The 71,405-nt window shown below is 47.2% G+C and overlaps 1 long non-coding RNA gene across 2 annotated transcripts; it reads right to left on the minus strand.

Moving 5' to 3' along the window:
* Window positions 1-25,684: 25,684 nt before the first annotated feature.
* On the minus strand, window positions 25,685-34,808 carry LOC103093077 (uncharacterized). 2 transcript variants are annotated; one of them, XR_473687.3, is made up of 3 exons: window positions 34,602-34,808; window positions 33,565-34,111; window positions 25,685-26,489 (listed from the first exon to the last, which is right to left on the minus strand). It is a non-coding gene; the product is annotated as an uncharacterized LOC103093077 (long non-coding RNA). The 2 variants fall into 2 exon arrangements; XR_008912523.1 differs by lacking the exon at window positions 25,685-26,489 and adding an exon at window positions 28,244-29,136.
* Window positions 34,809-71,405: the final 36,597 nt, after the last annotated feature.

The raw sequence follows: 71,405 nt of genomic DNA on the forward strand, positions 1-71,405 counted from the left end.
ATCTCTATTGACATATCTTACCTATCTCAGTGACTTCTATGCATAGAGATAGCCCTTAGCATTATTTATTCATTCATTTATTGATTGATTGGTTTATTTTTAAACCCTTACCTTCCATCTTAGAATCAATACTGAGTATTGGTTCTAAAGCAGAAGAGCAGTAAGGGCAGGCCAAGGGGGTTAAGTGACTTGCCCAGGGCCACACAGCCAGGAAATATCTGAATTCAGATTTGAACCCAGGACCTCCTGTCTCTAGACCTGACTCTCCATCCACTGAGCCATCCCGCTGCCCCTTCTTAGCATTATAATTATGCTAGGATCCTTCCTCTAGAACTGGAAGGAACTTAGAGATGGTGTCTTCCCCAACGGCTTCATTTTACTAACAAGGAGCCCATGCCCAGGGGGTTTAAGTGTAAAATCTAAAATTTTATCTCTAATAATAAAAATATTCTATTTTATGAGGTTTATTAGGGATCATTAGAAATCCAAGAATAAAGAGGATACAGAGTAAAGACCACGTGCCCATGGCTGGTTAGCCATTTAAAATCCCCCACTTAGCTTACCACCATACTTGCTGCATCATCCCAAAGAAAGAGCCTGTGGGAGGAGTTACTGCCAGTTAAGTACCAATCACGAGAGATTACAGGGAATTCTGGGAAATACTCAGGACTTCTGGGAAATGGAGTCAAAGGTTCACAATCTCCATTTATACATAAGTGATCTACTGCAGACCCACGCGGCCAGGCGGAGCTGGGACTCAAACTTGTCTTTGATGCCACATCCCAGACCGCTTCCATCAAACCCACCAGGATTTGGGTTGGAGGACCATGGAAACCTCTGGGGCGGCTCCAGAGCGTTGGGTGACCCCGGCTCCCCAGGAAGCAGCCTTAGAATTGATCCTCAGCCTTCTGAAGGGGGCGCCAGAGGAGTCACTATTGATCCAAGCCTTTCAGTGGCCTTTATGGTGCCTCCAGGGGTTCCAGAGGGAATTCGCCGGTGCCTTTTGGGGGTCTCTGCTTCGTGGCTCCGTGGGTGGGCCCAGAAAAGATGTCTGCCGCTGTCTGCATCAGCCTTGAGCCGCAGAGCCCCTTGTACACAGAAGCCAAGTCCAGGCAGGCCAAGCCAAGGAGCGGTCCGGGTCCAAGAGCTGCCCTGAAGGCTCAGTGGTACTTGCACTGGGTCAGCCCCGCAATGAGGTGTGGCAGCTAGAGCCCTGGACCAGGGTTCGAATCCCCTCGCTGACCCCAGCCGGGTGTCCTGGGGAAGGTCCCGTCCTGATGAGGGTCCTTGCTGGTCGTTTGAGACAAGGTTGCCCGGAGCATCCATCTCACTAGGCGGTGGGGACGCTCAGATGGTGTCTTGGATTGAAAGCACTAAAAATAATAACGGCAATAATAACGGCCATTGACGTGTCTCCTTCGCAGGACACGGCCTGTGCCTTCCGGTCTTCGGGGGCTTCTCGGCCTGGGAGAGCCCCGAAGATCTTCCTCAGGACGTCAGCCGGAAGTCGCCGCAGGAAAGGAAGGGGTTGGCCAGTCCCGTCCCATCAGGGTATTTGGGAAGTCCTGGCCGAGGCGGTCTAACAAAGGCGTCCCCTTACTGCCTTGTTGGCAGGTGTCCGCGTCTGCTGTGGGGCAGGGAGGACGACTCACCTTCATGAGTTCAAATCCAGCCTCAGAAACTTATTAGGCCGTTGATCCTGGGCAAGTCGCTTCACCTGTTTGCCTCCTTTCCTCGTCTGTAGAGTGAGCTAGAGCAGGAAATGGCCAAGCACTCAAGAAAACCCCAAAGGGGTCACAAAGTCAGACACAGCGTGGGGGAAGAGGAGTGGCCTATAGCCAACAGGGCTGGAAGAAGACTTCCCACCTGGGCCAATCCTTTGTTCCCCTAGACCCAGGAAAACTAGCCTGGGAGCCCCCAGGTCCCAAGGAGGGGCCTGATCGGGGAATCTTTTTAAATTAAATTAAATTAAATTTTACTTTTCTGTAAAGATTTATTTAGTTAATTTAGACTATTTTCCCACGGTTACAAGATTCATGGTCTTTCCTCCCCCCCTCCGGTAGCCAACAAGCAATTCCACTGGGTTTTACATGTGTTGTTGATCCAGATTCCCACATTATTGATACTTGCACCACTGCGAGTCTACATGGACTGGGGGGTGTGAATTTTAAAAGTCTCCATCTTGGTCTAGCACCCAAAAATTGTGCACACCCACACTACACGGGCATGTGCTAGTCAATGACAAATCAGAAATAACTAACTGCCCACCTGGGCTGTCCTAAGCCAAGCTAGAGCCAACCATTGGATTTTGTGAGACACAGGAAGTGAGGTAGGGAACAGCCTCTAGAATTCGCTCACTTCCTGTGGGGAGAGGGAGACGGCAGTTGGTGTTAGGAAGAGTTGGTGTTAGGAGCTTGGAGAGGGAGGACGCCCGCAGACAGCTTTCCTTCAGATCGGTCACGTGAGTTAAGGACTGAGTCTTTCCACCTGGGCCTTTGGGCCTAAAACTCCCTCTGCCTTGGTCAGAGGTTGAGTAGCCTCTTTCCCTTTTCTCTTCTCTCCTTCTCTCCCTAACCTTTTCCCTACTCCCAGTGTGATTAAACCTCCATAAACCTCATTCTGACTTGAGTGTTTCATTTTAGGAATTTCATAAGTAAATTCCTTGGTGGCCATTGTTCAATATTATATAAATCTTGTAGCCACATTTGTAACCATTACTATATTATAACCTTCTCCCAGAAGCCTTAAATTTCCCCATTACAGTTTTTGGCTAACCACTGCGGGAAATAGAACCTTATCAGTCTTCTGATCTCCTTACTATCACCTGGGAGAAATCCCACCCCGCTACCCCCTCTGGCTCTTGGCCCTGCCTTAGTGCTTGGAAGGTTTCTAGAACCTCAATAAATTTCCTGAATTTTCTTGCCTTTTCAACCCACTTATTACTCACTCCGTCAGTCCTTTTACCAAATACCTTGGCTTAAAGACACAGCTGCCAGAACAGGTGAGTATAAAACACCTTTTCTCTTTTCCCTTTACCCCTTAAGTTAAATTGGGGTCAACAGGATTTTTTTTTTCCTTCTCCTCTTTGTCTCTCATTTCCGTCTCCTTTTACTTTAAGGAGGTGGCTCAGTAGAGAGAGGCAGGCCAGGCTTACCTAATCAACTAAGCAACGAGGAACCTCAGGAGAAGGAGCTCTTAGGAGCTCCTAGCCCGCAAAAAACAGCTGAATACAGCTAGGGAGCTAACTTAAAACCCATTTTTTTTTCTGTTTCCTGGCCTTTCTAGTCTTAAAAATTTAAGTGGGCTTTGCTCAAGGAAGATAGCACATGGTCCTAGAGGCTTTAGCCTGAGGGCCAAAGAAGATTGCTGGGACCCACCCACATACACTTTGTAAAGAAGGAGAATTTACAATACAATAGGCCCTTAGCCTGTATCTCAGAGCCACCTACTGTAAAAAGAAAAAGCCTGTGGAAAGTTTGCTGCTTTGCCCTGCTCCCCACTTGCTTTGTGAAATTACAAAATATACATATAAAAATGACTACTATATTCTTTGACAATTATACGGCAGCTGAAGGAGGGGCATTGAGGAATGAAGGATACCTCCAAATTTTTATATTAATAGGTACTGTCATTTTTGTAATCCTCAATACTATATTTAGAGATGAAAAAATAAAAAAAATTGAGGATAAAATGCAAGCCCAATTAGAAGATCTAAAAAGTCTCTTACAAGATCAAGTGGAAAACACCCACTCTACCAGAAACAGACCTGTTTCTGAACCTTTGAATGAGGAAATTTCCTTCCCTGAAATAGAGATGGAAAACACCTTCCCTATAGCCAAGTTAACAGACTGCTTCTCTCGTCTAGTGCAAATCTTGTCTGAATTTAATCCCCAAAACCCTTCCCGGGCAATCCCAGCTTCTCATGTTCCTTCTCCTACAGAAAACCAAATTCCAATGCAAGGGAGATCTTGTCCCCCTAGAAAAACCTGTCCTTGTCAAACTGACCCACAGGTGCAAAATCCAACTAGAGGCCTGTTTCCTCTAAGAGAAGTACCTGAAATAGGACGAAATGGGGATGTGGTGACTTTAAGACATAGGATACCATTTACTCCCCAAGAAATAAATGAATTTACACGAAATATCCCCACATATGAACAAGATCCTTTTCTAGTAACAAAAAAGATGGGAGACATATTTTTTCAGTATAATCCGTCTTACAAGGACGTTGAGAGCTTACTACAGGCTTTTTTAAGTGAACGTGAAAAAAATAAAATAATTGCTCATGTCAACAAAACCCGGGGGCGTAATGCAGCACATTGGCCATCTCAGGATCCCGAATGGGACTATAATAATCCTGAGGACTATCTACAACTATACCGTTGTAGAGAGGCCATCCTCATGGCCATGAAGGAATGTGCGGACAGTACAGATAAGTGGATGGAACTGGAAAAAATTAAGCAAAAGGACGAAGAAACACCCTCCAGATTTATGGTCAGAATTATCGAGTTTGGGAACAGATACTTAGATTGGGACTTAACTAAAGAGAGTAGTTTAAGACAAGTTAGGAGAATCTTTGTAAACAATTCTTGCAAAGCAATTAAAAATTATTTTAAAACACAATGCCCAAGATGGTCAGATATGGACCTTGAAGAATTGCGAAAAACAGCTATATATGTTTTAAAGGGAAACGAAGAAAAGGAGAAAGAAAATAATGATGACATGGAGGAAATGAAGAAAAAAATGAGATATTTAATAGATAGGATAACTAAATTAGAAAGTGGGCAGGATAATGAACCAACGACAATAGCCCCTCTCCAGAAATCCAATTATCAATCCATTACTTGCCACTTCTGTGAGAAGAAGGGCCACAAAATGATGGAATGTAGAACCTTTCTTAAGATGATTGGAAGGAATACACAGTTTAATAATAGCTTTAGAAATAATAACTATAATGAATATAGAAATAAGAACTTTAGAAACCAGAATTATAGAAATAGGAATTGGGAAATTAATGACAATGCTCAAATTGAAGAAAATTTTAATGATAATACTCAACTCTTAACCCTGCCACCTTGCTTCCAGATTTACCTACTTCAGGAGAACCATTACATAACTGTGAAACATTAGTGTCCATGGCAGAAAAGCCTCGAGATAATCTCTTGGACACTCCCTTAGACAATGCAGATCTGATCTTATTTACCGATGGTTCCTCTTTTATGAGGGATGGCATACGTTACACTGGAGCTGCCGTAGTCTCAGAATTTGCCACTGAATGGTCAGCTTCACTGCCCTCTAACATTAGCGCTCAAGGAGCAGAGCTCATAGCTCTGAAACATGCCTGTATAATTGCCAAGGATAAAAAGGCAACAATTTATACAGATTCTAGATATGCTTTTGGCATTTGTCACTCAGTCGGGATGCTATGGCTCCAAAGAGGATTTTTAACCTCAGCTGGAAAATCCATAGCTAATGCAGAAATTATTAATGAAGTTCTTTCTGCTCTCAAACTGCCTAAAGCCTTAGCTGTAGTTCATTGCTCTGCCCATACAGGTGGCTCTGACCCTGTCTCTAGAGGAAATGACCGAGCAGATGCCGCTGCAAAACTAGCAGCCATAGAAGGACCTGGATTAATTTTAACATTAACAACCACTGATAATTTAAATTTATCACTCTCCTATAATGAAAAGGAAGTGGAAAAATGGAAACAAAAATTTAAAGCAAAACAAATTAATGGAGTATGGGTGTCATCTGAAGGAAAACCCCTGCTCCCTAGAAGTTTCTATAACCAAATTTGCCAATCTATTCATAAAAATGGTCATTTTGGCACCCAGGGCATCGTGGACTCTGTCAAGAGAGTATGGATAGCCCCTGGTATAACTACTGTAGCCTCTAAAGTGTGTTCAGCCTGCCCTACCTGCCAGGCATATAACCAACATGCATATCGTGGAAAAGCCTTTGGTGGACGTCCTCTGGCTTACACACCTTGTGAGCACCTGCAGATAGATTTTATAACGATACCAAAGGCTGGACAATATAAATTTTGTTTGGTCATAGTAGACCAACTGACCAGATGGCCAGAAGCATTTCCTACTGCCCGAGCCACAGCAGATTTTGTTGCTAAGGTGCTTTTAAAAGAAATTATTCCTCGCTTTGGCCTACCAGCACGTATTGACTCCGATAGAGGGAGTCATTTTACCGATTCTGTTTTAAATCAAATATATTCTTGCTTGGGAATAACTCCCAAATTCCATGTTCCATATCATCCCCAGAGTTCAGGCCAAGTTGAGAGGATGAACAAAGAACTTAAAACTATGATTGGAAAATTATGCACTGAGACCCATTTAAAATGGCCTGAAATTCTCCCTCTGGCCCTATTTTATCTTAGAAGCAGGCCTAGAGGAGACTTACATATTTCACCATTTGAGATGCTTTTTGGACATCCGCCTATACAGGCTAAGCCTTTCTCCCCGGCTTATACATCGCTATTAGGGGGAGATACTACTATTGCTTCCTATATACAGGAATTACAGCACAAACTGCGTGAGCTACATGAATCCGGAGCTGCAGTACAAGCTGGACCACTAGACTTCTCACTTCACGACCTGAACCCAGGAGACAAAGTTTATATTAAGAACTTCCAGCGTACAGGAGCAACCCAGCCTTCCTGGGAAGGACCATTCCAAATATTGTTAACTACTCCAACATCTATAAAGGTTGGAGAAAAGGACTCTTGGATTCACTGTTCTCATGTAAAGAGAGCATCTTCTGTTGAGACTGATTGACTCTATCCTATACATGCATTGGAGATAACTACCCATTGACAAGTGGAAATGTTTTATTCTGCTTTTGACACATTGAATTCCTAAATTTAATTTTTTTTCCTTTTTTCCTTTTTTTTCTCTTTTCCTTATTTTATTATTATTATTATTTTTACATTATTTTATTTTTTACCTTTTTCTCATTTCTATGTACTTAAGGTACATATGATCAATATTAATTTTTATTCTACAATATTAGTTTAAATATATATACTTGCTGTTATTATTAATACGCACCCAAACAGCTTTAGACTATGGGAACCTGCCAGTTATTGATAATTGTTGTGGGACTATGATTAATGTTTGTGTCTGATTCTAGGAATGAGATCAAACAAGGAGCACAGAGATAACCTGGATAATGCCAAAAGAGCTCACAGGTCTAAAAATCAAAGACCAATCCAGGTAGGATTAATGCATTTCTAAGCCAATACTAAGGACTTGAACCTAGTGTGAGACTTGGGGTTGCGACACTTGACAGACGTTAAGATGTAGGCCTTCCCTGTATCCACACTCTTCGTGAAAGTACCTACAGACAAGTACCTAAGGTTGGCTACCGTCCTGGCTCCATCCATCCCTGAGAACGAAGGTAAAATCAGACGAGGGAATGACACTTCCCTAGATACAAAAAAAAAAAAAAATCTGGTCCTCTTTTTTCTCTCCTATAGTATGGCAACTTCCTGTAGCCTTGGCTGCAAATGGGGAAGTAAAATATGCTACATTCTGTCCTACAGACTTGTGGGATTAGAAATTACTTAACTGGACCCTAATACAGGGGCCTGTGGAAAAATTTAAAAAAAAAAAATTTTTTTTATTCTTGCTTTCTCAAATTTTGTATACATAGATTTTTTTTGAATTTTGATACTGATTTTGAATTCTTTAATATAAATATGCATATATAAAGGGTTTATATTTTTTTCCCTTAATTTTTTCCCTTTTTCTTCTTTTGATTTTGATTTTTGATTTTATTTTCATATTGTTTTGTTTTTCTTTTGAATTAACTCACACACCCCCACAACTAAAACTTGAATCCTCAGCTGGACTCAGTGTTTTTTCAACACTTTCTTCAGGGGGGATTGTATTTCATCAAATCCAAGATTTAAATTTTGTTCGAGATAAATCTTCAGAGAAGAAGATTGCTAACTAACTGAATCCAGAGAATGAACTGTTTGCAGAAAGATATCTAAACCTTTTCACTACAGGAAGATCCAGAATGAACCTTGGGGTGTGGTTGATTGAACATTTTTTGAATGTACACTCTTATGCCAAAGGGGACTGCCCCCTAATTGGCTTTTGTCAATGCGCCCAGCAAAACATTGGTTTGCTGTCTTTCTCTCTCCTCTATTTCCCATATTTACAACTATTATAATTTTCCTCTTAGTGGGTAAAAAAAAAAAAAAATTTTGTATATACTTACAGTTAGAAATTTTTGGGGTGCAGTATGCTTATGTTTAGTGATCAATTGGGGAGACTAGTCTCCCAATCATCATCAGGGGGGATTGTGAATTTTAAAAGTCTCCATCTTGGTCTAGCACCCAAAAATTGTGCACACCCACACTACACGGGCATGTGCTAGTCAATGACAAATCAGAAATAACTAACTGCCCACCTGGGCTGTCCTAAGCCAAGCTAGAGCCAACCATTGGATTTTGTGAGACACAGGAAGTGAGGTAGGGAACAGCCTCTAGAATTCGCTCACTTCCTGTGGGGAGAGGGAGACGGCAGTTGGTGTTAGGAAGAGTTGGTGTTAGGAGCTTGGAGAGGGAGGACGCCCGCAGACAGCTTTCCTTCAGATCGGTCACGTGAGTTAAGGACTGAGTCTTTCCACCTGGGCCTTTGGGCCTAAAACTCCCCCTGCCTTGGTCAGAGGTTGAGTAGCCTCTTTCCCTTTTCTCTTCTCTCCTTCTCTCCCTAACCTTTTCCCTACTCCCAGTGTGATTAAACCTCCATAAACCTCATTCTGACTTGAGTGTTTCATTTTTAGGAATTTCATAAGTAAATTCCTTGGCGGCCATTGTTCAATATTATATAAATCTTGTAGCCACATTTGTAACCATTACTATATTATAACCTTCTCCCAGAAGCCTTAAATTTCCCCATTACAGGGGGAATCCTGAGGCCAGGTAGGGTGCGGAGCCAAGAAGAGTGGCCAGCCTCGGACTCTTAACTCCCAGGAAAGTCCGTGAACAGGGTGTCCTGGAGTGCCTCAGAAATTGGGTTCTCTACTGACCCAGAGCAGAGCCGCCCCCCCCCCCCCAAGACCCCCGGCCCAGCCCGGGGTCTTCAGGGGCTGCTCTGGAAAAGAAACAACCTTTTTCCTGGTGGAGACCACAAGGGTGAGGCGCCATCTGCATTTTGGCTCTTCGGATGGTCTGTTCAAAGCCCTCCCTGGAGGGCCATGAAACTTCTCCCACTTGTGGGACCCTTCAGGGCTTGAACTCCCTGGAACCCCCTCAGGAGCCCAGCCGTCTTTGAGGAGGGTCTTCTGATTTCATTCCATGTTCTGCCACTAGAGGTATTGGGGGGCCCTGAGGGGCCGAAGGGCTGGCCCAGAGTCCCAGCGGTCAGAGGTATCTCCTTGACCCCAAACCCCCCCAGTCTCTCCTTGCCGGCCCCCTGATAAAGCAAGCCAAGGGAAGGTGGAAAGCGGGAAGACAGGAGGAGTGTCGGGATTCGCGATCCCCTCAACGGAGAGGTAGATTCCTTTCCGCCCTGGTGACCAGTTTTCTGCGTTACTCCTAAATACGTGCCGCCCCGCTTTAGAGCAAGAGAAAAGTGCTGTCGTTCCCCTCTGGGGGCCGGTGGGGCTGGTGGTCCTGCTAGTTTTCCTTGGTCCCCTCCTCCTGTATCATCATCGTCCCTAACCAGAAATTCAATCAACTGAAACTGCCAAAAAAGAATACAGCCCACTTTCTCCCCTAACATTCGAGTGTAAATGCAAAGCAACCTCCAGGAAGTCCTCCCGGCTTTCTTTTTTGAGTTTTATCGAAGCCTTAAAATTAAAAAACAAAACAACATATTTTATTTTCCCAACTAGGTGCCCCCCCCCCCCCCCCCGGGATGGCAGCCGGTTTGCTCTGGGTGGTGCCGGTGGGATCCTGGCCAGGACGCCCCCTCCACGGTCCTCGCGGGGCTTTCTTTCTCTAAATCGAACTAGAACCCACGCGGGGCTGAGAGCAAATACAGCATCCGACACGCGGAGCTCCCCGCCGCTCCGACTACAGGCGGGGCAGCCGGCACTTCACCACCCACTAAAAGTTTTCTTCCGCTGTAAAACGAATGAGCAGCAACAGGACAGCCTTTCTTTCCCCTCCAAGGCCCTCTTCCCTCGGGCAGCTCGCTCCCGCCATCTTGCAGCCCTTCTGATTGGCTGCCTTTTCCCAGGGCTCTTCCCGTCTACACCTGCCTCCTCCCCCCTCCCCACCGCCCCGGTAAGCGGGATCCCGAGTCGGATCCCGAAGTTCCAGCGGAGCCGTCTGAGTAGACATTCTGGTTTGGGGTCGCCCCTTCCTCCGGGAAGCCCGTCCTGCTTGCCTTTCCCCGCCCGCAGGTTTTGCAAGTCAGAATCCCGTCCTTCGGTGGTGACCCACAAAGACTCCATCTTCCTTTAAAGAGAAGTGCCGGAGGGAGGTGGGCGGGCCAAGCAGCTTTTCTCGGGCTTCACCGTTGGCTCCGACCTGGACTCCCACCCCACCCCCACCCCCCGCGGTTCCAGGATCCCCCCTTCCTCCCTTCTCTCCTGCAGCGGGATCCAAGAAAACGGATTCTCTCTACGTTACGCAGCAGCCCCCCCCCCCCCCCCCCCCCCGCCTCTTTCTCTAGGGATTAGGTGGCTGGGGGGGCCCTTCATTCCGTGCTGATGACCCGCCCTCGGGCATCCCCCACCGAGGACTGCCCTCAGGAAGAGGGAGGCGGCCTTCACACCCGAGGACCCCCGAAGGGGAGGAAATGTGCCGCCATCTTGTGGGAAGGGAGGAGGAAAAGGACGAGGAGGGGCCACGGCTCCGGGGTTCCGCGGCTCCCCTCCCCCACCCCCAGACCTTGCACATGCCTTGTTTGCTCCCGATAAACTATGAGGTTCTTTTTTTAAATTAAATTTAATTTTTTCATGTATTAACTATTCATTCATTTGTTTATTTATTTATCTCTTATTTATTTATTTTTCTTGTCAGGTAAAACCCCCTACCAAATTGGTCCTTGCTGTAAAAGCAAACTCATGCATAACGACCCCCCCCCAACAAAACCATAAATACACTGACGGGAAAGGCGACCCCCACCAAAGAGAAGACTCTTGAAGGCAGGCACTGTTTGGGGGGGGGGGGCTCTCCAACACTGGATGCTTGATCCATTTTTTATTTTTTTATTTTCTTTTTTAATTTGGAAACTTTTATTTAGTTAATTTACAGTATTTTTCCTGGGTTACAAGATTTCTTTCCCTTCCCCCCCCCCCTTCCACAGCCTACCCAGGATTCCACTGGGTTTGACATGTGTCATTTTGGATCCATTTTTTTAAAATGGACCCTGTGATTTCACTGATAATAGGGAGTTCTGGGTGAAAAAAAATTGCCCTAAAAATTCAAGCCAGCCCCTTACCTGCAATTTTTTGGGTCCTCCAAGAGCTACCTAGATATGAAGGTAAGTGCCGAGGGACACACGGTCACTATGCATTGCGGTGGAACTTGAACTCAGGACTTCATGGTGGTGAGGAGGGATCTCTGTCTACCTTGTCCCTACCTTTCTCTCAGGCCATCGTTAGTGCTTAGCAAATGTTCATTGACCAGAGCCGGCGCTGGTTCTGCATCACATTCTCGTTCTGCTATGAGAGACAGCCAGGTCTTGTGTGGACCCTTGTTTCCTCCTCTGTGAGAGGGGGCAGGCTGGCCTCAGTTGCTCTCTGAGGTTGCTTCCAGCTCTCAATCGGAGCCTCCGAAGTTGTCATTTCTCAGTCGCGTCTGGCTCTTTGCGCCCTATTTCGGGCCTTTTGCTCTCCAGCTTGGCAGGGGAGGAAGCAGAGGCCGATAGTCATGTGACTTGCCCAAGGTCACATGGCTGATACATGTCTGGGCCCAGATTTGAGCCCAGGAAGCAGATGGCGCCTCCTGACTGAGTCCCAGCTCTCCCCGGGCCACCTGCCCGCAAATCCTCTTCTAGCGGATGTTTTTTCAGTGACTTGGATAGTCACGTCAAGCAGAGCTCCCTGGATGACTCTTGGGCCGGGGCCAGCCTGCTGCAGGGCTTCCGCTTCCCTAAGCGACGCCACAGTCCTTTGGGGGTTCTTATGGGTGCCCCAAAGCTGCGGAGGCCCTGAGCAGGAAGTTCCATCTAGGAAGGACGCCATCTTTGGGCGTGCTAAGGAGTGATCCCGGAAGGCCACATCCTGGAGCACACGAAGAGCCTGATGTAGGGGAAGAATGAGGGCCAGAGAAGAAGGGCAGGACGGAGGGTGGGAGAGAGAGAGGCCCCGGGAGCCCCGACACGAGTCTGGACAGACGGGCGGATGTGGAGGCCGCGGGGGCCGCTCTGGAATGGTCAGGGGGGCCCAAGAGCCCATGAACGGCGTCCGGGAGCACCTGTCGCTGCTGTCCTTCGTCCTCTTGGACGAAGCCGGCCAAGGGGCAGCGAATGTCCTCCCGGGTTCAGAGGGCTTCGTCCTCCCTCAGAGCCGGGATCAGCAGACTCTTCTGCCCGTCTGGCCTGCCAGGCCGCAGGAGAAAGCGGCTCCCGGATTTGCCGGGGCTCCATCCCGGCACGAGCTGCCCTGGCTGAGTGGTCCCTATTGAGAGGCAGACAAGCTACCGGGATGTGATGTCTACATTAGGTTTTGAGGGGTGCAGCTGGGCCTAGAGCTGGGAGGTCCTGGGTTCAAATTTGCCCTCTAGCTGGGCGGCCCTGGGCAAGTCACTTGACCCCCTTCGCCTGGCCCTTGCCGCTCTTCCGCCCAGGGACGGATGCTTCGTTGTACTTTTCATGTTGGCTTTCGTTCTAAGACAAAGTCGGGCCTTGATCCAAGGACACGAGCGTCGGCTTGGTGGTCCCCTGCCTTGTCCGCACAGGAAGCTTTGCTGCCCTCCTCATGGGATGCTCCAGCGTGTGGATGGGGGCCAGAGCCGCACGAGGGCAGGCCGACGAGTCCTCCGCTGCCGGGCCGGCGTCCTGGCCTGCTTCGTCTCCCCCCAGACCGCGGCTCCCACCGGCGCTTGGAGCTCCCTCCTTCCTGGCCGCCTTTGCTCCAGGTGCCAGCTGTGGCCGAGGCTCCCCTCAGCAAAGCTCCGCTCCCTTTGGGCAGCCTCCGGGCAGGAAGGGAGCTGAGCAGGGGAGCCTGCTGGGATGAGGCCGCTGGAGAGAGCGTGCAGGGAAAGGGGGGGCTGGCCGGACCTGCAGGGGCCTGTTTCCCCACAAACTGGAGGGCTAAGGAGGAAGAAGCCCCGGGAGGATGTGGAAACCTCCTGGAGACTGTCCCAGGCAGGGAGCGTGTGCGTGCTCGGGCCCAGACGCGCCCCCTTCTCGTGGGCTGGCACAGCCGGCTTGGGAGAGATCAGAGCCTTGATTGTTCTTCATTCTTCTTCTTCAGCTCCTCCTGTGCAAGCTCAGGGGAACAAACTGCCTTCTAGGGGCTCGCTGTCTGGGGGAGACAACCATGCACTGAACAGGTACCCCGAGGCAGTCCCAGAGAGAACCAGGGTGCAAGCCAAGAGGCAGAGGGGAGGACAGAGACAAGCCAAGCCAGGCCAGGAGCAGCTGGGTGGTTCATGGATTGAGATCCAGGCCCCGAGACAAGAGGTCCTGGGTTCAAATATGACTGCAGACACTTCCTAGCTGTGTGACTGGGTTGTCTTGGAACCAATCCTGAGTGTCCATTCTAAGTCAGAAGGGAAATCTTAAAAAAAAAAGTCCACCAACCCCTGCCCCTGAGGAGTTTACATTCTACTGAAGGATCCAAGCCATACCCGAAGGATCCTATTTAATCAAAAGAGGTGATCTTTGGAGGGGTGAGAGAGGAGCATGAGCAGCTGAGGGGAACAGGACAGGCTGGAAGGACAAGTATGATGCTGGGGCAGAGTTTGGGAGGAAACCAAGAATTCTCAGAGGTACGAGGAAGGAGAGAAATCGGGGGAAGCCGCCATCTTTGTTGGGAGACAATGAACTGGGGTTGGAGGTTCTCCGATATTCTGTTCTTGATTCAAAGTGCTCGATTGGCTTTTCTGGCCATTTCTTCTCCTTTGCCCCCATTTGCCCTCTTTCGATCTTCCTTAAAGAAGAGCTATCAACATCCCCACTTTTATTTCCATTCTTTACCCAGAGAAGCCTCCTGGCGGGCTGGAAGGGATCCATCTGAAAAGGTTCCGCCATTTCCATTTCAGGGCTCTGAAACCTGGACTGGATAGACGGATTCTCTGCAGACAGCAAACTTTTCTTTTTCTCCCAATGAAGACAACAAAAGGGCTCCCTGATGGTGATTCCCGCTGGAAAGATTGCTACTCTCCCTGCTTGCCATACCCTGTTATTCTGAAATTGCAGCCCATCAAATTATACTCTTCCTTTTCCTGAGTGGTTTCAGGGAAATGGTGGCCACATGCCATTCTCTTGGCGGGGTCGTGCCTGTTTGCTCTTTCTCTTCATCCGTTTGTTCATTCGCTCCCTTCACAATTCTTATTGAATATTAACTATTTCACAATCATGATACGGATGAGGTAGATGTGGGGTCATGGGAAGAGGACCAGGCTTGACTCAGCTCCCAGGGCAGCTGGGTGGCTCAGTGGCTAAAGAGCCAGGCCTAGAGATGGGAGGTCCTGGGTTCAAATCTAGCTTTAGACACTGTGACCCCAGGCAAGTTACTTAACCCCAATTGGCTAGCCCTTACTGCTCTTCTGCCTTAGAACTGATATCTAATATCAATTCAAGGCAGAAGGTAAGGGTTTATTTTGAAAAAAAAAATCCTAGTTATAATGCTTACTGGGGAATGTTGGGCGAGTCCCTTAATTTCTTCCAGCCTTTGTCTTTTCCTCCTTGAAAGGAGGGAATTGGATGAGAAGATCTCTCACATCCCTCGTTGAGTCTGGGTAACTGTCAGATTCCACCTGTGTCTATACTGGCTGCCCCCTTCCATGCCCAAAGTGCTCCCCCTCCTCACCTGCACCTTCCCAAGCTTCCTTGAGGCTCAGTTCAGACTCTTCTTTTTTCTAGAGGCCCTTCCCACCTTGATCCCCCAATTGTAAGTGCTTTTGCTCTTCGCTTCCGTCTACTTTACTCTCTAGGTCTTGCTTGTGTGGAGTTGTTTGCCTGCCGTCTCTTCCCTTAGACTGTGAGCTCCTCGAGGGCAGGGACCACCTTTTTGCCCTACTCTGGCCAACGAAGTCCGGGGGCTTGAATTCAATTTGGAAGGTGAGGAGTTGAATGACGTCCGGCTGGTCCTTTCCTTCCCTCTGGAAAGGAATCTGAGGAGCCTCCATGGAGGACTGTTCTGCTTCCCTGACGCCCTCCTTGGAGGAGGGTCCTTGGCTGCCTGTGCCAGAGCCTAGCTGAGGGTACATGCCGTGATGATGTGTCCCAGGTAGGACGTGGGGAAAGGAGTTTGAGGGAAGCTAGACAAGGGTTCCCAGGGCAGACGCCAGAGAAAACAAGCGATGTGTCTGCTGGTGTCTTCACCGGGCAAGTGCGGCTAACAGAGAAGCCAGCGGTTTTAGTGGATGATTGACATGCCAGAGGCTTGACAGCTCATTCAGCAGTGACATCAGCACCATTCTTGGAGGTTGATGGACTTTTTGGGGCCTGAGGCTTCGTTGTCCCGGTGCTGAGAGACGATGCCCATTCTCCAGGCTTCCGGGCTTTAGAATATCTTCAGGACAGGAGCTTCACGGGATCCCACACCTTTGGTTTCCATCTTTGGGGGTCAAAGTGGGCATGGCCTTTCAAGATGGCGGATGGAGCACCTGCTGCCTAGTCTGATTACTTGTCCTGATTTAAGTAAATGCATTTTTTCTTCTCCCCCCCCTTTCTTTAGTTCATTTATGTGATTCATATTGGCTGCTCTAGAGAGTCTGGAAATAATGAGCTCCAAAGAGATGACGAAGCCAAGGAGGTCCTAGAGAACAAAGACACGGGGCTGGGAGGGCCCTGGCATCTTCCCAGCCACCCAGGCTCACAGCCTCCGGCTTGTCCTAGCCCCTGTTCTCACTTCCCCCTTGTCTTCCAGCCATCGCCAAGGGTCAGTTGTACCTCACGGCATCTCCTGTATCTGCCCCTTTCTTGCCATTCACCTGAACCAGGTGCCCCACTTTCTCTCCTCCCTGGCTCCAGTTTGATCCCACCCTGGTGAATCCTGCACTCAGCGGTCTCCTCTGCTCAGTAAATCCTCATGGCTCCTTTCCTTCCAGGAGCAAACAGTCAGTACTCAGCTGCTGCTTCTCTTTCCAGTCTTTGTACCCTGGACTCCCCTCCCAAATTCTCTCTTCCATCTAACCCTTGCCTGCTTGCTTGGGCCCATCTGTTCTTCCTCTTCATCTCTGCCTCTGTTTCCCCAGCTTCCTGCAAGATTCGGTTTAGAGGCAGCTAGGAGGAATGGTGGTTAGAACACTAGGCCTGGAGTCAGGATGACCCGAGTTCCAGATACTTAATAAGCAAATCACTTAACCCTGCCTTAGTTTCCCCAACTATAAGTATGGGGGGGTTATCATAGCACCTGTCCTCCAGGATTGTGAGGATCAAATAAGATGTTTGTAAAGTACCTGGCACATAGGAGGTCCTTAAAAAATGCTTGTTCCCTTCCCTCTCAGCGCAAATCCCATCTTCTCCAGGAGGCTATTCCTAGTCCTCTCAGATGCTAGTGCCTTCTCTTTTGAGATGACTTTCCATCAAAGCTGCATACATCATGTGTAAACCCAGTTATAGGATGGCTGGGAAGCACTGGGATGAAACACCAGGCCTGGAGGCAGGAAGATTCCTCTTTCTGAGTTCCAATCTGGCCTCAGACACTTACTAGCTATGTGACCTTGGACAAGTCACTTCACCCTATTTGCCTCAGTTTTGTCATTTGTAAAACAAGCTGGAGAAAGAAATGGCAAACCATGGCAGTATCTTTGTCAAGAAAATCCCAAATGGGGTCAAATGGGGTCAGTCAGGCCTGATGGAATGATAACAACTTGGACACCCATGGGGGAAACTTTCTGTTGAGCAAGTCACTTGGGAGGCTCCATGTTTCTGTGCTCCCATGATCATGTGAACTGTTTGGGGAACATGTGGAAGCTTAGTCTTTTAGATACAGTTGTGTAAAAGATCATTATTTCACCAAATAGTAGCAACTTCTCTACAGATATCATTTAGCCATACATAAGATTGAGACTTCCTTTTGGTTCTTGGTGAATGAATACTTTTAGTCTGTGAGAATCTCAACAAGAGACAGCTAAGCCGTAGACAAGTAGACTTGGGGTCCTTTTAATTGTCCTTGATGTCTCCTTGATGGAAGGGAAATCCCTAGTGTAATGCTTTGGTTATTAGTTATATGAACTCTCTGTCTCCATCCATCCATCCATCCATCCATCCATCCATCCATCCATCCATTCATTCATCCATCCATCTATCTATCTAGTCATCTATCCATCCATCTATCCATCCATCTATCCATCCATCCATCCATCCATCCATCCATCCATCCATCCATCCATTCATTCATCCATCCATCTATCTATCTAGTCATCTATCCATCCATCTATCCATCCATCTATCCATCCATCCATCCATCCATCCATTCATTCATCCATCCATCCATCTATCTAGTCATCTATCCATCCGTTCATCCATCCATCCATTCATCTATTAGTCTATCCTCCATCCTTCTTTCTTTCTATCTCCTCTCATCCATTTATCTACCTACCTACCTACCTATCTTATCTACCCATCTCTCTGTCATCTCTCTCTTTTCTCATCTAATTAACCCTCCACCTGCTTCTGTTCTGGGTCCCCAAACTCTGGCCTCATTTCAGGATGGACCAAAGAGGAGGGACATACTGAAGGCAAAAGCCTGGGTTACGTCTTCTTTTGAATTTGGATGCTCCCTCTACCCTTTGAACCAGCAGTGAAGCAGGAGGAGGACATCAAAGGCTGTACAAATAGAATTGAAATGTCTCAAGCACCTTCTTCAGAGTAAAAGGTTCACCCAATGCTGTGGGGAAACAGGACTGCTCAGGTGGCCTCAGAGGGGTTTTTGTTCTTCTGTCCCACTGATCAGGTATGAACTCAACTCAGCAAAGCGCAAAAGCCTTTCATCTAAGATCTCCATAAACAATAATTATTACTTACAACACCCTCCTTAGCTCCATTTAGCAGAGGGGAAAATTGAGACTGAATGAAATTAAATGGTTTGTTGGAAGTTCCCACAGGGAGGCTACAGGGGTGGGATGAAGCCTTCCTCTGTCCCTGGCTTCCTTTGTGGCTAACTAGAAGACTCTTCCATGTGTCTTCTCCTCCTCTGGTGTGATAGACAATTCAGTTACTCAGATCAATCCCCCGATCCCTGGTTTGGTCTCTGGGCTAGCTGGAGAACTGGGCACTTCAGACAAGCTTGAGACCCTCATCTCCACTGAGAAGTCTCCCCTCCCAGGGCAGTACAGGGGACAGGTATTCTAGGTTGTTCTTTTTAGATGGAGGGAAGTGGAATAGGGACAGCACTCTGGGATGGTGGCGAGCTGGGGGTGGTCAGGGACACCGGCTCCAAGTACTTTGCTTGTATTCGAGCCCCTTGGTTGAGATTTTGTCAGTGAAACTGGAAAAGCTCAGACAGGCTCAGCTTTAGAAATAGAGGGAAACAATCGGATTTTACAAATGAGGAAACTGAGGCCCAGTGACTTGAGCAAGGTCGCACACCTCTTGGAAAAGCTGGAATTCCAACCCATCCCGTCAGGTCTTATCTCTGTAGTAGCCGACACGAGGACTCCAGGTAGGAATGACGCCGTCTCTGGATGTGAACTTGTGGCCACCCTATTATGGAGGGATGAAGCTAAGTTCTGACCATCCTTCCCAGGAACTGGGGGGAGATGGGGAAGAGCAAGGCCCAATGGTGCGGGGAAGACGTCGGTCCCTCTGCTCCTCCCTCTTCTTGGAGGTCAATAGTTCTTTGAAAAAGCTAATTGATGATAAGTGAAACCGAGGCACCCGGCAGTCACTCATCCCCCTCGTGGGGATGATGCAGTTGGTGGGGGCCAAGGCAATAGCACTAGGTAAAGCACCTCTTGAACCCTGAGGGGACCCCGAAAGGGGGAGATGCAGCTGGCCCGGCTCTGGAATGGTGAGAAGCAGAGGGCGCTCCAATCCTGGTCAAGTCGGGTAACGGCGACGGGACAGTGGGTTGACAATTGTTCACAAGTTCCTGGAGGGCTGGGCCTGCTTCGGTTTGGCCTTGGTAAACCAGTACCTAGCCCGGGCTTGGCATATACTAGGTGCTTAATAATTGCTTGTGGACTGCTGGATACTCTGTGCCTGACCATGATGGACAACTTCACGGTATATTTGCATTCAAATAATCTACCACGTTCAGTTGGGTCTTGGATGGAGGGGAAGAAGTAGAAAGTCTTTACCAAGGATCCAAGATGGTGACACTGAAGCCTGTAATGGAACCCCCTTCATTCAACATTTGGGGAAACTGAGATCTAGAGAACTTTTGCGACTTCTTGAACGTCACTCAGCCAGTTTAAGAGTCAGGATTTGACCCCAAGTCTCCAAACCTATCAGTACCCGCCATATTTGTCCCCTTCCTGTTCTCTCTGATCCTCTCTGTGAAAAAGCCACCTTGATTTGAACTGGTTTCTTTTGTCCACTTTAAATTTCTCTGCCAGCATTTTCATAATTTCTGGGTCATTTACATAAAACACGAAGGCAGCTTGGAGTAGGTGGACCCCACCTCAGAGGCTAGCTGTGTGACCCTGGGCAAATCACTTCACCCCCTGGGCCTCAAATGAAGGAGTGCACGCTAAGACCTTTATGAACCTGGCTTATAACACCCTAGAAATAGCAGCTCTTAGTCCTCTTCACCCTCCCACTCTCCAGATTTTTGGGGGGACCTTTCATGAACAAAACCAACTTGTCCCCCCTCTTCCTTCCTAGAGTTTTTCCTTTAATTGAGCCGGTAGCTCCAGCTGAGCCCGGCCCGGTTCCCAGGAGGGAAGAGCCACGAGCATCTTGGGCCCAAGGCTTGGGGGTGATGGGAGGAGGGAGGACGTGTAGAAAGAAGCAAAGTGGGGGCTGGGCAGTAATCAGAGGAGCTCAGTTGGTCGTAATTGCTCCATTAGGGAGAGTAAGTGTAGCCCGGCACAAAGAGCCTCGCCCTGGAGTGACCTGAGGAGCAGATCTCCTTCCACAAAGCTGAGGCTCCAGCAGGCTTCTTTCTGCCCATCTGCTGCCCCAGTGCCTCCTCCCCCTCTCCTCCCCTTCCCCCACCTCCTGCCCCTTTTCTCCAGGGACTTGGGCACATTTTTGTTCTTTGTAAGATTATAATTGCCATCTTGCTTTGGGGGGAAAAATCGGCCCAAGCCAACCCCCAGCGAGGTCCCCCCGACCGAAGATGCCCCGTCCCACGTCCAGGAAAATGCTAGCGATGATGCCGGGGCCTTTGCCGACAGGGATGCCCTGTACGCCCGCCGTGCCCACTGAAGGTCCCTTGTACCCGGGACAAAGTAAGCATGCCAGGGCAGGGACCGTGCTCTGTGCTTCTTTGCATCCCCGTCCCTGGCCTGGCACGAGGAGGCACCTCGTCGGTTTCCCATTATTATTATTGATTTCATTAGGAAAAATCGTGGTGTTGAGCTGTGCTTGGGGGCCAGTGCCGGGCGCCCATCCCGGGACGCTCTGTCCCACCGCCACGGCCCCCTTTCTCCGGGTGGAGGGACCACGGGGGGTCCTTCAAAGGAATCGGGGCTGAGTCTATCGGGCCGGGCTCCCGGGCAGCTCCGCAGCTCTCTTTCCCTCTAGGGGGCTGCCCTCCATGGTGTTCTCTGGAAGCTTCTTAGCGGAAGGGGCGACGCTGGGCTGTTTGACGCCTGCCGCCACATCCGGCTCAGGGGGAGCCTGTTCTCTCTGCCCGAGTCTGCTCCGTCAGCACAAAAAAGCCTCCACAAGAGGAAGCTGCAGTTTGAAGAGGCAAAGGGCATTCACTAGCTAAAAATAAGAAAGGGAGCTCAGAGCCGGACACCATCGGTGGCAGCCGCCCGACGGGCCCTCCTGCTACCTAGAGCAGGCGCAAACCTCTATGGAGCTGGTGGCCAGCCTGCCTGCGGCTCGGACACTCCTTAGGTGGGTCAAGAGGGCCTCGTCAGCCACAGCCGCTGCCGCCTCCTCTCTGGACCCAAAGGAAAATGCCACTGAGCCAATGGAGGCCTCTTCCCACTTAGCCCAGGGGATGGCCTCATGGCAGCCTCCAAAGATGGCGCCCTTCCCCTGCCACGGGGAGGTAAGTGACGGGAGACTTAGGCTGCCCCAGTGACCTGGAAGAGAAGCAGGAGGGGCACGCCGGGGCCCAGAACCTGCACGTTCAGTTTTCAAATGCCAAGACTCCAGGGATGAGTTTGGTTTCCTTTTATTAGGTCAAGATCCTTAAACAAGCAGCCAGTTCCAGGGAATAATTGCTTTATATTTGGGGAGTTCTTTTTAGTTCATTCAAAAAGGGCTGCCCTGAACTTGGAGAGACTTGATCAAACTGCTCGCCTCTGCAAGGAGGGGCCGAGAGAGGGAGGGAGAGAATTCAGGATTCCAAATGAAAAACCAAAAACATGTCAAAAATTGTCTACATGGAATGGGAACAATTTCACTCAGAAGTGCTGCCCCATCCAGCATCGTGCAAAAGCCAGAGTTCCGACTCTCTCTCTTTTCTTTCTTTCTTTCTTTCTTTCTTTCTTTCTTTCTTTCTTTCTTTCTTTCTTTCTTTCTTTCTTTCTTTCTTTCTTTCTTCCTTCCTTCCTTCCTTCCTTCCTTCCTTCCTTCCTTCCTTCCTTCCTTCCTTCCTTCCTTCCTTCCTTCCTTCCTTCCTTCCTTCCTTCCTTCCTTCCTTCCTTCCTCCCTCCCTCTCTCTCTCTTTCTTTCCTTTCTTTCTCCCTTACCTTCTGTCTTGGAGTCAATACTGTGTATTGGTTCCAAGGCAGAAGAGTGGTAAGGGCTAGGCAATGGGGGTGAAATGATTTGCCCAGGATCACACAGCTGGGAAGTAAATGTCTGAGGCCACATTTGAATCCAGGACCTCCTGTCTCCAGGCCTGACTCTCCATCCACTGAGCCACCCAGCTGCCCCCAGTTCTGACCCTTTTTAGAATGGGACCCCCCCTCCATTTTCCTCCCCCTCCCCCTAAGAAAAAAAAAAAGGCTTTCAACATCTCCCAAGCTTAGAAGACCCTCCCCACCTCTCTCTTGACTTTCTCCCTGAGAGCTTCTGTGGAGTTGCAACTCAAATGTCATCTTTTGCCAAGAAGGCCGAAGGGCATGAGCATTTATTAAGCACCTATGATGTACCAGGCACCGAGCGGAGGTAGGGGCTATTATTGCCTGTTTACAGAGGAGGAAACTGAGGTAAACAGAGGTGAAATGACTTACCCAAGGCCAGACAACTAGTACTTGCTTGATTTAAATTCAAATCTTCCTGACTCCAGGCTTAATGCTTGTTATACTGCATCATTGGCTGTCTCCCTAATTTCCAGTGTCTTCCCCTTAGATTATTTTCCACCCATTGTATATATGTAAGTTTATCTATAAGTATATACACTATATAGAGAGAGTAATGACCCAATTAAGTACACATCACCTCCCTTATTAGGCTGTGAGATCCTCGAGGACCAGGACAGTGTTTTTGCATAGCGTAGTGCCTGGCCCAGAGGAGGCACTATGTGTGTGCATATGTTATTATACATTTTTGTATATGATTATGTTAATAAAATTATAAACCAACTATATTATGTATCACAAAGAAAATAAAATTATATCACAATATACAAATATACTATATAAAATTTTATTTATAAGGTAAATACATAAAACATTTATATAAGGTAAATATATATAATATATAATTTTATTTTATCCTATTTTTCAATTTTTCAATTTAATTTTGATTGGCCTGACTCGATGGCCAATGGGAGAAATCGGGAGCTGCCGAGCTTTGCGCGTCCCCACTGAAACATCCAGTGGGACAATCCCTGGTTTAGGAGCTGCCTGAGTTTTGGTCTTTCCAGATTTCCCAGGTGGGAAAGGGGCTTGGCAGCGAGCTTCCCCGGTGGGACCTGGGCGGCCCAAAGGCACACGTGGGCAGGTCCCAGGTTGGATCCTTGGCTCCAGCATTTCCCAGGGGTGCATGTGACTATCCAGGGGATTTCTGTTCGGAGCATGACAGTGTGGAGGGCCCCAAGTAGCTAGGGCCGCCTCGGAGCGCGTGGAGGTGGGGGTGGGGCGGCCTTCCTCTCTCCGGAAGTGCTTAAGGCCCAGAGGTAGACTAAGCGCAGGGGATTCTGGGCCTGGTGGGAGGTAACCCGGGAGGCCACTCTGCCACTCTAGGGTTCTGCAAACAAACACTTGGTAAATCTGTGAAAAGACTGGAGCTCCGAGGAAGAAGAGAAGGGACTGAGTGTGTTCCGCTTAAAGGGCCTTAAATGCCTCTCCAAGCCCCTCCCCCACCATTCGGAGGGGCCCCAAAGGGAAAGGTCTCCCCTCCCCCCCGGAAAATCCATCTCTTCCGCCATTCCCCGGGGTCCGCCTTCCTCTTTGTGTCTAGGGTTCAGGCTCTCGGCCGCCGGCAGAAATCCCTTCTTGAGCTAATTGCGTCAGCAGCGCAGGGCGTGGTTTCACGTCCGGTCGAGCTTTCGAGGCAGAACGAAACCTTTTGGTCATTTTAAAGGCTTTTTTGTTTCATAAAACCCAGGCCGGGGCGGGGGCGGGGTGGGGAATGAGATCGAGCCCCGGGTGCCTCGTTACAGGAAGAGGGCAGCCCCTGGGGGGGAGGGGGAGGGCGCCATTAGGGGCTGCTGGGGCCCCGGATGGGGAAGCAGGGGCGGGCTCAGGGCTCTCTTCCTCTGGGTTCTGGGAATGGCGATCATGTAATGGAGGCCGGAGCCCCGCTCATTTAGGACAGCACAGCACCATCTGCTGGCGGATGGGGGGCCTCACGGCAAGATGGAAGTGGTTAGCTCTTTGGGGGGGGGGGGGTTGGCGCTCTGGATGGCGCTTATTATCTTTAGAACCTTTGGGGCTCCAGCGCCGCACCCCGACCACAGCACGAGGGCAGAGCTGAAAGGGCATGAGAGTGGCACCAGCTTGGGCTGGCATTCTCCCGGGGAAGGGTGAAATAATGTGCATTATTGGCATGCGCTGGGCCCACTCTCCACGACCCCGTGTGGGCTTTTCTTGCAGAGATCCTGCAGGGATCTGCCATCTCCGTCTGCAGCTCATTTTACAGATGAGGAAACTGAGGCTGACAAACTCTGGTTACACAGACACTGAATTTGAATTCAGGTCCTTTGGCTCCCTAGTATTCTCTCTCTCAAACCAAACCGCCCCTCTGCAAACCCCGAAATCCTAGCACCGCTGTTGGAAGACAGTCTCACTCTTCCTAAGGCAGCACCTTGGAAGGGTTTTCTGGTCGAAATCAGCTAATTTAGCATTTCCATCCTCTGCTCCAGGTTCACTCCTTGGGTACCAAGTAGAATTAGACTTCCACCTGACAAAGCTTTAAATCCTTTGGGACCTCCAGCATGCCCTCCTGCCCACCCTCCGTGTTTGTGAAAGGGAGCTAAGGGGCACAGGTGACAGGACTTGGGACTTGTCTTCAGGAAGATCTGGGTTCAAATCCTGCCTCCACCTCTTAACTCCCTGTGCGACTTTGAGTGAATCACTTGACTACTTCTCTCTGCCTCATTTTCCTCATTTGGAAATTCCTCCATGACCTCTAGGGTCCTTTCCCATGGGATGCTCACCTTCTCATGTCTGCCCTCACCCCGAATGCTAGTTTAGCCTCTCCTTGGGGGCAGCCAGTGGAGCCTGGGCATCGTTCTCTCTCCTCCAACAGCAGCCCTGTAGGATGCACCCAGGCAGGGATACTTGGTGACACATCCCTCTGAGCTCAGGTGGGAGACTGTGGGGCAATGTTGTGTACCCTGCTTGTTAGAGTGGATAGAAATAACTTTGGAATAAAAACTAAAAGGCATCTTCCACCCTCAAAGAGATGAAAAAAAGGGGGAAAGACCCAAAATGCCAGAATAGTCATACCGGCTCTTTGCACAGTAGCTGGTAGCACCAGAGTGGGGGATGGCTAAACAAATGATGGGAGATGAATGCAGTGAAATATTATTGTGCCAGAAGGAATGATGAACGGGAGCCTGGAAGACTCATAGGAACTGATGCAGAGCAAGAAGAATCAAGACTAAGCAGAGCCAAGGAAATAATTTATACCATGATTTTACAAGTGAAAAACAACTTTGAAAAGCTTTAGAAGTCTGACCAGAGGGCTGAGATGAAGCATCTGAGAGGTGAGCAACTAGAATTGTAGAGAAAGGCATATACAGTTTTGGATATGGCCAATGGGGAAATTGGAAAATTTGTTATGAGGGTTTTCCTTTTTATTGTTTATTTGGGGGAAGGGACAGTGAGAGAAATAATAATTGATTTAAAAATAAAATTCTTAAAAAGATGAGAAAAATGCAAAAAAATCAATTAAACAGTTTTTAAAAAATGCTATAGAGAAAAAACAAAGGAAAAACCTATAAATTGTTTGGTACAAAAAGGAAGTTTCCCCAACTGATTTTCTGAGGTTGAATCTTGGGCAGGCACACATGAAAACACAATGAACTAAAATGAACAAGAGAGGAATTCCAGTTCTGGCTCATCATTTTCATGGGCTCTCAATGGAATTTTCCCAGAGAAAATTCCTTCCTTAGTCAACAGGCTTATTTTTGGACTGACAAATGGGTAAATCATGTGAGATCTTGGGAGAACCATGAAGCACAAATAAACTGGAATATTTTTTATTTCCTTGGAGATGCTGGGCTTGTGCCCAATCAAGTCAACCTTTAGCTATGACCTTGTGGTCCTTGACATCTTAAACTCTATTACAAAGCAATAATCATCAATAATGGTTAAGAATTTGAGAGTTTGATCATTGGAATGCATTAGATGCACAATATGCAGAAACAAAGGAGGGCAATTTCTTAGTGTTTGATAAACCCAAAGATCCCAGATGTTGAGGTAAGGACTCACTAGTCAACAAAACTATTTGGAAAGCTCAAAAGAAGTCTGTCAGAAACTAGATATAGACCAGCATCTTACATGTACACCAACGTAAGCTCCAAATGGATATGTGCCTTAGACATAAATGGGTGACATAATAAATATATACAAGTATATATATGTATATACAGCACATATACAGCTCAACTTTGGTACTCAATGGTTTCAGACCTCAGTGAATTTGGTATTTGATGCATTTTGATGAGAAAGATTGTCACGATATTTGGCATTTGCTTGGCACTCTATGCACTTGTTAGAACTTGTTGATGGTGCCATCTTGGGAAGCTGAAACAAAGGATCACGTATTAGTTCAGCAGCATAAAGAAGAGCTCAACACTCAACTTCAAAGGGAGAAGCAATAGCTAGTGGCCAGAGAATTTTCTTCAGTTGAGGAGAAGGCAAAGGGAGATGTCCTCACTTCATTAATCTAGGAAATGGGTACAAAATGGGTAGAAGGGTCAAACTTTGTTGATAAACCTTTGACAAGCAGAACTGTAAATCCATTAAATGACCAGACTACTTCCCACTTTAGGAATTTCGAAACACACATAAAACCAAACATCACTGGATAGATTTTTTGGAAAACTCCCACCTGGTGAATCTCAAGCAGGGTTCCATGGTGATTAGGGACAGAGAAGAGAAAGAGAAAGAACTCCAGAAGGGCAGTTGCTCTCAGATATTATGGGAGGGGACTTGTAATGTTTCTTCTCCCCACCATCCCCTTGGGGTACAAACTCCTCTCAATACAAGTTTAAAGTATTTCATTTACTCTAATTAGTGTTTTTTTATTTATGTCTATGTATTATTTATGTTTATTTATCAAAGCACAACTCCATTAATGCATATAAATGTCTTAAAATTTGCATTTTCTGGGGGTCTGGAATAGATCAATTCATTTTATATTATTCCTTATGAGAAAAATTCATTTGGTACTCAACCTGCCCTCTGGAATGAATTAACGGCGAGTACCAAGGAATCACTGTATATGTATACGTCACATATATATGGAGGAAATTTCCCTTATTCCTATACATTTGGATGTTTCCTAGATGTGTGTGTTGGTATTTCTCCTCCATCCTCTGCCCAACTGAATTGAACTTTAGATCTTGAGTGGAAGCAGATTTGACGTGTCCCTCGTCCCTGGTGCCCAGTTGACTTGTGGTGGCCATGGATGTCCCGTGTCAGTGGAAGCAGGCTTGGTATGATGACGAGGATGATGGAGATGCTGCCAGATGCACTGTCCCCTGTGCGGGTTGGGAGCGCTGCCTATTCCGTTGTGGGTGTTTTGTACACATTTTGTATCTCATAGATATGCACATGTTGTTTCTATCAGCAGAATGTAATTTTATTTCTCATAAATATTATTTTTTAAAAGTTTATTTATTTACTTGTTACATTAAAATACCCAGTTAATGCTCTTCTTCTCTCCTCCATTAGAGAGGCCTCATGTGACCAAAAGCTATGCGCATACATAAACGATATCTTGCTCATTTCTACCATATCAGATCTTTACCGGAGGCGGGCGTCCCGAGTCATTCTTCCAGCAGTATTTCTGTTGCTGTTTGTCATGTTCTCGTGGCTCTTGTTTCACTGCTGTTGTAGAGAATGTTCTCCTCCCTTCTTTCACTCTTCATAATTTCATGGAGGTCTATCTAAAATTAACCTGTTTGTCATTTCTTACAAGTTGGGGCATATTAAAAAAAATTTAAAACCCCCCTATTGATTCTAAGACAGGAGGGTGACTAGGGCCAGGCAGTTGGGGTTAAGTTAGGAAGTATCTGAGGTCAGATTTGAACTCAAGGCCTTCTGACTCCAGGCCTGGTGCTCTACGTATTGTGCCACTTCCCTGGCCCTTGTCAGTCCAACTGAGGGGGGTTCGACCCAAGAGACAATGAGTTCAGAGTGAGGTGATACAGCAGAGCTTTCATGAAGGAAAGATGGTAGAGGGGAGTCCAGTGCCGAGTCCCAGCTGGGTGGGGGCTTTTATTTAATTAAGAGTTCCAGCATTAGGGGGCTTCCTCTATTGGCTGTCTCTGGGGAAGGCAAGCTGTTTGGATGAGCTCACTGGCTGTCCCTGAGAGGGGGATGTTGTTGGCACCCCTTTCGTTGGCTTTCTCTTGCCTCCCTGAGTCTGTTTGTTTCCTGTTGCCTCACTGGGGTCTCCAGATTTGACACCCCAGAAACATTCTGTTGAACACAATTGATTATAATGGGATTTAAAACATTGTAAAGAAATATCAAGTAGGCAAGGCGACGTCTGCTGGGACAGATCCGGGGGGAGAGGACATACTGGGAAGGGTAGACCCTATTTGACCATCTCAGTGACAAACAAGTCCCCGGGGCTCTGAAGAGACTTCCAGAGGGATTGATAAAGAAAGAGACCTGCTTGTTCCATAGATCTCTTCTGGCCATGCTTCAGCCCTGAGTGAGCTCTGGATAACTGTTACCACAGTAAAACAAGCCATCCTGCCATCAAACAAACGTTCCCAGGGCTCCTCGTCCTAACATTGCTCTCCCATCCCCGGGACTTCTCAGACCCGATGCTGTCCCCCTTGTCATTCTCCTTGAGGGTCAGGACTCTCATGACTAAACCCAGTGTCTGGTAAAGAAGAGGACAGGACTAGGCGCGGAGCAGAGTCCCCGCTGAGGAAACTCCTTCTGAAACCAGCCAGCACCTTCTCCAGGACTCGGGATTTCGGAGAATGGGCTGGGACACGGAACTGGGGGGACTTGCCCCGGGTCACACAGCTAGTACGTCTTGGAGGGAGGACTTGAACTCGCGTGTTCCTGTGTTGAGGCCAGTTCTTTAGATGCTGCTTTCGGCTGCCTCTCTTGGTACAGAGGGAAAGCTCTCTTTACTTTTCTCAGTGGAATGGAAGGTCCTTGAGAAACTACTTTTGGTTTCTGTCTTGGTGTGGTGTGATGCCTGGTTCATAGCGGCCACATAGTAAAGGCTACGTTGGCCTGAATTCCTCTTCCCTAAACAGCTCCCTTTTCAGTTGATTCCGGAGCCCTGTGAAAAGTGCAGGGATTGAATCTCCGTCGCCTGGCGGGCAGGCTGGATTCTGAGGTTACTGTGAAAGGAAAGGGAAAATGAGATAGAGACAAGCTCCTCCTGGGCCTCTAGAATTTCTGAGAGATGGATGGTTCCTCGAGCAGAGGAGGAGAGCCTGGGGAGGGCGGGAGACTGGTCAGAGGGTCTCCCCATTTCTCTTTCTGATGGTCTACTCTGGGATCCATTATTTCTCCCCCCAAATGGTGCCACCAAAGTAAGATGGATACTCATCTCCGTTTTACAGATTGGGGTATCGAGACCCAAAGGAAGGGCAGCCAAATCACTTCTGGAAAAAGAATTGGCCTGGGCTGTGTGGTTCCCAGTTTGGAGTCTATCCCCATGCTCTGGTGACGGATTTGCTATGTCTGAAGTTCAAAGAACTCCCCAGGAATGTATTGCCACCAGACTCAAAGAAGGGGGAAAAGGGGAGAAAACACTGTATCTGAGTCCACCTAGGAGTGGTCCAAGTCAGGGGCCATTAAAATGGCTTCCCGTTGGCTTGGTACGCCAGAGCTGGTTAGCAGCTTGCTTCCAAAATTGCATTACAAAAATTACATATTTCATATAATCAGGTCTGTCTCTTACTTAATCATCCTACACAGTGTATAAATCTTTTGAATGGACAGGTCTATAAATCACAGGCATTTTTCATTTACCACTTATTCTAGGCTGGGCAGTTTCTTATTTAAATTGCTATATGAATAAATCTAATAATCCTTATTCACTTACATCATCTCAAACTTTTAAATCTTATTCTGACTGAGGTCATAAGTGAAATCAGCAGTGAGGGCAAAACAAGCAGCTGTAACAACTCTAATAGCTTACCAAATTATATTAAAGTACTCAAATAACATTAGGAAAAATGTGGAAGAATGGAATTGTGTTATTAAAGAATGTTCTGCTGAGTCAGGGAAACTGAGGCCCTCATCAGAACTCCTGAATGGGGAAGATGCTGGACTTGTCCTCCTAGCAGGGCTAATAGAGGACACAAGCCACTCGCCGGTTGGAGACTGCAGTAGAGAGACCCGAGGATGCAGGAGTCTGCCTAGTCCTGTTGGGGTTTGGATGGGAGATCCCAGTGCTAATCTGTTTAATGGTTGGGACAATGGGAGACCAACAATGAGGTGTGTTGCCTTTCTTGGCCTGAGGAGGCAATGGGGCATCCTGGCCAGGGATTTAAATTTGGAATGGGGGCCCGAGCCTGAATCCTTGCTTTTATTTTTAATAGTTTGGATTATCTTGGGCAAGGCACTTCCCCTTTGGGATTCTCCATCATCTAGAAAACTGAGCTAGATGGTCTAACTCTGAAACGAGCAAGCAACGAGCATTTATCACTGCCATCATGGAGCAGACACTCTTCTAGACTGGGGATAGGAAGTCCCCCTGCCTCGAGGAGCAAACATTCTTCTCTCATGGACCTTTCCTTCAAGCCTGGGCTGTGGGCAGACACCCCATCCCTTAGAACCCTTCAGAGACCCCATTCTCTCAGAAACACTCTACCACCATGCGTACGACACGTCAGGACTGCTGCTGTAAAACATCTTGGGGATCCATCTCAAGGGCTCACCAGGATGAAGAAAATCTTTGCAATGCTTAAAAAAGAGTGAAGCTCTATAAAAGAAAAGGGGTGTTTTCAGCTCCATGACTGGCTCTGAAGCAGCTCCCTATTTTAAGGATCGGGATCTGGTCTGGACCTGTGCAAGGCGAGGATGCTCCTTCTGTCATAGGTCAGCTCCTCTCCAAATGGTAGTCTTTGTGTGCCGGTTGTCTAGAGCAGATGCCAAACTCCCAGCGGAACAGACGCCTTTTGTTCCCAACACCTCCGAAGGCAGACACAACCAGATTAAATTGTGATGGGAAACACTGAACAAGAAGAGTAAAAATACAGTAGAACACTCTTGCTCCATTGTATTTGACTCTTTGTGACTCCTTTTTGAGGTTTTCTTGGCAAAGATACTAGAATGGTTGGCCATTTCCTCCTCCAATTCATTTTACAGGAGAAGAAACTAAAGCAAATAGGGCCAAGTGACTTGCTCAGGGTCACACAGCTACTAAGTGTCTGAGGCCAGATTTGAACTCCTGACTCCAGACCTGGTTCTCTATCCCCTATGCTGCCTAGCTACCACAATAGAACCTAGAATGTCAATATGTGGTTTTCTAAGTCAATATGGCCTGTACAGGTTGGAGGCCTCCATTTCTAGTCAAGTTTGGCACCATTGCTCTAAGCATTGAGAAGTCAAGAGACCTTCCCAGAATCACAACGTGTGTCCAAGGTGGTCCCTTGCTGGGCAGTGTGGCCACAGTATTGTTAGACTCAGGAAGACCCATCCTTTGGTTCCCTGACCTCGGACTCTCGTTAGCGGACCCAGGAGGGACGTTCCATCTTCTCACCTTCCATGGCCGAGATTGTCCAAATGCTGGAAGATCACTCCCCTCCCTGAAATGATATCTGTGGAAGAAGTTCTTGGCTTTTGCCTGGCAGATGGTGTTCTCTGGCCGCCACCTCGCCCCTGAGAAGGTGGGGGAGCTGGGTGCAGTCTATTTTCCAGGGAAACCCTTGCCAGGCTTTGGACAAACCAAGGAGTTCTGCTGCCTAGGAATTCCTTTGGCTCTACCCTCTCCAAAGCATACTCTTCTTCACACGTGAATGTAGCTGTCCTGGGGCTTCTGAGCCCAAACGAAACAAAGAACCTCATTATTATTTGGAGATGAAACCCAGTGATGGCTGACCATAGTGACACTGGCAGGAGACCCTTAGGATTGACATCATTGACCATAGAGGAAGAGCCAGGAGCTTCTGGACAGTGGTGTGGTCAGTCCCCTTGCTTAGATCCCCCCCAAATCCCAGCTTTGTTCTGGGTTCTCAATGTGTAGTCATCGCTACTGAGGCATTATATATGATTGATGCCAGTGGGCAGAGAGAGGGGCACAGTGGGAAGAGGCATGTATCTGATGCCAAAGAACTCGAGGATGGATCCCCCCCTGGCCCTTGGCACCTCTGACCATAGGCTGGGCACATCCCCCTCTCTTCACCTCAGTTGCCCTCTTGCTTTTCAGAATGGGGTAGCGGGCATCATGGTGTCTCAAAGTTCCCCAAAGTCTTAGTGCTGAGAGTCTTGGAGTACCCCGTTTCTCTTGTGTATCAGGTAATAAGCTGAGTTATCCCTAGGAGACTGCTAAGAAATATTCTTCAGAACTTCATTCCCTCTGACAAGTCTTGGACCTTCTGGCTGTGTGGAGAGGAGGAGGCTAGAGGGTAGGTTGAGGCTAGGTGTGGTCTGAATGGAGAGAGTTCAGGGGGCTGGGAGAACCAAGGTCCCGGCCTCCAAGCCTGTGTGATGGTCTCCAGGGTGCAAAGACTTCCAGTTCAGAATAAAGCACAAGTCGTTTAGAATAGCCTCGAATGAGGAAGCTTGTGCTATTTCTCAGTCACTTCTTCAACACGTATTTATTGAGTTCTTGCCTTTATTTTCTTCTAAAATTCCACTGCCGTCATGCTTTCCTGCACAATGGACGGACACCCATTCAACTGTTGCTCTGGCTTGTGATTTCTTCAGTATTTCACATTTTTAAAAGATGGAAATGCAGACCAGAAATATCCTGTTCACATTGACTTTTTAGCATCTCTGATTCAAAAGGCTCCATGATGGTCATAGGGGATGGGGATGGGGATGGCATCCTTATTTCAGTTTTCCTTAATATGCAGGTAGGTGGTGTAGTGGAAAGAACACCGATGGAGTCAGGAAGACTTGAGTTCAAATTTGGCTTCAGACATTTACTCAGTGTAAGACCCTGGGCATTTAACTTCCCTTTGCCTTAGTTTCCTCATCTGTAAAATGGTGTTCCCACAAGTACATGAACAGGGTTGTTGTGAGGATTAAACGAGATTAATAATTATAAAATGCCCGGTGCCTAGTAAGAGCTATATAAATGCTAGCTAGTGTTATTATTAGTTAAAAATTAATTTATCCTTCCACATTCCCCTCCATTATTTTTTGTGTAGCTCTTCTCTAAATCTTTGGATAATCAGAATCAGAGAATGTTGAGATTGGAAGGGACCAAGGAGATCATCTTGGCTCAATCCCTAACTTTCTTTTTTTTTTTAAAAAACCCTTACCTTCCACCTTAAAATCAATTCTAAGGGGGGCAGCTAGGTGGCTCACTATGTGAGAGCTAGACCTAGGTTCAAATCTGGCCTCAGACACTTCCCATCTGTGTGACCCTGGGCAAGTTACTTAACAACCATTCCAAGGCAGAAGAGTGGTAAGGGTTAGGCAATGGGGGTTAAGGGACTTATCCAGGGTCATACATTTAGAAAGCACCTGAGACCAAATTTGAATCCAGGATTTGAATCTTGTCTCTAGAGCTGACTCTCAATCCACTGAGCCCCCCCCCCCCCACTTCTATAGATGCTAAAAAGGGTGCCCAGAGAACTGAAGCAACTTACCCATCACACAGTGATTATTTGACTTGGCAGAGCTGGACTCCTTGGTCAGGGATCCCAGGATATTGCCATGTCCCTTCCGGGTATCTGACCCTGGATGAGAAAGCATTCAGGGGCACACCGAGCTAGAATGGTGGTTTTCAGCTTGTTGTGTTCTGAGTACGAGAGGTGTTCAAATAGATTTTCTTGGGTTTGGACGATGATGGTTGCCAACTATTTCTCCTGTCATTTGGTTGAAGAAAAGGCTTCTCTACTTCCTGGGGCTGGGAAGGACTAGATATCAGAGACGGCCACCCTTTTGCTGGGCACTTTCTTGGGGGGCTCTCCTGTTCCTGACCCTCACCCCCATCTCCTATTGGCAGGCCACTGACATCCCACGATGGCAGATGGAAGGTGACAGAGCCTCCTACCAGAGGCCAACCATGGACATTGGCTGATAGGCTGAGAGAGACCATTATCCTTCTGAACTCTGGAATCCAACTGGACCCATTAATCTCCTTGGATGGTGAATCAAATTAATCCTCTCCCTCGATGGCTGCAGAGTGACAAGCTTGGGGAGAGGAAAAGAGAGGCTGTCAGCACATATGGATGGCCGTGGCAGCAACTGGTTTATTAAATGGAGAGGCCAGTGGGGCCATCTCATCTTGGGAAGCTGATTGGCTCGGGGTCTGTGCTAGTCCCTTACTAAGACTTAAAGAGACCTGAAGAAGAATTCAAGGCATCCTTAATAGGAAGCGATAAGCCCTGGTTTGGCTCATTTATTTATTTAGTTTGACTCATTTTGAGAAAGGTTGGGCTCTGACTAGGCATATCACATCTCCCTTGAGCCTCAGTATTATCTATAAAATGGAGAGGGGGAAGAGTTGGATTGGGAGACCTCAGGGGACCCTTCTAGTTCTGCTTCTAGGGCCCAAAGGCTTTGGGGTGAAGAAGACAGGCTGAGGTTCTCTCTGTATTGTTGTTGAGGCAAAGATGTGACCAGGCTCTGGCCAGGGACAGGATACAAAGAACAGCTCACGTTTCTCTAGTGCTGTAACTACCTTGTTTCATGGGGTCCTCATTACAGCCCTCTGGGGTTGGCTTCTTCTTATCCCCATTTTACAAAGGAGGAAAAGGGGTGGAGTAACTTGCCAGGATCACACAGTTGGCATGTGAATGAGGTAGAGTTCCAAGCTAGGTCCTCCTGAGCATTGTTGACACTGTGCTACCCCGCCTTCTAGAACCCAAGCCTGGAGGGTGATGACCTTTTCCTGCTAGACTGAGAAGAGGAAAAGGGGACCCAAGAGGTCATTCAGTCCAAACCCATCATTTTACAGATGAAATATAAGCCCCAGAGGCTCATTGACTTGCCTCAGGCATACAGGAGGAAGGAAATGGGGCTGGAATTTGAAGTCACCTGCTTCACCTTCCTCTTCTGTCTCTAAACCTTCCACCTTGTTGACGGCTCAAGAGAAGTCTTCCCCAAGGTTCACTTTCCAAGCTCAGATCTTTCTCTAACCTTTACCTCTCTGAGGCTCAGTTTCCTATCTGTGAAATGGGTATCTCGGTCATTCCTGTGGCTTTATCACTCTCCCTTGGATGACTCCCAAGGGGCCATCTGCCGGCTTGCTTGTCCTTCTGACCCTTCTGACTAGTTCCAGCTCTTTTGTCCCCGTCTCCTCAGACTCATCGAGTCCAACACCAGATTAATTTCCTCTAACCTTACGACGCCCGTGGGTCGATGTTTATCAGACCTCTGCTCCCAGGCGAGTGGCTGCAGGCTGAACTGGTCTCTCAGCCTCCCCCGTTCCATGTCGTTTTTATGCCTCAACTGGATGGAATGGAAGGCCTGAGCCAAGGCCATGGACAGGACATTTGCAGAAACAAGAAAGAGGATGAACGTTGTCATTGGGGTCATACGACGGCATCGCTTGTGATTGCTTATGCTGAAAGTGCATTGGCATCCGTGGGAGACGTCAGGGGAAAAAGGCATAAAAAATACGGAAAAGGTCCTCGTGGTTGGGGATGTGGACTCTGAAGGAACCTCCTGGTGCAAACGTCCACAGCGCGGAGACAGGTTCTGACCAAGGACACAAGCAACACCCAGCGGAATTGGCCGGGCTGTGGGAAGGGTGGGCGGAGGGGAGGGAGGGAGGGAAAGAATGTGATTCTCGGAACCAAGGAATAATGCTCTAAATGGACTAAACAAACGAATCAAATAAAAAAAGAAAAGAAAAAGTAGCTGGTCCTTCTCTTCATCTCCCTGAAGAAGGGCTGTGCGCAGACTTCTTTAGACCGTCGCCGTCCATCTTGGAATCATAGGGCTGTGTCTGGCACCTCTAAGCAGAACGCTCTATCCAGGGAGCCACCCCACCGCCCCAATCTCACTCCGACTCCCGGGGCTTCTTCTCGCTCACAGGGTCATCCCAACGGCTCAGGCGAGCTTGTGCCCTTCTCTTAGAGCAGGGTAGTGGGATGCAAAGAATACCTGACCCGAGTCTGAAGTCCTGGGTTCTTTCTTGTCATCTTTCCTCAGGGACTGGGTGACCCTGGATGAGTCACTTAACTTTTTTTAGCTCTTTTCTTCACCAGTAAAATGAACCTGGCTTTCCAGACTAAGCTAACACACTTCTATCTTGTTCATTTGTTTCACTCGTGTCTGATTCTTTGTGACTCCTTTTAGGGTTTTCTTGGCAAAGATACTAGAATGGTTGGCCATTTCCTTTTCCAGCTCATTTAACAGATAAGGAAACTGAGGTAAATACGGTGAAATGAACTGCCCAGGGGCACGGAGTTGGTAAGAGGCTGGATTTGAACTCGGAAAGAGGCAGCTTTCTGACTTCAGGCTCCAGGCTCTGCACCATGGCGCCCCCTAGTGGCCCAAACCTTGTAGGAAAAGTGGTTTACTTGCTCTTCTTAATACAAGCACCCATTCCCTGCGTGCTTGTTTTGGCCTTGCCTGGAACACCATCCCTCCTCCCCTCTGCTTCTTAGAATCCCTGGCTTCTGACACAGTTCAGATGACCCTGTTTATTCCAGGCCTTTCTTCATCGCTCCAGTCCAAGTGATTTTTGCTCTTTGAAATTAGTTCCTGTGACTAAACCTTTAACTTTGCTCTTGACAGTTGGGTCCCACCTTCCCCTCCTGTTTTTTGTCATAATGCCACCATGTAGGATCGTAGATTTAGAACAGGGAGGGGCCTCAGAGGTCAAGGGGCCAACTCCTCATATACATGGGGAAACTGAGGCTCAGGTAGCGAGCAGTCACTTGCTCAAGCTTGCACAGATGATAGGCAGCAAAGAGGAAAGGGACTGACCCCAGATCCTCTGATTTCAAATTCAACCTTCCTTACCATCTGCCCTATCAGGACCCTCCAAGCTCTACAATTAAGGGAATCAAAGCAGAGGCTCTGATTGGCTTTTCCCAAAGTCACAGAGCAAATAAGACCCTCCCTGGGCACCCAATGGGGCTTGTCTCCTGGTCCTGAATTCTCTCAGCCAGGATTCAAGCTTTCCTCCCCGGCTTCCACTCTTCTCTAAAGACACCCATGGGAGGAGTCTTCTCTCCTGATTTCCTGGCTCACAGGGCTTCAGGCATTTTACTCTCTTCTTTGTAGTTGTGGATGGTTCCCCTAAAGGGCTATCATGTTAGGTGTGGGGCAAAGAAGATGAGTAATGGTGGCCATTGGACCAATGGGCCATCCTCTCTTTCTGTCTCTCTCTTGGTTTCTCTGTCTCTTTCCTCTGTCTCTCAGTATCTCTATTTCTTTGCCTCTCTGTCTTTCTCTCAGGGTCTCTTTCTATCTCTCTTCACCCCTTGGTGTCTCTGTATTTTTGTCTCTCTTTGCTTTTTTCCGTATCTCTCTCAGTGTTTCTGTTTCTCCTTCTCCACTCTGTATCACTGTCTCTGTTTCTCTTTGCCTCTATCTTTCTCTCAGTGTCTCTTTCCCCCTCAGTGTCTCTGTTTCTTTGTCTTTTTTTGTATCTCTCTTTCTCTCTCTCAGTGTCTCTATTTCTCCTTTCTATCTCTTAGTGTGTCTGTTTCTCTTTGTCTCTTTCTTTCTCTGTCTTTCCCTGTTTCTCTTCCCCCCTCAGTGTCTCTGTTTCTTTGTCTTTGTCTTTCTCTGTATCTTTTCTCTCAGTGTCTGTTTCTGTCTCCTTTCTCTCTCAGTGTCTCTATCTCTCTTTCTCCCTCAGCATCTGTTTCTCTCTGCCTTTCTCTGTAGCTCTCTTTTTTTTAGCATCTGTCTGTCTATCTCTGTCCCTCTGTCTCTCTCTTTGTCTTCTCTGTATCTTTCTCAGTGTCTCTGTTTCTCCTTTCTATCTCTCAGTGTGTCTGTTTCTCTTTGTCTCTTTCTTTCTCTGTGTCTTTCCCTGTTACTCTTCCTCCCTCAGTGTCTCTGTTTCTTTGTCTTTTTTTGTATCTCTCTTTCTCTCTCTCAGTGGGTCTGTTTCTCTTTGTCTCCTTTCTCTGTCTCTGGCTCTGCCTTTCCCCCTCAGTGTCTCTGTGTCTCTCGGTTCAGAGCACACTGTGTTCTGCTCACCTGAGAAGCCAACAGGATATGTGCTCTCCCTCTCTGCTGTAACAGGGTGGTGTCACGCTGAATAAATATTGAGTCTGCTCTGGAGAGCCAGCGCCTCTTTCAGGGGGTCCTTCTCTTGGTTTTGGGGAGGTTTTCATTTTATTTTCAGAGGGAGGCACAAGATCTGAAAACTTCCTTTATTTCCAAGACAAAGATACATTGTACGGAAGAAATCATCCCTGCTTGGAGAAGAAATGTAAATAGCAGTGAGGTAAACTTCTGTTGAGTGCCTAATAAAACAAAGAGGTGATTGGCTGAAGACAAACAATCCCAGTAATGGGCAAGTATCTCCCCATGAGGATGAGATGGCTCCTTGGCCCGGGTCCCTCTGCCCTCCTCCCTTTTAAAAGACACCTTGGCTTTAGGTCGGGCCAGAAAGCCATCTGTGAATACAAGTCCTTATTTTCCTATAGCGTCTTCTTTTGGAAAACTAATTGGGCCCAAGGAAAAATGGACCGTTGTTCGAGGGTGTCTCAGTTCAGAAAATTGAAAAAGCCCTCCTGGAAGAAGTCGGAGGGCATGTGAAAGACTCCATTGTCTCAGGCCTGCTTCCTTTAAGGGCAGATCTGGCAGGGCTGCCAACTCCATTGCCAAGAGAAAATGAGCCTATATATTGGGGCTTGCACTCTGCCAGGAAAAGTAAAGGGAACTGGCAACAGTTGGCTGCTGTTGTGCAGGCCCAGGTCCCCTTGCAGGGAAGGGAACATGTTTCATATCCTGTTGCTTACATCTGGTTCTGGATAAATGGCGGCCCTCTGGTGACACCTACAAGGAAGTTCTCACCTGGAAAAGCCATCGTGGTGGTCGCCAAATGGAAGATGAGAGTGAAGGGGACAAGGACGGGACAAGGCGCTCGTCTCCATGGAGAACCAGTTCATTGCTCATACCTAGCATTTAGGGAGTGCCTTAAGGTTTACAAAGCACTTTACAAATATCTCATTTGAGCCTTGCAATGATCTTGGGAGGCGAGAGCTCTTTCTATTTCAGAGATGAGAAAACGGAGGTGGAGAGAGTTAAGTGACTGCCCAGGGACACACCATGAGTCCATGATTCTATGATCCATCGCTGCCTCTCGGGGCCTGGGTGACCTTGGGCAAGGCATCTCGCATTCCTGGGCCTATTGGTAGAGGGAGGGTGGAGGTCCTGATGGTCTCAGTCTATGAAAGTGGCATAATCCAATTCAATAGAAGGTTACATCTCAAATTCTCTCATCTATCTATTCATCCTTCTATCCATCCATCCATCCATCCATCCATCCATATTTCTCTCTCTGTCTCTGTCTCTGTCTCTCTCTGTCTGTCTCTCTGTCTGTCTCTCTCTGTCTGTCTCTCTGTCTGTCTCTCTGTCTCTGTCTCTCTCTGTCTCTGTCTCTCTCTCTGTCTCTGCCTCCCCCCCCCCATTTATTTTCCTCAAATCATTCTGGGTTTGCTTTCTTTCTCCAAAAGGCTCTATATGAACCTCAAGGCACAACACGTAGAACTCTGTGATCCACACAGCAGTAATCTTGTACATGACGATTTATGACCTCATTGAAAAGGATTTTGGGGATCATTAGTCCAGCTGGGGTCCCAAGGGCTCTGTGACTTTACCAAGGGCACAGGACTAATCTGTGAAAGAAGCACGATTAGAACCCAGGCCTCATGCCTTCCACACCCTCAATCTTCCCCACTCTCGCTAACCTTCATCAGCAGTAGGAAGATGCTTGCTGGGCTTGAAGGGACCACAGGGGACATGGAGGAGAAGAGCTCTGGGGAACTTCCTCTCAGAGTGGACAGACAGATCCCCACCTGCCTTGCCGTTCATGGTCTCCAAGACCCCCCTCCCCCCTCCCCCTCCCCCGAGACTTTGCTCAGGGACACCCAACCTGTGCACGAACCTGCATCTTCCTGGCTCTGAGCGCGTACCAGGCTTCCTTTCAAGATGTTCTTCTTTGTCCCTCCTCTCTAATGACCTCATCTAATACCGGCGTGTTCCAGAGCTCTTTGGCAGCCCGTGGATAGAGCACCAGGCCTGGAGACAGGAGGACCTGGATCCAAGCCAGGCCTGACCCTTCCTCACTGTGTGGCCCTAGACAAGTCACCTAACCCCAGAGCCCAGCCCTTCCTGCCCTCGTCTTTGAGTTCTCACTAAGACAGAAAGTGACGCAGAAGACGCCAATCCCTTCCAAGGCAAAACTCGGAGGGCTCCGCGTCACCCCCTTCATCAGCAGATGGCAGAGTCCAAGCATTTACGTGTATTTGTTCTGAACGCTCGCCCCTTCCGTCGCAGGGTCAGCCCTGGCTCCACGGCAGAAGAGCCCGTCCTGGCTCTCTCCCACGTCCTGTATCGGGCCAGAGAAGAGCCAGTCAGATCCCTCGGGGGGCCTTGGGACCGGCTCGGGCACGGGCGATGGAGAGGAGGCCTGCAGGCCTTGGCCACTCTAGGCTGGGCGGACGGCCTCCCGGGACTAGAACCCTTGGGACTTAAGGACAGCTTTTAGTCACGGGGCCTCTTCATGCAGAGCCATCTGAATTCTGGTCTGTTGCTGTACAAGACAGTTTTGCAGTGGCTGACTTCCTCTGAGTCTCATGGTTGTTTCTTGGGTTTACTGGAGATCGGATTCTCTTAAAAATAAAAGGAATAATCAATAGGTAGTGTAGTGGATAGAGGGCCAGACCTCGTCAGAAAGACCTGGGTTCAAGTCTGGCCTTAGACCGTTACTAGCTGTGTGACCTTGAGCAAGTCACCTAATCTTGTCTGCCTTAGTATTGTCATCCGTGAAATGAGCTAGAGAAGGAAATGGCAAACCACTCCAGGATCTTTGCCAAGAACACTCCATATGGAGTTGTGGAGAGTCGGCCAAAGTTGAAAATGGATCAAATGATAACAGCAAACATTTGTGGGGTACTTTGAGGTTTGAAAGGAGAGATTTCTATGTATGATCTTATTTGATCTTTGTAAGATGCACGGGAGACAGACGCAGTGATGATGCTGATTTTACAAACAGGGAACTTGGGACAGAGAAGATAAATTGCCCACAGCTACATAGTTAAGCTAATAATGATCTGAGGTAGGATTTGAACTCAGATCTTCTTGATTCCAAGTCTATCTCTCCAATCAAGCGCTCTAATCATACCTCCTTCCATGTAAATGCTGTCAATGGTAATTTACCAGGACTTCTGTAGTCCTTGACCGATACTCTTGTCTTCCTTTAAAAAAATTCTTTGTTTTACATGTTTACAGATTGAATGACTTTCCAGTTTCAGGAAGAAGGAAAGGAGACAATCTGGATTATATAACTTCAGAAAACTCATGTGGAAATTTGTTGTTAAAATTAAAAATAAAAAAAGAAAATTATTTTTGTTTTAATTAGCCAAGATCTGCCTTCTATTCCTCCCTCCTCCCACCATCAATTGAGAACATGAAAAAAATAAACATTACAAATATGTAAGGGCCATCAAAGCAAATTTCCATATTGGCCATGTCCCAAAAAATTAGTCTCATTCTGCATTCTGCGTCCTTTCCCACTCCACTGGGAGTTGGGTTGCATGTTTCATCATTTAACCTTCTGGAATCCTGGTTGGCCTTTATGCTGATGAGTCTGGCACAATGGCATTCCATCATTTTTATATGCCATAACTTGTTTATCCATTTCCCAATTTACGATTGCTTTTTGAGACTCCCATCCTTTGTTACCTCAAAAAAGTGTTTTTTGCATCTTGTTAGAACTGTTTTCCTTAGGACTCATCCCTTCCTTAATCTGCCTTGCCTCTAATTCCTTTCTCTCTTCTTCCTTTTCACTCTTATTTCCTGTTGAGTGAAATGTATTTTTCTACCAACTTTGTGTGTGTGCATATTATTCCTTCTTTTGACCTTCAGATGAGAGTGAGGTTCAAATGTTAGTCATTCTACTTGGTCTCTTCCTTTTTTGGTGTAGATATCTACTTGTGCACCTTGATTTTTTTGAGATAATTTCCCCTAACTTTCCTTTCCCTTCTCCCTTTCTCTTCCCCTCTTTTCTCAAGACCATCAAGCCATAATAGAACCATTTCCACTTCTGTCTAGTTAGATTCCCTATGTGATTATTGAATATGATAGAGTTCAGAGAGGACACATGTTTTATTTCCCCATATTTGAATATGTTCAGTTTGTCCTTGTTCAGTCCTTTGTCATTTTTTATTCATGTTTACCTTTTTATGTTTCTCTTCATTCTGGTGTTTGAATTTCAAAGGTTCTCTGAAACTAGTCTTCTTATCAGGAATGCTTGGAAATTTTTTATTTCCATTAAAGATCCATTTTTTTTCTTTTTCAGTTTTGCTGGTTAAACCATTCTTGACTGTACACCCATATTATTTGCCATCGGGACTATTACTTTTCTCTCTGTTCCTTTATAGTGGTGACTGATAAACCATGAGTCGTTCTTACTGTGGCTCCTCAGGACTTGAATTCTTTCTTTCTGTCTACTTGAAGTGTTTTTTAAATTGATCTGGAAGCTCTAGATTTTGGCTATAATGTTCCTGGGAGTGTTCATTCTTTCAAGAAGTGACTGGTTTTATTTTTTTTATCTTTTTATTTTGCCTTTTGGTCCTAAGAGATCTGGGAAATTTTCTTTTAAGATTTTTTGAAATAGGATGTCTAAGCTCAGTCCAGTGTTTCTTAAATATTTTTCTCCTTGATCCATTTTTCAGGTTAGTTGTTTTTGCTATGAAGTACTTTACACTTTCTTTCACATTTTTCTCCAGTTTTTTTTACTTTGTTTTAATATTTCTTGTTGCCTCATTGAGTTATTGGCTTCTATTCGATCTATTCTAACTCTCGGGAGTTTGTTCCTTGGCAAGGCTTTGTCTTTCTTGTGCCAGACTCTTAATTCCCTTTCTAATTCTTCCATATCTCTCATTTCTTTTCCTTTTTTCATCAAGCCCTCATTCCATTTATAAAAACATAAAAAAATATCCTTGAAAAAGCTTTTGCTTCATTTCTTCTAGGAATTTCATTGGAGCCCAAGCTATGTTTTTCTGAGACTTTGCTTGTAGATGTTTTAGTCATTCTCTTTTGTGTTTGTATCTTGAGTGTCCTTGGCACTCTAATAGCATGTGATGGTGTGGTTCTTTTTTTTGTCTCTAGCTTACTTCCTGACTTTGGACTTGATATATGACAGGACAGTACTCATTTCTGGAGGGAAGGTCACTGTTCTCTTGAGTATTGAGTGTTGTGTTATTCCAGCATCTCAGGGACAGGCTGAGGACCTCCAAGCCTTCAGTGCCCCCAAGGGGTCCAGACGGTCCAGGGCAAAGTCTAATTACTGCCACTAGCTCTACAAGTTCTTGACTTGGGTTTGGGTCTGTGCACCTTTAGGGTTGCACCAGATTCAGCCCCTGTCAGCCAAGCTAATGATTCAAAGTAGCAGAATTGTAGGCTTCTCTTTGGTCTGGGATTCATGCCCTGGTTATTTCACTGGGCCAGATCCTGGAAGTGAGACCCTTTTTTGAGCTTGGGGTCTGAGTCACATCACTCCTGGTGTTGGCTTCTGAATTTCTTCTTTTCTCCATATACTACATAGAACCTCCCTACCTGAGAAAGGCAATGACACCGCCCTATCATGGGCACACCGACTCCCTTCTCACTCTGCTCTGGTTCTCTGACCCAGGACTGGGTAGGAGGGCAATGAAGTTGCCAGTTGGCACCTGTTCCCTTTGACATTCAGTCAAATACCGGGATACCCCGGTGTGAGTCTAGAGCCTCCTTTTGTGGTGGTGCTATTCAGCCTCTCCCTGGGCATTAGAGTGCTCTACTGGTCACGTTCCTATTCCTATCCTGTCTGCAGACCTTGCTATCCATCTCCCATTGCTGCCCTGGGCAGGACAAAGAAGTCACTTTGACTTTTTCTGCATTTTTCCATCAAGATTTGGTCTGGCACATTTTATAAGACTCGTTTGGAGGAGTGGCAGACCAGAGCCCAGCTACATTGCTTCCTTGGACTCCATCATCTTGGCTTTGCTCCCACACTTGGGTTCTTGAGGAGAACTGAGGCTAGTGGTTAGGTGGTTCAGACTCCAGTTGAGAAGAGAGAGCAGGTAGTCCTCAAGAAGAAAGCATTAACAAAAGAGGGTTTCCTAACAATAGCAATGGAAGATATGTAACAATTGGAGATAATTCCCCTTTGCCCTTGTCACAAACACTGCTTGACTCTCAAGGCAGAGTGAATTTCAAAACTATTCCACCCTAATCAGACCATTCTTTAGAAGAACTGATTTAGCTATTTCCTGATCAATAACAATAGAGATACTTGGAATAACAGAATCAGGTCTTGGAAACCACATTTCTCCTCCCTTCTTAGTTTAACAAGATTAGGAAGGGCTGCAGCAAACTCAAGATTTAATTTTCTGAGAAAATGGCCTTCAACAGACATGTGCAGAAAAAGGACAGACCTCTGGACTGTCCTAAGTCAAGCTTGAGCCACCATTGGCACATGTGAGACGCAGGAAGTGAGGTAGAGAACAGCCTCTGGAGTTCTTGGGACTTCCTGTGGAGAGGGCTAGAGTTCAGTTCGATCCCGGAGCTTGAGCTTGGAGGATCCCTGTAGACAGCTTTCCTTCAGACGGGTAAGTGATAAAGACTGACCTCTTTTTCTGCCTTGGATCTCCAGGGCCTTAAACTCCCGCTTTGGCTCAGCCTGAGCCAGAGCGGTTTTTGAGTTAAACTCCTTTCCTTCTTTCCCTCTCTCTCCCTCTCTCTCCCTCTAATATTTTCTTCCTCCTGTTGTAATTAAATCACCCTAAAATTTGGCAACTGACTTGGGTATTTTATTATTTGGGATTTCCCTTGGCAACCACTTAAATTTAGATTTTTTCAGTCTCAACCATAATTTCACCCTTTACAGAGGAATACCAGAACCATTCCTGGTTGGCAACCGGGAAGCTACAACAATGACTTGATCTTAGTCTTCTGGACCAATTAAATCTCTAGGACCATTTTATTGCATTTTTAGAAGGAAAAAAAAAGAGCTTGGTCAATGTGGCAAGCCATGCCAATCTTACTAGAGGTTGTTCTTGCCACACCTTGGAATAACCATACTTGACCAGCCAATTTTCCTGCTCTCACATGCAAAGCCTTTCTATTTTTTAAGGAATCTATGTCACAACAACAAATATTTATTGTTTGCTTTATGATGTGAAATTCAGCCTGTGAGATGCTAGAAATACAGTGATGTGTACAGAGAACATGACTTCTTCAGTAACCAGAATGTATAACAAAGACAGATAAGTAGAACAAAAGACACCGGACCCACCTTGTCCTTTGCAATCTTGCTTCTTCTGAGTTGTTCTGGATGGCAACCAGGGGCATTATGGGCTTGAAGGGAATCTATGGTTCCAGCCATCAGTATTGCTCCATGGAGTTCCTTGAATAACTTGAAGGGAACCCAGGATGATGATATGGGGATGTCATGTGAGTTAAAAAGGAACAGAAGGAATTAGATTCCAAAAGACAAGAGAGAAAAGAGTTCAGACGACAGACTTAAAAATGTCTAAGAGTTTATGTAGTTAGCTGACTGGCAAGGGAGCTAAATGTGTCTCCTGGGACTATCAAGCTAAAGAGCTGCCACTTCTCTCTACTGTGCTAAAAGAGGACCTACAGTCACCACAGAATAGTTGTAGACTAGCAGATGGTAGCAGAGAACAGCAGATAGGGGAGCAGAGTATGAAGATACAGTGGAGATGCCCACTTCAGAGGAACAGCAATAGCAGAAGCATCCAGGTCCAAGCAGCCGCATTTTAGTGGGGACTCTGCAGCGTGGGAAGCAAGAATTTCTCTGGCTTCCTGCATGCCTTACACACGTATCCCACCATCTCTATTTCCTGGTCCTGTGTGTTCCCTCTCCTCACTGATACACATGCAGAAACTCTTTTTGGTCCCTTATCTTGTTGCAGTATTTAACGAAATGCCTTTCGTTTTGCATTTCTGTGTCTCCCCGTGTACTGCTAATTGAAACACTTGGATGGGGGCTCATAAGCTACGGTCTTCTGTGGATGCTGAGCCACACTCAAACATAGGATTCAGAGGGACTCATAGGAGAGAATAGATGGACCTGGGGGCTGGAGATAGTCAAGTCCATGCCATCAAGAAGCTTATAGTCTAGGGATGGAGATTGATCACCCGAATAACTATAAAGCAAATTAGAAAATATGTGCAAAGAGGAAGCTCATGCAGAGTCCCAAAGGAGACCCAAAAAGAGCTGCCTTTCCACCCCCCACCCCCCATACCCTCTTCTATTTTGTCATGCAAAGTTCATCTTTTGTTTTGTTTGTGACAGTTCCTTATAAGGAAATGTCTCCTATCAATGCCGACTGGCACCGTTTCTGGCGTTAATAGTCCTACATATTACCCAGATTGCTGGCAGTGTAAACGATTTGCTTGGAGACAGCCAGTTTCATTTGGATTTCTGTCCTATGCCTAGTACCTTGCACACAGCCGACGCATAATAAATGTTTCTTGAATGGGGAAGAAGAGAACTGAGTGACTGTGTGTCAGAGCAGGGCGGCTCTGGAAAGGCTGCTTCCCCGGATCTCTTTTCTGTGTCCTTTTTTGGGTTCTTCTGTGTTGTGACCATCCGGAGGAGACACATGCTTTGGGACCGGCTCTAAATGGCTCAAGGTCTGGACCCTCGTGGGCTGGACCACAGTGGCTGTCCGAGAATGAGGGAGCCGTGGCCTGGGGTCCACTCCTCCCTCCAGATTCTTTACTCCCTTTCTGGGGTGTCTGTCCCACAGAGGAGGCTCCTCGGCCCTCCAAAGGTCCCCTGGGTTTGTTGGCTGACAATGGAAAATGGAAAATTCCAGGAAAAGTACATTTCCTGTAAAGTGAGTTGTTTGGTGTGTTTCACAGCGGTTTGATTCCACTTGATTGTCCTGCATTCATAATTGCTCAGGTTAATTCATTCACCATTGACTGCAACATCCTTGTAAAGGGAAACCATTCTTTGGCTTTGGGGAAAGTGGCAGATTACAGTTGGGTCGTGGGCCTGGCCCATTGCTGGGGAAATGCTCTCTGCCTGGGTGAGGAGACAGCTGGGTTTCCAGCTCTGAAGGGCAGACGTATCTCTTCCGGCATGGCAAGCCCCTTGCTGGTGGGGAGGGCCCTCTGGTACCTGCCTCCTCCTACCTGGGGATGGAGAGCAGTGAGGCTGGGGGTGTCCAGTGGTACCCCACGCTTCTGCGGAGTCAGACGGAGGCTGGCTGGGACTCCTCTCTAGAGGCAGAATTTGTTAAAGGAAGGCCTTTAGATGGAGACAAGGTGGCCCCGGCCTGGGAGTATCCAGGAAAGTGGGCATCCGGGAGGATGGGGCAGTGCTGCCGTGGGATGGCTCTGTCAGTCCTGTGTGTGTCTGAGCTAAATAGCTTGGGGAGGCGGTCAAGGGGGTAGCCTCTGGCGGGGGGCAGTCAATAAGCCTTGAGGACCGTCCATCTTGAGCAGGCTGGACCTCTGAGACTGTCCTGTCCAGCTCCTTCAGGGGAAATAGAAGACTGGAGAGGGAAGGGGAATGGCCAAGGGGAATCAGCATCTACTCCAGCCTCGGACCCTTCCTAGCCGGGTGACTCTGGGCAAATCACTTAGCCCCCAGGGCCCAGCCCTCGCTGCTCTTCTCACAGAGCCAGGTTTGGATCCTCCCTTAGAGATGGACTCCCAACCCTGGCCAGTCACTTTTTCTTTTCATCTCTGTTTCCTCGTGGGCCAAATGGACAATACTAAGAGCTGTTGGGAGGATCCGGTGGATGCTGTTTGTAAAGCAGAAGTGGTAGCTGTCGGCAGTCTTCAGTCTCCTTGAGATTCCACAAGAGCAGAACCACTATGCCTGGAGGCATTGGGGGACAGCTAATTCAGGGGGCCCAGAACCTTGGGGGGCTCAGAACTTTTGGGGGGCCCAGAACCTTGGGGTCCAGAACCTTGGGGGGCTCAGAACTTCTGGGGGGCCCAGAACCTTGGGGGTCCAGAACCTTGGGGGGCCCAGAATTTTGGGGGGCCCAGAACCTTGGGGGGCCCAGAACCTTTTTTGGGGGGCCAAGCTGTGTCAGACCACAGGATTCTTGACAAGAACACAGCGACGCTACTTCCAGATCCGTGCCCCAAAGAGATCTAAGGAAGACCCAAAGCACTTGAATGTCCGTGCCAGAGCGATTTCTTCTTGGGAACCCGCCCCCCCTTTTGGTGTGCTTCATCCATTTGGGGGGACTAGCGGGAAGGGGAGCAGCCAGCATTTGGAGCTCAAAGGGAGGTGGCATTTCACTGATTTGGGGTCGGCTCGTCTGGTTTTAAATTCTGCCTCCTCCGTGGATGCGCTAGGCGGCCCTGGGCAAGTCATAGCCTTCCTAAGCCTTGGTTTTGCTCTCTGTAAAATGGGCTGAGGAGCAGAGCTTTTTCATTCATTTGCACCTTTATGAAGCCTGACGCCGTGCTAGACTCTGGGGATGCGATGCGCCCTTGGGTGGGCCGGGGAGTCCCCACAGAGAAGAAGACATGGAGGAGATGCAAAGTATTCTGGGGGGTCGGGAGAGCAAGAAGGCTTCTGGGGGGTCCAAGGGAATGCTAGGCTCGGCGCACAGGGCCAGCCAAGCCTTTCCTGGGGAATCCAGGTTTATGGAGCTCTTGGGTCCTGTACTGGAGGACTCAAGAAGACCCTGCCTCATCCCCCAGCCATTGCCCGAATAATCATTTAAAAAGGCTTTGTTGCTGCTTCTGTTTTCCCGGCAGCCCGGCTGTCTCCCCTCCTGCGTCCAGTGACCTTTCTGTGGAACAAAGAGCAACCATGAAGCAAAACCAAAGCCAAACGGCCGCTGTCTGCAAAGTAGCGCCCCCCCCCCCCCCAGGGAAGGAGAGAAAGGAGCCCTTTTGGTCCTCTCTTCTCCAGGGCTAATTCCAGAGTATTCCCGTTAGCCAGGGGGGCTCAACTAGGGTCAGAAGGACCCAAGTTCAAATCCAGCCGCAGACACTTACTGGACCAGCCAGTCCATCTCTGCCCCCTTAGTTTCCTGGTCTGTAAAAGGGGTAATGACAGGGCTGACCTCCCAGGGTTGTTGTGAGGACCCAATGACTGCAAGGACCCCAGCACCCTGCCTGGCGCACAGTGGGTGCTTTATTCATGCCATTATCCGTTTTTCTGCGCTGTCGTCATTTTATCATTTATTTTTCCTCCTTTCTTCGCCCCTTGTCAGTGGCTGCCTTCCAGCTTTCTTTGGATTCCTCCTGCTTGTCTTTCCTTATGACATTCGGAGGCCACGAGGGGCTCAGCCATTCCCCGGCCGATGGGCTCCCATGTTGTTGGGCTTGTTATTGACTGATTTTGAATACAATAGAAAGACGTGCCAGACCCATTCTGTTATCTTTGGCCCTTGTCTGTCTGTCTCTGAGTTCCTTTGGGTGTCTGTCCGGCCGTCTGCCCTCCCTGTGCGAGATGGACGGCCTCAGAGGTTTCCTTAGTGGCGGAATGCAAGGCTTGCTTCCTGCTGGCCCGGCCATCTCCCAGCTCTGCGTTGGATGGTTGGCCCCATTCCTGAATTCATAGATAGAGATGTTTACACACACACAGATATTTACACATCCATGCCACCCGTGACGTGTCCGTGCGTGTGGCAGACACCCTGTGCAGCAACATACATGTAGGAGGTGCAGGGGACCCACACACACGTGTGGAAGTCTACATACGTGCGTGTTTGCGTGTTGCTTCTCCCATGCGAGGAGGAGTTCCGTGAGAGCCTCTCCTGGCACCCCCGTGCTTCTGTCCTTGGCACAAGCGTGCTGGCTGACCGACGCTGAAGCTGGCTGAAAGCAGAGCGCCCCGGGACAGGCAGTGGATCTCTTTGGACTCCTGCTGCCCGAGGGGCAGAGGAGGATCCCCATCCTCGAGACCCGATTTTGACTGAAAGTGGGAGAGAGAAGAGGAACGGGATGAGCACCGATTAAGCACTGGTTGTCTGTAGGGGCTGTGCGAAGTGCTTGACCGACATGTTATCACAACACTGGGAGGTATTAGGATTCCCATTTTACAGACAAGAAACTGAGGTAGAGAGCCGTTGTGACTTGCCAGGATCACAGAGCTAAGAAGTATCTGAGGCTGGATTTGAACTCGGGCCTGCCTAGCCGCAGACCCAGCGCTGTGCCCACTATGTCACTGGTTTCAGATGGAAAGAACACTGGTCCAAAGAGAGGTGGGAGTAGATAGGATAGTCGGCCTGGGGAACAGCTGGCAGGGCAGTTTGGCAGCAGCAGAGCTTGGGAGATGGGAATGCAAGTGGGAAGGATGGCCAAGGGGGCAGCTGAATTGTAGAGGGAGGGCTTTCAGAGCTGGGCTGGGGACCTTTTCTTTTACCCCGGGGGCAATAGAGACCCGAAGATTTTGGGTGGGGAGGCCACTGTGGGGGGAGTACGGACCAGACACCTTAGCAGATGGCTTTTGTGAGTCGCCGAGACCATTCAATATGGCAGCCTCATCACCTGGATTCCATTGAAGCCGGCAGAGCTAGACAGTCTGGAATGGATGCTGCACTGGCTGTCTCCTAGAATTTAACTCGGGCAATAAGCATTTTTAAGTGCCTACTATGTGCCTGACCAGAGAAGGAAATGCAAACCGGCTCCAATATCTTAGCCAAGACCATGGAGTTCATGGAGTCATGAAGAGTCAGACATGGCGGAAAGACTGAGCGACAACACACATGTGCCCAGCGCTGTGCCAAGGGCTAGTTAGAGAGAGGAGACAAAAGGCAGCCCTTGCCCCGAGGACCTCTGAATCGAATCGTGGAGAAAACAGGCAAACACATGTGTGTGAACCACAAATAAGAAATAACCAAGAGAAGGAAGAGCCAAGAGGGGCTGGGAAAGGCTTCCTGTAAAAGGTGGCACTTCAGGAAGTTGGGACTTCAAGGAAGCCAGAGAAGTTGGTAGAAGGTGATGCAGAGGGAGAGGAAGAGTCAGAGAGATGCCCGGAGGCAGGAGATGGAGGGTCTGGTACAAACAGGTCTTTCCATTTGCATTTGGAGGTGATAGGCTGTGTGGGAGTTTATGGAGTGGGGGTGGCACGGTCAGAGCTGTGCTTTGGGAAAATCCCTTTGGAGGTTAAATGGAGGGTGGACTGTGGGGGGAGAGACTTGAGGTAGGCGGCCCCCACCCCGGCAGGTTATTATCGCAATAGCTAGGATGCGAGGTGAGGAGGGTCTGGACCAGTGAGCAGACACAGGAGTGATGCGAGGAGCCAAGGATGAGGTGAGGATGCTGTTGGCTTCAACAGCGCCAGGAAAAGTAGGAGCGGGGATAGAGCATCTTCTTGGATATTCTCCTTAGCTCCATCCTCTACCCAAAGCCTTCCTGGGGGCTCCCTCTCTAATTTACTGATCTGTGTAGGGAGCGAGTCTCTGGGCTCCCTCTCCCTGGCTCCGGCTCCCCTTTGAGGTGGCTCTTCTTTAGCCTACTGGTTCGAGCCCCCATCCTGGGTGTGTTCAGCCCCTACTGTAAGCCGTGAATGAATGACCAGACGTCCAGTTCCATTTACCCCGTTGACATCCAGTCGCTCTTACAAAGGGGTGTTGACTTCAAAAGAGCAAGAACAGAAGTGTGAACATTTCCCTCCATTGCCTCCAAGGCTTCCTCCCCGCTCACTGTCAGGCACTGGAGGGGATCCTTCATGGAGGTCTGTTTAACCACCCAGTTAAACAGAACCACCATGCTAGGCTTGAAGGAAAGTTTCCCAGATGGAACATCTCGAGGACAATAAAAACAATATAAGTAATAATCGCTGGCATTTCTGGAGTGCTCTGAAGTTTGTTAAGCACTTTATGAATCTCTCATTTGATGCTTACAACAATCTTGGGCGCCGGGAAAGGTAATTCTCCCCATTTTTACAGATGAGGAAACTAAGGCAAACGGAAGCTAGGTGACATGTCCAGGGTCACTCAGGGAACAGTTAGACCTTTTATTTAGTCCCCCGTAGGGTAACGCTTCACTATGACGCCACTTTTCAGAGCAGTCATGGCTTTGGGGAGGCAGGTTTGCTGTGGTTGGCTCCCAAGCCCCACCTTGGTTCTTTTTCCTGCTGAGGTCACCCAGGCTATGACCAATCCCCAGCACTACCACCTCATCCCCAGCTACCTTGGGAATGTCCCTGACTAGCTCTGTGAGCCTCAGCCATGGTTGGAAAGCTTTTGCAGATGTCAGTGTCTCTTCTGTGCCCAGGTGTTGGCTTGTTTGGTCCACTAGGGTGGTTGGCCATTGGAGATACAGAATTATGGGTGAGGGGTGGGGAGGACCACCCTGGCCTTGCCTGAGAATGATAAAGGGAAAAAAGAAAGAAGAAAAGGGGCTGGGTAAGTGCTGATGGCTTCCAAAGCTTTGAAGATATTCAGTAGAGCTGTGCAGGGGAAGTACGATGGCTCAGAACCCCAGTCAGACTGCTTGCTTAGCTGGCTCACCTTGGGTAAGTCACTTCTGTTCTCAGACTTCCATTTTCCCCACCTGTATTCAGTTCAGAGGCATTTTTTTAGGTGTTGTGCTAAAGACAGGCACACAAGGAAGGTCAAAAGCAGAGTCCCTGCCTTGGAGGATTTTCTCTGATTCTGGAGGTGATAGGGAGCCACTGGATGTTATTGAGAGAGGGAGTGACGTGGTCAGGGAGATCACTCGATGAGTGAGGGGAGGATAGTCTGAAACAGTGGGAAGACCAACCATCGGGGCTAAGAGCCTGCCCCAAGGTGGTGGCTATGGCAGAAGGGAGGGAAAAAACCAAACAGAAGTCCCAGGCTCAAACCATCCCTTCTGTCTTCTGTGATGGGGAAGTGTTGGAGGCCTCTGAGATGCACCGATGAAGGAAGGCTCTTTCCTGGGAGTTCTCGGCTCAATGACATCAGAGGTCTGTTCTCTATTCCTAGCTCGCTCCCTGTTGGCACATTATTCCACTCGGTGGTGGGACGTCCCTGATATCATCTGTCTCCAATCAGGTGCCCAAGGAGGCTCTGGGAGTTACTTCTCCCTACAGGCATCACCGGCAGCCAGGGGGCGCAGTGGAGGGCGTGCTAAGCCTGGAGTCAAAGGAGGGACCTTCCTGAGTTTGAGTCTGGCCTCAGGCACTTACTAGCTGGGTGACCCTGGGCAAGTCACTTAACCATGTCTGCTTCAGTTTCCTCCTCTGTGAAATGAACTGGAGAAGGAAATGGCTGACCACTGTAGGCTCTTTACCAAGAAAGCCCCAAATGGGGTCACAACGAGTCAGACGAGATGGAAACAACTCAACAACATGTAAAATGGTACAACAGACTCAGAAAACCACTGCCAGGGAACCATCCACCAGAGGGGGAGAACTACCAGGGCTCTCATCTTTTGGAAAGCATCATGCTGGAGGTCAGGCAGGAGTTTTTTTGACTGGACTTATCCCATTTATTAAACACCTACTATGTGCCAAGCATTGCCCAAGTTCTTTACAAATATCTCCGTTGATCCTATTATCCCATTTTACAGTTGAAGAAACTGAGGCAGTCAGGTTAAATGACTTGCCTAGGGTCACAGAGTCAATATATGTCAGAAAAGAGACTTGAACCCGGGTCTTCTTGACTCAGAGACCTGGATCTCTATCCTCTGTGTCCTGCTGCCTCTGTAGGAAGTGTTTTCATCACCTGGTCTTCATTGCACCCAAGCAAAATTAAAATGCTAATGTAGGAGGCACCAGGAGGCTAGTACAGGTCCCCTTCTGTCATGAGTAAGTGTTTCTACCTCTTAACTGTCTTACCTGCCAGACAGACATGGAAAGAGGGCAGGAGGGACGTCGGCTGAAATCCTGGTCTGGGTACTGTGGTAGAGATATGAGAGAGAGAAGCTTTTGCAAGACCTCTGGACCAAGATGCAGGACTGGAGATCTAGCTCTAAAATGCAAAAACCCAGGATTCTATGGAATGTCCCTGGGTTGGTGGCAGTTGGAGCAGTTGGAGCTGAGTTGGGTTTTTTTTTTCCTTTCTTTCTCAGGTAAGGGGTTTATTGGGATAACAGGATGGGAAACTGAGGTAAGGGGGATGAGGAAGTCCCTAGTCTAACTGAATGATTGAGAAAGTAGTCCAGTCACAAACTGTGACTCTGAGACAGGGAGAGGACATGGAGGGCAATGGCTTCTCAAGATCTTCTTTCTTCTTCTTCAGTTAATTTCTCCTTCTTGTCAATTTCAACCGTCCAGAGTCAGAGAACTTCAAGTAACCAAGTCAGCCCCACCAGAGTCCAAAAGCCAAGTCAGCTTCACAAAGTCTCCAAACCAACTTCAAACTCCAGAGAGCAACTGTGTGCCCCCAGTCAGAGACCCAGAGACCAAAAAGCTCCCTGGTCAACTCCAACTGTTCAGAGACAGAGACTACATTCGAAAACCCAGTTTCTCTTCTTAGTATGGCCAGCCAAAAACCTCCAGGGAAAAGGTGACCAGTCCCAGATACAGAGACACAAAAGACCCCTCCCTCAGCTCCAACTGCCCAGAGCCAGAGAGAGTCAGAGAGTAAGTTCAAAAGCCATGTTTCTCCTCTCCCACAGTGTGGCCAGCAAAACCCCTAACTCAGCCCCAACTGCCACCAACCCGGGGACATTCCATGGAATCCTGGTTTTTTGCATTTTAGAGCTAGATCTCCAGTCCTCCATCTTGGTCCAGAGGTCCTGCAAAAGCTTCTCTCTCTCATATCTCTACCACAGTACAAATGAGCTCTGTGACCCTGGACGAGTCACTTTCCCTGTGTGAGCCTCAGAGTTCTCTGTGAGATGCTGGTAAAAGCCCTGGACGCTCTCTTATGGGATGTTGGGAGGCAGGTACTTGGTAAACCCTCTTCCCTGTCTGTTTTGAGGATCCTTCTTGGGTCCTTGTTTCCTGTGACTGCCAGATGCCCTTGGACAGATCACTTCCCCTCCTCTGCACCCCAGCTTCCTCCTCTTTACAATTTGAGGGGTGGACTAGAAGAGTCCCAAATGTCATTGGCTCCAATACTGAACAGATCTGGAGCTGGGAATGCTTGTTTCTGGGGCCAGGCAGAGATGGGGATAGGGGTGAAGAGGGGTTTTCTATGGGATGGGGAAAGGGGGTGCTCACCCAATCCTGAGGCTCCCCAAAGTCCCCCTAGACCTCTTTACTCTTTGAAATCCTGTGGCATTGCTCAGTGGACAAATACTGAGTTTGGGTTGGGTTTGGTTTTTCTTCAGAAGTGCCTTCAAGGACTTTGGGAGAGGGAGAATAAGGGAGCTAGAGAAGGAGCAAGGATCTCCCAGCACCGAGGAGGTGTTATCACTGCGCTTGTTTATCCAGGTGATGCCCAGCCTTGGGAAAGAGGCCCAGGCAAGTCAATGCCACCCTGAGGTTGGCAGCTGGAGCATGGCGACCTGACCCACGAATGAACGGGGGCCGGATCCTCCCCTTCCAGCCTTCCTGGAGGAACTCTCTGAAGGGGACTTCACAGAAGGGGGCTGCTTCCGGCCCTCTGGAGAGAGAGGGCAAGTGAGCACCTGTGTGCAGTTTATCTTGATTTTCTGTGGGAAAAAACGCAGGTTGGAGTCTGGGCTCAGGCCTGGCCCGGCCCGAGCCTTTTCCCACTTCTCTCTGCCTCGAGATCCAGCCTTGGCTGTCCGAGTCATTGCAATCAGCTTCCAAACCCATTAAAAGCCAAGCAAACAACAAAGGAGAAATATTTCTGAAGAAAACGGTTTTTTTCTGACATTTTCAGTTCTGATTTCTGCAATGATGATTTGGCAAATTTTTCATCCTACAACTGAACGCAATTAAGTGGCGTCAGCTGCCAGGGAAAAGCCGTGAAGACTTTCTTCCATAAATCATAAAAAGAAAAAAGAAATCAAGCCTCGAACGTCGCCGTCTGTTAATGGCTTTCTAATGCCAAACTCCGGCTTCCATTCCTTAATCTTTATGAAGGCGATAAAGAAAGCGTAACACTGGGCATGTGATTATAAACGGCAATTTTACGAGTCTCCAAAAATGCAAACTTGCAAAGCTTCTGTGCGTGTTTACATGTCAACATATTTAAGCACCGGCAGATGTTCTGGGATCAATAAAAGCCAATTTATATACATTACTCTGGAAGGTCCCCAAGGATGCGGGTGGTAATCAACGCGAAAGTTACAATGAAGATGGCGACGGGAGGAAGTTTTATTTCAACCGTGGAAAGAAAATGGGAATCGATTGGAATTCAACTGGCCTGTCCCTCTCTGATTTAAAATCCAAGTTGGAGATTTACGGCTTTGGCCATTGTGTGTGTGTGTGCCAGAGAGATGGTTAAAATGACCCTGTTGGATCTAGAAGGATTCAGCAAGTGGCCAATGAAGTTAAGACGGCAGGATGCAATTGGTGGATGAAAGGGAGCCTCCTTGAGCTCATCTTCCAACTAGATCCTCATTGATACTGACATAAAGACAAACCCCAAAGCAGTCATTTCCCTGAAATCAGATTGACCCTCCCTCGTGGTCTCTCCCTCCCCATCGTCTCTTGCCTCTCCATCCTGCTCTCCTGAGAGGCTCACCCAGCCTCGGGTCAGACTTCGTTTCTCCTCTTTTGGTGGCTCCATGTCTGGTCTTGTCCTTCTTCACTCCATCACCTGCCCACCCGCCACTGCTAAATCCCAGGTCCCGCCATGCCATTCCTCTGGTCCCCCATGACTTCGAGGCTAGGAACTCTTGTGTTTCACGTCTGAAGCCCCTCACAAGCTGGCTCTGACTCCCTTTGGAGCTTGCCACGTTTCTCCTCTTGCCATTGTGGTCTGGCCACATTGGATCTCTGATCCTCGCCGAGGACGGCGGCATCCTTCCCGCTCTCGCACCTCTTGGGATATTTTATTGCCTTCCAACCCAGCCTTGGGCCACCTTCTCTGTGGGCTAAGCAGATTAGGTTCATGATTTCCCACCTGTAAGCCCGACCTTTAAGCTTTCGTGGCGCAGCCCAAGCTTTGATCTTGCCGCCATGACTGTTTATCTCCTCTTTATCGCCTTGATAGTTGCCAAGTGCTCAGTAATTCTCACTCCGTGGCTCCTCAGAAATTAGACCTGACGTGGCAATCCGCTCATCAGTTGGGCCCTAATTTCAAGGCGGGGAGACAGACAAAGGTGGCCCCGTGCCGTGTTGCTCCAAGGACGATGTTTATCGAGATAACGCACGCCCCAAGCCAGAGGCCACTGAGCACAGTGTGGTCATCCCAGGAAGGCTGATTCTCAGAGATAGGCCAAAGTCCCAGGCCACAAACCCCGCCCAGAACTTCACGGACTGCTCAGTCCAGTCAGGTGGCCAAGAGCCTTGATTAAGCCTTTACTGGGAGCCAGGCACTGGGGAGACAAAGGCAAACTCGGGGAGCTTCCAGTCAGATGAGGAGGCACCACGCAGAGAGTTAGGTACATACATAATAGGGAAATGGCTTTTATTTTTATAAATTTGAACTGATTCCTTGTATATCTTAGAGACGAGACCCTTAACTAATGACCTCTTAACAGTCCAGTCTAATGACCTTAATTCTTACTTCTCGACTTCTTGATCTTTGCTGATTTGGACCACAGATTCAGAACTGAAAGTTCATGAACTTCAGCCCCTTCATTTTACAGAAGAGGAAACTGAGTCCTCACTTCCCTCCCCCACAGACTTTAAGTCCAGGATCATAGCCAGCAAGCCTCTGAGGTAGGATTTGAACTCAGGTACCTGAAGGGGGATCGATGAGACTTGAGTAGAGTCTGACACTGGCTCTAAATAGTTGAGGGTGTTAGGGTCTGTGAGGTTTTCTGCTAAAGCAAAGGGAGATCAAACCCTTTACAAATCTATGAACCCAGGCTAGCAGATCCCTAGCTGCCTTTGAATAGTCTAATTATGAGGAAGTCAGTAAGAAGAGACCAAGTGGTTGGCTGAAGTCTTTTGCAGTCAAGGTCTGAATTTAAAAGACTCATCGTCAATCATTCTAGCTACTTCTGTCTACATGTCTTCTTCTTCTGGGGGAAGGGACTCAGTTCACCTCACCAGGGCAAGGTGGAGCCAGGAACAGCTTAGGACTCATTTAGCTAAATCAAGAATACTTTCTGGAAATTCATCTATCTCTCTGGAATTTCTACATAAGGGTTTTGATGAACTCTTGGGTTCCAAAAATCAACTTTGTAAAAAAATGGGGACAGCATCACAGCAGGTTATCTGAAAAAGATCTGGAGGTCTTTGAGGACAGCAAGCTCAATTCAAATAGATGATATGAAAGTCAAAAAGATAACAATCAAAGGCTACATCCAAAGAGGCATAATGTCCACAGCCAACAGTACAGCCTCCCTGTCCTCCGCCTTGGGCAGACAGCACCCAGAGAATACTGTTCAGTTCTGAGCCACATTTTAAGAAGAGAATTGGATACTTTAAGAGTGTTGTAAGGATGGCAGCTTACAGGGTGAAAGGCCCCAAGTTCAGTTTCTATGAGGATCACCTGAAGGAACTGGGGCCATTTAGCCCTGAAAAGAGAAGACTCAGGGCAAACCCAGGATCCATCTTTAAATATCTGGAAGAAGATTTCTGAGCTTGGTTCCAAAGGTCAGAATGAAGAATAGTGAATGGATAGAGGTTGCAAAGAGGAAAAATTCTGGAAACTAGAATTCTCCCAAGGTGAAATGGATTGCTTTGGGAGTTAGTTGGCTCTCCCTTACTGGATGTTCACTTGTTGGGTGTCATGGAGGGGATTCTGGGCCAGATCTGGGTTGGATTGGATGATTCCCCAGGTTCCATTCAACTTTGAAATTGTGAATGTATGAATTTGGCAGAAATGGAGGGATCAGAGAGCTCAGGGGCATGGAAGCCAGGCCAACAGAAGAGATCCAATGGGTGGGATCAAGGAGGATGAGGACAGAGTCCACAGTCCCCCACCCCTCTGATCCCTGAAGAGAGGATAATGTCTTTCCTCACCCTTTCCCAGAGCCATTGGCCATTGCCTTCATTCTAGGGCTCTCCTTTCCTGGATTACTGTCAGAATTGGTTGCCTTGGTTTCCTGGTTCAGATGACTTTGCAACAGTCCATCCCAGATGTCCACCATTTCTCTGAATTCCTCACTGGAAGATGAGGAATGTAGTGGTGACGCAGAGAACTCTGCTTTTCAACTGGGTCCGTGTGCGACCTTAAACATGATGGGGAATTCCATCTAGAAGGATTCATTTGGCTGAAATGAAAGGCTTTCCAGAGTCGTCCACACCTCCTTGCTGGTCCTCCATCTCCTGCCTCAGGGTATTTCCCTCCTCTTTACAATTCTCTCCCTCTTCACCTCTCTCCTGGCTCCTCTGGCCTTCTTCAAATCCCAACTAAAACCCCACTTCCAACAGGATTATCTGTGACTAACTTAATTTAATTTTGCTGATTATCTTCCATTTACCCGGTTTCCTGTTTGCACTTAGCCATTTCCATTAGCCTGGGAGCTCCCCGAAGTCAGGGACTGGCTTTGGTCTTTCTTTGTGCTTAGTCTAGCACTGGTGTGTGCTGTTGTTGCTCAGTCATTTCAGTTGTGTCCAATTCTTTGGACCTCATTTTGGGGTTTTCTAGGCAAAGACACTAGAATGGTTTCCCCGTTTCCTTCTCCAGGAAACGGGAAACCACTCTAGTCCAGCTCATTTTACTGATGGAGAAACTGAGACCAATGGGATTAAGTGACTTGCCCAGGGTCACGTAGCTACTAAGTGTCTTAGGCTGGGTTTGAACTCAGGACTTTCTGACTCCAAGCTCAGGCTCTTTCCATTTCACCATCTATATACCTGTGCCTTCATCAATACATGTTGGCTTGACTTCACTGACATACTTTCTGGATCCCAAATCACAGAGAGCAAGAAGCAGCAGTGCTTTTGATGCAAAATTGTTCATGCAGAGCAGATTCTGGGTTTGCTCCTCTTTTAGGTGGTGGAGAGGGAATATTTGTGCTTTGAGCTCCAAACCCCAGCTCATCAAATAACACAGGCAAGTTCTAATAAAATATCTTGCACACTGGGACTCGCTGGCCTCTCAACTTGGCTCGGGGGCTTCCTCTGTGGCATCGGCAGTGACAGGAATTTGTACGGATTAGGATCAAAGAAGAACATGGCATTTCTTGATCCCTCTCTGAAACATATAGAGAAAAGGGGCAAAAAGGGGGCTTTTAAAGTTATTTGAGCAAGAAGCATTTATTCAGCCATTTCTCTGCACCGGACACTGTGCTAGGGATCCAAAGAAAAGATGGAGCTGTTCCTGCCCTCAAAGGGCATTTCTCAGAGAGGAAATGGCATCGTGACGATAAATGGGTATGAAATCACCCAAATAACTTTAGGAGGACCAGAGGAAACCCAACAGATTCAACCCAGGAAAACCACTTCTCCCGTTGGCTCGCAGAGTGGCTCAGTTGAATTGAATTTCTGGCCCTTAATTTTGTCACCTCTGAAATACTGTGTATAGTTCATTCTAATTCTGTGGGCTTCAAACTACTTGGTGAGACTGATAACCCCCTCGGCACGCCGTGCCCATTCTCTGAGCATGGCACTGGGGCTGCCCTCTGTTCAGATCGAGGACATCACCTTCCATCCACGAATGGTGTGTGTATTGGCTGGAGAACACTCAGCTGCTCCCCATTCCAGCTTGTTTAGCACTGATCTGATTAAAGTCAGGCATTTGTTAGCACAGGTTAAGTCTTGGGACTTGGCGATTTCATTGGAACACAGAACTGTTCTTGGGCAAATCCCTGGACGCTCTCCCAGGCCTCATTGACTCTCACCTGGACTCCGAGCTCCTTGGACCTTCTGGGATTGCTGCCATGAATGTGTTTGATATTAAAGGCACGATGGCATCAGTTTATACAGAAGTCAGAAAGGTTGTCTACTTACACATTACAAAAGAGAAAGATGAAAGAAAAGTGATGGAGACAATTAAGAAAAAAGAAGAGAGAAAGAAGAAAATCAAATGAGAGAAGAGAGGCAGGAAGAAAGAGGGATGGAAGGCTGAGAGAGAAATTGAGAGGGAAAGAGAGAGAGGTAGGGAGGTAGGAAGAGGGAGAGAGACAGAGAGAAAGACAGTGAGAAAGAAAGAGATGACGAGAGAGACAGAGACAGAGAAAGACATAGAGTGAGAAAGAGAAAGAGATGGAGAGAGAGAGACAGAGACAGAGAGAGAGAGAGACAGAGAGAGACAGACAGAGAGAGAGAGACAGAGAGAGAGAGACAGAGAGAGACAGAGAGAGAGAGAGAGAGAGAGAGAGAGAGAGAGAGAGAGAGAGAGAGAGAGAGAAAGAGAGAGAGAGAGAGACTCCATGCTTTTTATAAATTGAGCTTAATGCCAATAATATGTGGTGCCGGGTCTCTCGCTCTTCCCTGGAGCATTTCTCCAGGTTGGAAAGTAAGGGAATTATACTTATTTTTAAAACCCCTTCCTTCTGTCTTAGAATCAATACTATGTATTAGTTCCAAGGCAGAAGAGCAGTAAGGGCTGGGCAATGGGGGTTAAGTGACTTGCCCAGGGTCACTTGCTAGGACATATCCGAGGCTAGATTTGAATCCAGGACCCCCTGGATCTCCATCCATTGAGCCACCTAGCTGTCCCCAAGGAATTCTATTTCTCTAAGACTGTGGTTATCCCATGGTAGTGGAAGCAAGGTTGGATTTTTCCTCCTCTTCTTGTCTTTTTTCATCTTTTTTCCTTCTTCACCTTCTTCCTCCTTCTCCATCTCCTCCTCTCCCTTCCTCCCTTCTTTTCCCTCTTTGCAGACACTCTAACTCGAGGGTAAACTTGCTAGAAGTTTGGACATTCTTAACCGAAGCTCCTGAGTGGCCTGCAGGACTCACCTGGTGTTTTCCAGACGTATGACCTAGTGGGTAAAGCCACAGTCACATCTCCAAGTACCCTAGGATGTTCCAGCACTTCTGATGTTCTCTGAAATTTGTTTAGGGCTTTGCAGTGTGAACTTACGTGATCCTCAGGCCGCCTCCCTCATGAAGGGGGTGCCCTTCTTGTCTCTGATGGGTGAGGAAACTGGGGCGCAGAATGGTTGAAAGATTAGTCAGAGGCACACAGCCAGAGGAGGGATTTGAACCCAGGTCTTCCTGACTGAAAGACCAGCATTCGCTCCTCCATGCTGGGTTCTCTTCTATAGGAATTTTACATTCTAATGGGATGGATTCTAACAGAAGTAAGTTCAATGTAAAGAATGGTTGGGACAAAAAGAGTGCTTTAGGAATATGGGAGGAATAGTTTTATCTTGAGGGAGAGAGAAGGGGAAAAGACATTTCTGTAGCACTTCCAATGTGCCAGGCTCTACACTAAGCACTTTATAATAATTATTTATTATTCCATTTGATCTTCACAACAACTCTGAGAGGCAGGTTGCTATTATGCCCATTTTACAGTTGAGAAAGCAGAGTCAAACAGATTAAATGACTTGCCCAGGGTCACACAGGTAGTAAGTGATGGAGGGGAAATTTGAACTCGTGTCTTTCTGGCTTCAGACCCAGTCCTCCACCCACTGCACTGTCCAACCGACTCACTCATGGAGCTAGAAGCCTGTGCCTAAGCATTGCCATTGCCTTCATCCAGTCTTCCTACAACATGTACTCAAAGGCTAAAGTCAATAGAAGGAAGCCAGTGCGGAGGAGGGAAGAGTGAAAGTTGGGCAACAGGAAAAGGACGTGCTATTGATCTGCAAGGGCTGCCGTGTGGTCTAGTAGTGACAGTGTTGGTCTCAGAATCTGGAAAACTGGTTCAAGTCCCACCTTGGACATTTGCTGTTTGCGCCGCCCTGGACAAACCAGCGACTCGTTTCTAGCTTGGGTTCCATTAGTAAAATGGGGAGTTACTAGCACTGACCTCAGGCCACCCCTGTGAGGAGCAAACGAGACAATAGCTGTAAAGTTCTGCGTAAACCGCAGAGTATTGCCTAACTGTTCGTCATTATAATTATGATCATGATAAAAACACTTGAGAGCTTCTCTGGGGAAGCTGGCTTAGACTCACTCCCCTTGGGCAGAACCAGGAGCCGCATGGACGGATGGACACTGGAGAGAGGCAGATGGAGCCCTGACAGAGCTCAGGAGAACCTTCCTAACAATTCGGGCTCTCCAGGAATGGACCTACCAGGTGCCAAGCTCCCTACTAAGCTCTGAGGATGAGCCTAGAAAAAAGATAGTGCCTGCCCTCAAGGAGCTCACAACTGAGTGGGGAAAGGACAAGACATAAGAGGAAATTGAAAAGCGAAGGGGAAAGAAAGGGGCACCAAGATGGCAATTCTGGGGGTCTTGGAGGTCTCCAACTGGACGCTGGGTAACCACTCCATTGGGTGGGTTGTGGTGGGGCTCCTTTTTCAAGATGGCGCAGCTGGAGCAGAATTAGGGAGAGCCTTGCAGTATGTGGAGCTTGAAGTTGGGAGACCAACGTTCAGACTTTTTTTTTCTGAGCTGCTGTGGGAAATCCATGCAAAACTCCCCCAGGACGGTGATGCTCTGAAAAGAATGAGAACAAGAGCACATATTCATTCTGAATTCCTAGCACAAAATGAACCAGGTGAACCCAAGAGTCCTGCCTGAAGGAAGGAGCACTTACTGCAGGGTAATAGAGCCTGGGTTCAAATCCTGCCTCAGAGACTTTCTACTAGAGCAGTGGTTCTCAACCTGTGGGTCGCGACCCCGGCGGGGTCGAAGGACCAAAACACAGGGGTTGCCTAAAGCAATCGGAAAATACCTATTTCAGATGGCTTTAGCCGCTGAGAAATCATGCTATTTTATAGCAAGATCTTGGAAAGAACAGGGACCCTGCTGCCTGCACATTGTACTAATATTAGTTACTTATCAGCAGCCCTCCCCCATGAGGGGAAATGGATTTACACTGTTGCCTGGAGACCAGACTCAAACAGAGACCCAGAGAGAGCACTGGGCGCTGGTTCTGGAGGGCTTAAGAACGAGTCCTGGAGTGGATAACTCCTTGAGTGGATAATGGAGTCAAGTAACCCCAGCAAAGTGAAGCCTCAGCTCAAGCTGGAGGGAGATGACAGGAAGAAGAAGGCAGCGTCTGTGGACCCCCTCCCCAGGCAGGACTTACCTCTCGCCCCAGCGCTCAGGCTGCCTCCTGCTGGATTAATATTCCTCAACATATAATTAAATATTTTTGTGATTAATCACTATGTTTAAATTATGTTTGATTTGTAGTAACGAGAATACATAATGCATATCAGGTATTTACATTCCGAATTATAACTGTAGCAAAATTACAGTTTTGAAGTAGCCGCCAAAATAATTTTTTGGTTTGGGGTTACCACAACATGAGGAACTGTATTGCGGGGTCACTGCACTAGAAAGGTTGAGAACCACTGTACTAGAGTGACTTCAGACAAGTCAGGCAAGACTCTCTGGATCTTAGTTATATATTGTATAAGATATCAGGGCTGGATGTCTAGCCCTGTTGGTGGTGAGGCATGGGACCTTCAGCTCTGCCATAGAGAGAGCTGAAAGGGTCTCTCCCCTCCAATTGGAGAGTTGGAGGATGGAACAAGCAGCTCCTGCCAAAGCCTTCTTTTAGAGGGCTCCCTCTCTACTTTGCAGGTAACTCCATCAGCTACTCTGTTTGGCTTCCACTCCACATGGAGCATCAAGCATCATGCCCCTGGTGCCTCTCCCTCTCCCGCTTCTACATCTCCATTTCCTTTGGAATATTGTCTTCCCTCCATTCGTTTGTAAGCTCCTTGAGGTCTTTTTTGTATGTCTACCTTCAGCGCTTAGCCCTGTCTGGCACATAGAAGGTCCTTAATAAATGTTGATTGAATTACATGGAAGCCTAACCTCTTTTCTTCCCTTCCAATCACAATGATTCCTATTTATATGTCGCTTTAAGGTTTATAATGCTATTTGCTGACATTTTTAGCCCTCCAAATTCTTTTTTTTTTTTTAAATATATTTTATTTGGTCATTTCCAAGCATTATTCGTTAAAGACATAGATCATTTTCTTTTCCTCCCCCCCCCCAACCCCCCATAGCCGACGCGTAAGTCCACTGGGCATTAGATGTTTTCTTGATTTGAACCCATTGCTTTGTTGATAGTATTTGCATTAGAGTGTTCATTTAGAGTCTATCCTCTGTCATGTCCCCTCAATCTTTGTATTCAGGCAGTTGCTTTTTCTCGGTGTTTCCACTCCCATAGTTTATCCTTTGCTTATGAATGGTGTTTTTTTCTCCTGGGTCCCTGCAAGTTGTTCAGGGACATTACACCACCACTAATGGAGAAGTCCATTACGTTCGATGATACCACAGTGTGTTTGTCTCTGTGTACAATGTTCTCCTGGTTCTGCTCCTCTCGCTCTGCATCACTTCCTGGAGGTTGTTCCAGTCTCCATGGAACTTCTCCACTTTATTATTCCTTTTAGCACAATAGTATTCCATCACCAACATATACCACAGTTTGTTCAGCGATTCCCCAATTGATGGGCATCCCCTCATTTTCCAGTTTTGGGCCACCACAAAGAGCGCAGCTATGAATATTTTTGTACAAGTCTTTGTGTCCATTATCTCTTTGGGGTACAGACCCAGCAGTGCTATGGCTGGGTCAAAGGGTAGATATTCTTTTGTTGCCCTTTGGGCATAGTTCCAAATTGCCCTCCAGAATGGTTGGATCAGTTCACAGCTCCACCAGCAATGAATTAATGTCCCTACTTTGCCACATCCCCTCCAGCATTCATTACTTTCCTTTGCTGTTATGTTAGCCAATCTGCTAGGTGTGAGGTGATACCTCAGAGTTGTTTTGATTTGCATCTCTCTGATTATAAGAGATGTAGAACACTTCTTCATGTGCTTGTTAATAGTTTTGATTTCTTTATCTGAGAACTGCCTATCCATTTCCCTTGCCCATTTATCAATTGGAGAATGGCTTGATTTTGTGTACAATTGATTTAGCTCTTTATAAATATGAGTAATTAAACCTTTGTCAGAGGTTTCTATGAAGATTTTTTCCCAATTTGTTGTTTCCCTTCTGATTTTAGTTATATTGGTTTTGTTTGTACAAAAGCTTTTTAGTTTGATGTAGTCAAAATTATTTATTTTACATTTTGTGATTCTTTCTATATCTTGCTTGGTTTTAAAGCCTTTCCCCTCCCAAAGGTCTGACATGTATACTATTCTGTGTTTACCCAATTTACTTATGGTTTCCTTCTTTATGTTTAAGTCACTCACCCATTTTGAATTTATCTTGGTGTAGGGTGTGAGGTGTTGATCTATTCCTAGTCTCTCCCACACTGTCTTCCAATTTTCCCAGCAGTTTTTATGAAATAGTGGATTTTTGTCCCAAAAGCTGGGATCTTTGGGTTTATCGTATACTGTCTTGCTGAGGTCGCTTTCCCCCAGTCTATTCCACTGATCTTCCTTTCTATTTCTTAGCCAGTACCAAATTGTTTTGATGACTGCTGCTTTGTAATATAGTTTTAGGTCAGGGACTGCAAGGCCCCCATCATATGTGTTTTTTTTCATTATTTCCCTGGATATCCTTGATCTTTTGTTCTTCCAAATGAACTTTGTTATGGTTTTTTCTAAATCAGTGAAGAAGTATTTTGGTAGTTCAATGGGTATGGCACTAAATAGATAAATAAGTTTGGGTAGGATGGTCATTTTTATTATATTGGCTCGTCCTATCCATGAGCAGTTAATGTTTTTCCATTTGTTCAAGTCTAGTTTTAGTTGTGTGGCGAGTGTTTTGTAGTTGTGTTCATATAGTTCCTGTGTTTGTCTTGGGAGGTAGATTCCTAGGTATTTTATTTTGTCTAAGGTGATTTTGAATGGGATTTCTCTTTCTAGTTCTTGCTGCTGAGCTGTGTTGGAGATATATAGAAAAGCTGATGATTTATGTGGGTTTATTTTGTATCCTGCAACTTTGCTAAAGTTGTTGATTATTTCAATTAGCTTTTTGGTTGAATCTCTAGGATTCTTTAAGTAGACCATCATGTCATCCGCAAAGAGTGATAACTTGGTCTCCTCCTTGCCTATTTTGATGCCTTCAATTCCTTTATCTTCTCTAATTGCTACTGCTAGTGTTTCTAGTACAATGTCAAATAGTAGAGGTGATAATGGGCATCCTTGTTTCACTCCTGATCTTATTGGGAATGCATCTAGTTTATCCCCATTGCAGATGATATTAGCTGTTGGTTTTAGATATATACTGTTTATTATTTTTAGGAATGACCCTTCTATTCCTATGCTTTCTAGTGTTTTTAATAGGAATGGGTGTTGTATTTTATCAAAGGCTTTTTCTGCATCTATTGAAATAATCATGTGATTCTTGCTAGTTTGCTTGTTGATGTGGTCAATTATGTGGATGGTTTTCCTAATGTTGAACCAGCCCTGCATCCCTGGTATGAATCCTACTTGATCATGGTGAATGATCCTTCTGATCACTTGCTGGAGTCTTTTTGCTAGTATCCTATTTAAGATTTTTGCATCTATATTCATTAGGGAGATTGGCCTATAGTTTTCTTTCTCTGTTTTTGACCTGCCTGGTTTTGGAATCAGTACCATGTTTGTGTCGTAAAAGGAGTTTGGTAGAACTCCCTCTTTGCTTATTATGTCAAATAGTTTGTATAGTATTGGGATTAACTGTTCTCTGAATGTTTGATAGAATTCACAGGTGAATCCATCAGGCCCTGGGGACTTTTTCTTAGGAAGTTCTTTGATGGCTTGTTGGATTTCAATTTCTGATATGGGATTATTTAGGAATTCTATTTCCTCTTCTGTTAGTCTAGGCAGTTTGTATTTTTGTATATATTCATCCATTTCTCCTAAATTGGTGTATTTATTGCCATATAATTGGGCAAAGTAATTTCTAATGATTGCCTTAATTTCCTCCTCATTGGAGGTGCTGTCCCCCTTTTCATCTTTAATGCTGTGAATTTGCTTTTCTTCCTTCCTTTTTTTAACTAGATTGACCAGTACCTTGTCTATTTTGTTTGTTTTTTCAAAGTACCAGCTTCTTGTCTCATTTATTAAATCAATAGTTCTATCACTTTCGATTTTATTAATTTCTCCCTTAATTTTTAGGATTTCTAATTTGGTTTTCTGCTGGGGGTTTTTAATTTGATCGCTTTCCAGTTTTTTCATTTGCATTTCCAATTGATTGATCTCTGCTCTCCCTTGTTTGTTAATATAAGCATTCAGGGATATGAATTTACCTCTGATTACCGCTTTGGCTGCATCCCAAAAGGTTTGGAAGGATGTTTCGCCATTGTCATTTTCCTCGATGAAATTATTAATTGTTTCTATGATTTCTTCTTTAACTAAACGGTTTTGGAGTATCATATTGTTTAATTTCCAATTGGTTTTAGATTTGGTTTTCCATGTACCATTACTAATCATTATTTTTATTGCCTTGTGATCTGAGAAGGCTGCATTCATTATTTCTGCTTTTCTGCATTTGTGTGCTATGTTTCTGTGACCTAATGTATGGTCAATTTTTGTGAATGTGCCATGTGGTGCTGAGAAGAAGGTGTATTCCTTTTTATCCCTATTTATTTTTCTCCATATGTCTATTAATTCTAATTTTTCTAAGATTTCATTCACTTCTTTTACCTCTTTCTTATTTATTTTTTGATTTGATTTATCTAAATTTGATAATGGTTGGTTTAAGTCTCCCACTAGTATGGTTTTATTGTCTATTTCTTCCTTCAATTCTCCTAGTTTCTCCATTAGAAATTTGGGTGCTATATTATTTGGTGCATACATATTGATTAATGATATTTCCTCATTGTCTATAGTCCCTTTTAACAAAATATAATTACCTTCCCTATCCCTTTTGATCAGGTCTATTTTTGCATTGGCTTTATCAGATATCATGATTACCACTCCTGCCTTCTTTCTATCAGTTGAAGCCCAGAAGGTCTTACTCCATCCTTTAATTCTGACCTTGTGGGTGTCAACCCGCCTCATGTGTGTTTCTTGAAGACAACATATGGTAGGGTTTTGGATTCTAATCCATTCTGCTATTCGTCTACGTTTTATGGGTGAGTTCATCCCATTCACGTTCAAAGTTATGATTGTCATTTGTGGACTCCCTGGCATTTTGATTGCCTTCCCTAATTCTAACCTTTTCTTCTTCGGCTCTACCTTTTAGTCCAGTGATTTACTTTGAAACAGTCCCCCTTGTCCCCTCCCTTGATGTTTCCCTTTTTAGTCCCTCCCTTTTTGTTCCCTCCCCCTCCCCCCTCTCTTACCCTCCCTTTTTGTTCTCCCTCTCCCCCTCCCCCCCTTGGTTTTCCCTTCTCCTTACCCTTGTTGGGTAAGATAGAATTCAAGATCCCAATGGATCTGGAGGTTTTTCCCTCTCAGAGCTGATTTCCCTGAGATTGAGGTTTAAGTAACCCCCCCCCCCCCTCTCTTCCTCTCCTTCTTATAGGAGTTTTCTTCCCCTCCCCTTCCCATGTGAATCTTTGTGTGAGAATGATTATTCTATTTGGTCTTTCTTTACCCCCTATTTATACATTACATTTTCCCCACATGTTAGTATACATAGGTTGATACAAATGTAGTCCTTATAGAAGAGAGTTTGAGTAAAAGAAGAGGATAACATTTTCCCCTTTCCTTAATATTTACCTTTTCAGGTATTCCTTGCTCTTTGATTTTCGGTATCAAACTTTCCACAGAGCTCTGGTCTTTTCTTTGCAAAAAGTTGGAAGTCTTCTATTTTGTTGAATGCCCATACTTTCCCTTGGAAGTATATAGTCAGTTTTGCTGGGTAGCTGATTCTTGGTTGGAGACCCAGCTCTCTTGCCTTTCTGAAGATCATGTTCCATGCCTTACGATCATTCAGAGTAGAACTTGCAAGGTCTTGGGTGACCCTGATTGGCATTCCTTTATATCTAAATTGTCTTTTTCTGGCTTCCTGTAGGATTTTTTCTTTTGTTTGATAGCTTTGGAATTTGGCAATTACATTCCTGGGAGTTGTCTTTTGGGGGTTTAGTGTAGAAGGTGTTCTGTGAGCTCTGTCAGTGGCTGTATTGCCCCCTTGTTCTAGAATCTCTGGGCAATTTTCTTTGATTATATCTTGTATCACCATGTCCAGTTTGGTGTTTATTTCTGGCTTATCTGGGAGTCCAATTATTCTTAAATTATCCCTTCTCCCCCTATTTTCCAGATCTATCACCTTGTCGGTGAGATATTTTATGTTCTCTTCTAATTTCTTGGTATTTTGGCTTTGCTTTATTGATTCTTGCTCTTTTACACGATCGTTGTCTTCCAGCTGCCTGATTCTGGCCTTTAAAGCCTGGTTTTCTTTTACAGTTTGGTCAAACTGGTTTTGTAGATGCGTGAATTTCTTTTGCATTATTTCCAACTTTTCCTCCCAGAAGGCTTCCATCTTTTTGGTCATTTCTGATTCAAATTCTTCATAGGTTTGTGGAGAGTTTCCATTTCCTTTGGAAGGTTTTGGAGCATTTTCTTTTATATTATCTTCTGTCTGCTCTGTATTTTGTATTTTGGCTCCATAGAATGTGTCCAAAGTCGCCCCTTTCTTCTTATTTTTCTTGGTATTTTGGGGCTTCTGTGGTTCTGTGGAGTTTGTCATCTCTGAATGTGGAGGATTAGTTTTTCTTGTCTCTTTCTGGTGTTCAGAGGCAGTCCTGGGCAGATAGTTCTATGGGCTTTCCCTGGGTTAAACTGAATATGCCTCACTGGAACTGGAATGGAAGGGTCGGACCACAAGGCCACACTCTCCCCCCGGCTCGCTTTCCGGAAGTTGCCTTCAGAATCGCTGGCCTTGAGGCTGTTTCGTCGGCCTGCGGGGGGGATGGGCTGCCGCTTCCCCAAGCTCCGAGAGCACAGACTTTCACTGAGACTTGGATAGCAGGATCCAGCCCGTGAGGCTGTCTTGCCCGCCCTGAGGGTTGCTGTTGTTTTGACCAGCTCTCTGCAGCGGAAGCCCCAGGCAGTAACTTTCACCGGGACTGTAGAAGGCCCTGAGGGTTGTTGTTTCCGAGGACCCTGCTCTCTGAGCCGGCCGGGCTGCGGCTTCCGGGAGCCTTGGACTCTGCGCTCCTACCCCTGAGGTCCGAGTGATCTCGGGTTCTGGCTTTTAAGGGGAGCCGTACCTTTTGAACCGGGTCCAGGTCCAGGAGGAGGGTTCCCAGGGTCTGTGCTGTTGATCGTTTTGAATTTCGGCGCCTTAGGAGCTTATCGTTTGAGATTGGTCGGGAAGGGTTTTCCGGAGATCTGAGCTTTAGCTTTCTCTAAGCCGCCATCTTAACCGGAAGTCCCAGCCCTCCAAATTCTTAAAGACATGAATTAAGTCTCTCCTGAGGTTTTTCTTCTTCCAGCTAACATCTCCAA

Source organism: Monodelphis domestica, chromosome 5, assembly GCF_027887165.1.
Source record: "Monodelphis domestica isolate mMonDom1 chromosome 5, mMonDom1.pri, whole genome shotgun sequence".
Taxonomy (NCBI): Eukaryota; Metazoa; Chordata; class Mammalia; order Didelphimorphia; family Didelphidae; genus Monodelphis; species Monodelphis domestica.